This window comes from Eumetopias jubatus, unplaced genomic scaffold (genome assembly GCF_037043125.1).
Source record: "Eumetopias jubatus isolate StellerSeaLion01/CBP00866 unplaced genomic scaffold, mEumJub1_p1.0 scaffold_6, whole genome shotgun sequence".
In the NCBI taxonomy this organism is placed as follows: Eukaryota; Metazoa; Chordata; class Mammalia; order Carnivora; family Otariidae; genus Eumetopias; species Eumetopias jubatus.
Genome location: NW_028274812.1, coordinates 148,720,417 through 148,781,364, shown reverse-complemented (window position 1 = coordinate 148,781,364; position 60,948 = coordinate 148,720,417). Strand labels below are relative to the sequence as shown.

At 52.7% G+C, this 60,948-nt stretch overlaps 3 protein-coding genes across 3 annotated transcripts; 1 reads left to right on the top strand and 2 right to left on the bottom strand.

Moving 5' to 3' along the window:
• Positions 1 to 5,417: 5,417 nt before the first annotated feature.
• On the bottom strand, positions 5,418 to 27,228 carry LOC148164224 (voltage-dependent N-type calcium channel subunit alpha-1B-like). Its single transcript, XM_088024401.1, is given in 12 exon segments — positions 5,418 to 5,949; positions 6,356 to 6,596; positions 6,832 to 7,039; positions 8,426 to 8,542; positions 8,592 to 8,609; positions 8,729 to 8,846; positions 10,202 to 10,329; positions 11,340 to 11,452; positions 11,958 to 12,065; positions 17,944 to 18,052; positions 21,058 to 21,154; positions 27,101 to 27,228. Coding segments are annotated over 12 exon segments (1,917 nt in total).
• Positions 27,229 to 28,600: 1,372 nt separating this feature from the next.
• Positions 28,601 to 29,023, top strand: LOC148164223 (ribonuclease P protein subunit p20-like). Its single transcript, XM_088024400.1, has one exon. The coding sequence runs from the start codon at positions 28,601 to 28,603 to the stop codon at positions 29,021 to 29,023; it is 423 nt and encodes a 140-aa protein (XP_087880526.1).
• Positions 29,024 to 33,290: 4,267 nt separating this feature from the next.
• Positions 33,291 to 38,273, bottom strand: LOC148164222 (voltage-dependent N-type calcium channel subunit alpha-1B-like). Its single transcript, XM_088023784.1, has 6 exons — positions 38,184 to 38,273; positions 37,710 to 37,826; positions 37,241 to 37,309; positions 35,797 to 35,888; positions 33,437 to 33,581; positions 33,291 to 33,299 (listed from the first exon to the last, which is right to left on the bottom strand). Exons 1-6 carry the CDS (start codon positions 38,271 to 38,273, stop codon positions 33,291 to 33,293), a joined length of 522 nt encoding a protein of 173 aa, XP_087879910.1.
• Positions 38,274 to 60,948: the final 22,675 nt, after the last annotated feature.

The window sequence follows — 60,948 nt, the reverse complement described above, 5'->3', positions numbered from 1 at the left end:
ACTCCGCGGGAGCCTGCTTCTCCCTCTCCCTTGCTGCTCACCCTGCTTGTGCTCTCTCTCTCGCTCGCTCACAGTCAAATAAATAAATAAGATCTTTATAAAAAAAAAAGACATTAAAGGTCAAATAAGGGAAACCTATTGCATCGGACTGGAAGCCTAGAGGAAATGGGTGGTTTCCTAATAAAAATGCACAATAATAAAATGGACGCTAAAATAAGGAAAAAACAGGCAGACCAATTAGCCATCCAGGGCCTCATCTTACTGCTGGTTCTCCTCTCACTGTTCTGGGGTTTTCCTCTCCTAGGACAGAAAAGGAACAGGGACAGAACTGTTCTGGAGCTGCCCTTAGACCCGACCCCACTCACTGTCTTCCTCTCCCCCAGCCATACCCTGCTCAGCGAGGACACTGTGCATGGGGAGTCTCAGGGATTGTGGATCCTGATGTGTCACCCAGTTCTTTTTTGGATGGCAAGGGACTGGACACACTTACTAAAGTAAAAGAAGTTAATATTTTTTAATGGTAGAAATACCTTAATATTTGCAAGAGACAAGAGTGGGTTTGGACCTGGCAGGCCCAAAGGCTCACACTCTCACAGTGTGACCTAGACCCTCTCCAACCCTCCATCCTGCTAAGTGCTCTGGGGTGGCCCCATTCATAGGCACAGTCTCTCTCACTGCATCTGGGGCCTCCCACAACTCCAGGCTGACACCCACTCACCATCCATTCTACTGGGAAGGGTTTCTCTTTCCCTTGGGTTCCATGAAAAGTCATGGCTTTAACTGTCTTTGGCCCGGCTTGGGTCACACTCTCATCCTTGAAGCCATCAGAGCACCCAGAAAATAGAGCAAGGGGTTGGGTAGACTTGGATCATACACCCATCTCTGAAGTGGGTGGAAAGTGGGGTCTGCCCTCTGGAACTGTCTGGATGGTAGGCAGGTGACATGGGGTTCCCAAAGGCAAGCTGAGATGCTGGACTTGGACGTGAGAAGAGATGCCAGGCTGGGAAAGCAGCAGATTCCGCATCACTGGTGACTGACTGCACGGCTTTGGAATCTGAAGCCCAAGGAAGGAAGGGGTCACTTCGTTAGGGTCACGGGCTGCAGCCGCCCATCCAGTGCTCTTGCTATTTTCCCATGACGGCAAGGCGCTCTCCTACTTGCTGAAAAAGCAACTTTGCTGTTGGTAGGAAACTCAAGGCTCCTGCCTTGGATATTGGGTCCTCACATCTCAGAGACTGGAAGGCACACAGACCTCACTCTTCTCCCTGGGAGGAAGGAGCCCCGGAGTCACACCTGCCCCCCACATTAATCGCTCCTCCCCAAAGAACAAACTGGCTCATTCTCCAGTCTCTTCTCTCCCCTTTATGAAGAACAGAGAGCAAATGTGAGGATGATAAGGAAAGTATCGCTCAATGAAACAGTGGGAGGCTCAAGGATTATTCCACACCACAAATCCACACATGGCAGACTTTCTGGAGGCCACAGTCCCTGAATCATGCATGTGACTCTGAAACCAGGCAGCCTCACTGAGAAACTGCCTGCTGGGAGGCACAGTTACTCCCTAACCTTAATTCTTAACAAATACGTATGTCAAAGGTTTACATCACAATCGGGAGGCCAAAGGACTGCAGGGTCAGTCTGCCGAATGGCTGTATGGCTGCTGTGGACAGGGCCACATCCAACATTTGGAGGGTTAAGAGACTGTGAAGGAGGAAGCCCTTGTCTCAACCACACAGACGTTGGGAATGGAAACATCCTGTGGGGCTGTCTACACTGCCCATGGGCCTGTTACACTGCCAGGAGCACAGTCAGCTCAGTAATGGCTGTGGGGGTTGTCAGGACCCTTTCTGGCCTGAGCTGGAGGGCCACAGATGCCTCCCTGGATGGTCAGAGGCCAAGGGCTGTCCTGTCTACTGCCTGTTTCCTGCCGATCACTCAGATGGGATGAAGGATCTAGCCAGCGCCGGGGGGGGGGGCCCCAACAGCCCGAAGAAGGCTGTACATGGGGGCGGGCAGGCCATGGCAGTCAGTCCTATATGAATCCATTCGTGTCTACAGAGTGCCCTCGTGGGGTGGGGCCGTGCTGGAACTTGCGGCTGCCCAGGCAGAGTGGGGCCAGCAGCACCCTTCCCAGGTGGGAGGGCGGAAGAACCCTTTATAACCTCTGAGTCCCCCTATAACCCCTGACTGGGGATGAGTTGGATCTCAAACTGTCAGGAATCAGGTGGACATTTCACTTTTTTCTGTCTGAGCCCAGGAGTGAAGGGCTGAAAACCAATGCTCCAGCTCACCTCCGACTCGTGTGCGACCCTGGGTGAGTCCTGTCTACCCTGGAGGCCCAGGGAGATGGAGGAGGGGGAAGAAAGCCAATTATGCTTAAACCTAACCCCGATCCAGACCCTGGCCCTGACCCCAACCCATGACCCTCACCCCAACCCCACCCAGATTCTCAGGCTGATCCACACTTGCATCACGAACAGGCCCAAATCAGTTTTAGGGGGTTATTTTCTCCGGAGAGCTGCTCAGCTCTGCACTCCTGCCCACACGCCCATGGAGGTGGCCCTGCCTCCTGAGGACGCACAGGTTGCTGACTCCCACACCTCTTGCATACATCACCCAGCAGCATGGTGGGGTTTGTTTTGATTTTTTGCTAAGTTTTATTTTAATCCAAGGACTTTGATTCATACCAAATGTCATTGTAGAAACAATAGCAGAATCCAAAGTCTGGGTGATCAATATTACTCAGGCAGCAAACTCGTCAATCACAGGATTGTTTTAAAGCAGGTCCCAGTTGTGTTGCATGGTTGGGACTTCTTTTTGGGTTTTTTTTTTAACACTGTTCTTAAATATAAAGCTTTGCAACAAACCTTTGACTTATGTCAAAAATAATTAAAAATTAACAAATGAGTACATTGTATCAAAAAGTACGAAGATATACATTTCATGCACATACTTGTATATATGTATATATGTATATATTTTACATGCACACATAACTTATTCAAACTACAGCCACTGCTTGACTGGTCCAGATGCAGACAACTGGTTAATGCATTTCAAATTTGGCAACTCACTGTGAGATCTCAGTGGAAACATATGATAGCTGAGAAGAGACGATACAGAAACAAAACTCAAAGTCAGGAAAACAAGACACAGTATCTCTTCCCTCACTCCCTGTAGTTTTCACCAATTCCAGTGTCTAGAAGATTCCAGACAGACTGGTGAGGCCGAGTGGGGCTAGAACAGTGATTCTCCACCCAACATGGCCTGGGAAGCAGCTGCGGTTCTGCACAGAATGGATACATTCACAATAACGTGGGACAGAGATGAAACATCAGTATCAAAATACACATCCTTCTGCTTTGCAACAGGAACAGAGCTATCTCATGCAGAGTCTGAGATACCATTCCAGTTATTATTTCCTATTGCATGTAAAATACTCTGTAATCTTAAAGTTTCAGAGTATTGTGCCTTCCAGTAAGGAGATTCTCTAAAATGGTTTGGTCACAATCATGCTGAAACCCTAGAACAGGTGGTGGTCTTACGTGATTTATTTCTATTGAATGTGTGTCTTTTGTTGCATAGCCCTATGGGTTAACGACATCCACTCACTGGGACACACCTCCACACAGAGAAACGCACACACACGTCACAGGCCAGGTTTCTTTAAGGTGAGTCATGGGGCAACAGCCAATGGGAACACTCAAATGATCCAGCGAAGAGATCATCTGACATTTCCAAACACGGAGGATGCACCAAAATCTAATCATCTAAATATTCCTTTTGTTCACGAAACAAAGGGTCTCCCGGCATTTTATGCACAGCCTCCTACCTACGGTGTTTCCCTTTTGACAGTGGCCATGAGGTTGGATTTCCCTTTCGCTTCCTGCTTTCCCATGTCTTGTGCCACAGTGCTGGGCTTCAGATGGCTCCTACCTGAGCCTCAGTCGCCAAGCTTCTCCTTGCCCCATCGCTTCCTCCGAGTTTTGGCCTCATTTCAGTCGGGCCGTCCCAAGTGCCCGCACCTGCACAGACACAGGCCCTCCCTCCTGCCCGCCGGGTCCATCTCCACTCCCCCACCTCTCCCTCTTCCCACGACCTCTCCCTCTCTCTGGCCTTATCTGAAAAGAAACTTTCACAACAGATACCACGCCCTCTTTGGCAGGCATCCCGTCCCTGAGATTCAGACGTAGAACAGACTGAAAACACCCCATATAAGGACACGCTCTACACTGCTCTGTGGCTTCCCAGGAAACCCTTCCACTTGTGGGAGGAAAACAGGGAAATGGTCGCTTCATTTCCAATTACAACCGTCCCACTGGATGTTATATGAGTGTTCTCCATGGACACCAGCTTTCTACTTGGTTGATATTTGGAACTGGAAACAGTTCCAAGGATTCACCCACGCTTCACACAGGCTTCACGTCACCGCCCCCAGGAGCCTGGCACGAGAGGGCTCGGAAGTCAGGCACTTGGTCGAGAGCAGCAGAAGCCAGGGGAGCTGAGGGGCCACCCAGGCTGGACGCAAGAGCATCTCCTCGCATGAGAGAGAGAGAGAGAGAGAGAGAGAGAGAGACACCACTCCCCCCCCAAAGAGCTGAGAGCTTCCTACAGGTTGGATTTTTTTTAAGTTCTGTTACTATTTCCTTCCCCATTTTTCTGTTTTTCTCTTCTTTCTAGATCAAGTATATGGAATTGACAAAAGAGGGAAGGGTGTTTCAATTAAAAACCAAAACCAACAGCAAGAATGTTTTCCAGATTTGGTCCCTGTCAAGGTTGACAGCATCTGGGAGAGGACAGAGTGTGTGTGAGTGTATTTCTGGTGTCCACCTGCTGTTTCAGTACAAAGAACCACGCTGGATGTGTTTGTGTTTGTGGGCGCCGACAAGAATGCACGGAGCCACAGGCCGGGCTCCCGAGGCTACTGCTGTTGACCATCCACTCTGTCTTATCTGGCCAGGCGTGTAAACATGCCGGGCTCCGTACCACACACGTGGATAAAGGATGGTCTCTACCAGATCCAGACCTCCTAAAAGTGGCCCAGGCACACCCCCCAGACGCTGGGAGCCATCACACAGGATTCAGACTGACAGGGTCCCACTCAGCACATGCAGTGACTTCCCGTGTAGGGTCTGTGGCACGAGACCCAGGCAGGCAGCATACAAGGGGACAGAGAGAGCCACGTCCCTCTCCGAAAGGGCTTTAGGAATTGGTCCAGCGCGAAAGAGGAGGTGGGGGCGGGGGGGTGGGGGGGAGCCGCGGGGCCTCCCCCCAGCTGGCCCCAAAGGCGGGGCCCCTCCTCCCAGGGGCTGCTGCCCCTGCCTCGGTGCCCCTGCACATCCCTGGGAGTCCAGCGTGGATGATAAAACTCATCGGCTGGAACGCGCCCACTGAGCAGGCGCGCGGCAGAGGTGCGGCTAGCACCAGTGGTCTTGGTCGGGGTGGTGGTAGCTATGCCAAACCTGGCCACCCGAGCTGAGCCCCAGAGTGCAGTGGTAGCCGTTGGGCACGTGGCGGAGGGGGTGCGACTGGGAGGTCAGAGAGGACACATAGGAAGTCCGGGAGGAGCGGCCTGAGTTGGTGGCCACAGCCTCCTCGAAGGTAAGCGTGTCCTCGGGCTGGGTGCGGGCAGTGTCCTCACTGTCCAGACGCTGCCCCAAGTAAGGGTCAGAGCCGATCCTAGAGCCGGCGGCCAGGGGCTGGCTGAGGGGGTCTCTCTGGAGCAGAGCGTTGTGTTCGGAAAGGCCACGGCTAAGCCGGCCTGGGGAAAAGGTGGGGAGGCTGGTCTGTGCCCCAGCAAAGTGGACAGGTGAAGAGTTGGCCGTCTTGTAGGTGACACTGGGACGGGAGGTCAGCGGAGTCTGGGGGAGCTGCCTCCGCCCACCACGGCCAGGGGTGCTAGCACCGGATGTTGGCAACAAGGGGCTCCCATTCACTGAACCACCACCCAACAAGAAAATAGAACAGAGAAAAAAAAAATCAAAGTCCCAGACCAGAGGCCAATGCAGGTGAGAACCATGGAGGTGGGGGGTGAGGCATGGAGAGAGGCAGGCACCCTGGGAGGGGATCCGTAGGGTGTGTGGTGGAGGGGGGAAAGCCGCTGGTGCCGGTAGGCCTGGGGAGGTGGTTGGGGACCAGTGGGGAACAAAGGGACAGGCACAGCTCAGGGAGAAGGGAGACCAGAGGCCAGTCCAGGGCAGTTGGGAGGGGAGGATCGGGCTGGTGCGGGAGGAATGGAGCAAGGAGGGGGGGAGCGCAGACTCGGGCCTGGGAACCAGGACATGAAGGAGGATTCGGAGCATGGTGGGGGGGGGCTCGTGAGGAGGGGCAGTGAGGGGGGTCCTGTCTTACCGGTCTTGGGGGTCCTGGCTCCTGCCCAGCTGTTGGTGACGTGGGGTGGCTGCTGAGGGAGGGTTTGGGCTGCGAGGGCTCCTGGCCCCCAAAGTGGTCACAGGAGTAGAAACGCTGCTTCTCCAAGGAAGAGGAAGAGGGCTGCCTCCGCTCTTGGGACTGGCCCCGCTCCTGTCTGCGCTCCCTCCGGCAGCCTGGGGGCCCCTCTCGCGGGGGTGGGCCTGGCCCTGCAGCACTGCTGGGTGCTGGCCAGGAAGAGGGGAAGTCAGCACAGCGAGCCAGGTGGGGAGACAGACCCCCAGCCCAGACCCAGTCCCCAGGGCCAGCAGGGGGACCCAGGGGGAGAGCTGAGGTGCGTGGGTGATCCTGCCTGGTCCCCAGACCTGGGACTCACAGCCCCCTACTCAGAGCCATTTGGATGGTGGAGGCACAGAAAGGAATGCCTCAGGCCCTGGCCATAGGAGGGATCCCCGCACGCACCGCCATCTGTGTCTGCGGACAGGCTGGGCCCCTTCTCCAAGGACTTCTGCTTCCTGTCCCTGCGGCGATGGCAGCGGTGGTGGTGATGGAGCGGAGCCTGGCTGGCTGGGGCACGGTCCAGGGCAGCGCTGCAGAGATGAGCCACGTGGGGACGCTGGGGCGCCAGTGTGGAGACGGAGCACTTCTTGGGGCTGGTGTTGGGGGCCGGCTGCGGGTGGGATGTGGGTTGGCACACAGTCTGAGAGAGGGGCCTGGGGCAGGCTCCAGGGCGGCACTGCAGGCCTGGGGTTCAGGAACCACCAGGCCCCTCCCTCTCCCCAGAAAGCTCTTCCCCACCCAGGCCCACCCTTTCTCCCAGAGCACACTGCACAAGGTGCTGTCCGTCTCTGCCAGCGGGGCCCAGAGAGCTGTTGGCCTCAGTGTCCCTGGGGGACAGGGAGGATGCCAGGAAGAGGGAGGCTGCGGGCCTGGCTGGGAGAACCCTGAGGGGTGGCTGCGTGTGATGGCTCTGCTGGGCCAGGGCCATGGGGCTCCTGCCCTGGGCTGAAATCGGGACCTGCGGAAAGGGGCCCTCCAAGGGGAGCTGACCCACAGCCTCCACTCGGCGTCCTCAAGCTGGCCACCCAGCGGGCCAGGCTCAGGAAGGGGAAGAGGGCGGGAGCCACCACCAATGGGAGGCAGAGACAAGTTTAGAGAATGAAGTCATTTGGAATGTGCAGAACCAGGAACCACAAAAGGAGGCAGGGACAGGGCCAGCCGCAGGCAAACACTGAAGGTCCCCGGCTGGAGGACATGCCCCTCTAAAGCCCCTCACCATCCCAGGAAGTGAAAGCAGGGCCCCCTGACACAGCCTCAGGTCTGCAGGCCCCTCTCTGAGTCCTTGTGAATGGGCCCACAGCCCCCTTGCCCTGGAGCTTCCTGCTCGGTACTCAAAGCATCCCCGAAGGAGCAGGGGATGGAGGTGGTGCCGCCTCCAGAGTCCAGAGAAAGAACAGGGCAGGTCGGGCGCCTGGGTGGCTCAGTTCGTTAAGCGACTGCCTTCGGCTCAGGTCATGACCCTGGAGTTCCAGGATCGAGTCCCACATTGGGCTCAGCAGGGAGTCTGCTTCTCCCTCTGATCCCCCCCCCATCATGTGCTCTCTCTCTCTCAAATAAAATAAATAAAATCTTTAAAAGAAAAAAAGAACAGGGCAGGTCCTCCCCAGAGCATCCATGGGGGAAAGGGAGGACCAAGCTGTGAGGCACCGTGTGCATGGCGGGGGGGCCGGGGGGGCAATGCAGGCTGGCGTGGGAGAGGGGTGTCCTAGAGAGAGGGAGAGTCTGGGTCAGGGACACTGGGCTGGGAGATGGAAGGCCCAGGGCCACCGCAGGAGGCTGAGCACCGGTGGGTGGTGGGGATTCCTGGCAGGCCTCCGAGGACTCTGGCTGCACCTCTTGAGACCATCGTCCTGGGAGCTCCCAACGGGGCTGACAGTGTCCAGGCCGCAGTGCAGGTAGGGAGCCCTCACGCGGGACACAAGCCCTCCCCAAGCCAGGGCTCCTCATCCCCCACGCCCCCACCCTCCCATGACCCTGGCCCTCCCAGACCACCCACCTGAGTCTCTGCAGCCGGGCGAGGCATGGAGGCCGCGCGTCCCTGGCTCTCCAGTCCGGGTTGGGGCTCCCCATCAGGACCGCTCAGGGCCATGCTCTGCATCTGGACGTCCACAGCCTGGGCATACAGCAGCCCGCAGTCACACCGGCCCCCACCCCACTCTCACCTTCCCCCCCATCCTGGGCTCCCCGCCACACTCCTGCCATCTCCCACCATCCCTGTCTCACCCCAATCCTTATCTCATCCCCCATCCCCAGCCTGGCTCCCCAGCCCTGGGAGCCCTCCCCGGTTTCCTGGCTGCACCACTGGGATCTCTGTAGAGTGGCAACGCTCCAGGGGTGTCCTTGCCTCATAGGGTACCTCCTGGGTCCTCTGAGTACCCCAGGAAACAGACTCCTTGATGCCACTCTCCTGGGTTTGTCTGTAGAGAAGAGAGGATTGTGCTGTTGGCTCAGAGGTCTGTGGGCCTTGGAAGGCCCACCAAGGACCTGGCTCCAACCTGCCAGGAACCTATACTGGCCCCTTCTACTCTGGGTTAGAAGCAGCCCAGATGCATGAGGCCCTTCAAGTACAGGCTCTCAAGTGGCCACACAGCAAGGGATGTGGACCCAGTACCAGGGCTCAGAGCAGATGGGCAGAGAGGGCCCCCGGACATGAGTCCGAGGGAGGTCTGGACCCACCGCTTGCTGGTCTAGGGACACCCGGCAGGTTCCTCGGCTCTAGACAGGGCCTCCCAGGAGTAGTGGGAGGCCACATGTGCACAGCATGCATGACGCAGAGGGCGGACATCCTGTCTACGCTGGTGCACAGCAGGCCCTGACCACTACGTTAGGGGCAGTGTAGTACTCAGGAAAACCTACCTGATTAACAGTCCAAGACCCACAACTAGGCTGCAGAAAAAAACGTCCAAACATGTACAGATGAGGAGGAAATCAGGAGCCCTAAACACGCATGCTGTGCCCAGCCTGGTACCAGGCCCCACACCTTAGCCCTTGCTGGATGAGGCAGAGCACAGGCCCCCCTCTTTGGGCTCAGCCAATGTTTTTCTTTAGCCAATAAGGGTGTTAGCAGACCTGGGACTCTGCTGGCCCTGAGGGGGTGGCTGAGAGGAGCCTGCCTGCTACCACCCCCCAGCGACACACGGTGCAAGACAGGTAGGTGACTGTTAGTTCGCAACACTTGGTTTTGGGTGGTTCATTACCAAGAATTATTGTGGCAAGAGTTAGGGGTTAGGTAACAAGGACGTTACCAATTTGTCTACAAAATACAATTGCTTCAGAAATCACTACTGGAGTGGAGATCTGAGGAAAAATGTCTTAGAGGAGTTAGGAAGACTAGACACACACAGGCCGTCAACAGAATGGGGTCAAAACAAATCATTTTCAACGGGCAGTGAGGAAGCAGAGGCAGAGGCCCCTCACTAGAAAGGGAAATGGGCACGCACAATGGGAGGTGACAGTGGGAACCACCGACTGTCTAAATCCACTGACCTCAGTGCCATCAGAGGCACCCGTGTAACGTTTTGGGAATTAGCTTTGGAGTCCACCATGGACCGCTCCAGCAGCCCGCCTGGACTAGCTTTCAGGCAGCATCTGCGGGGAACCATTCGGGGGGAGGTGGGCACGGGGTGGAACAGAGAGGCCAGTCTCCCAAAGTGGTGATGGGACCTGAGGGCTCCATGTCCTGCAGCACAGCCTACAGGGAGCCCCTCTGGGAGGGGGAGAAACCAGGAGTCCTGCCTCCTCCGTGCACCTCGCACCCTGGCCAGGTACTCACACGGCCCCGCCGTTGCTGAGGGACGCAGAGCTCTTCTGCCGAAGGAAAACCCGGGCTCCTCAGAGCACAGCCGGCTGTGTCTGCTCCAGCGTGGCCTTCAGAGGGTGGAACAGGGACACAGGGCCCATCTGTAGAAGGGACGCAGGGAAGAGGAAGAGCTCTAAGGGCACAGACAGGTGTGCCAGAAAGCTGGCCTGACCCCACAGCATGGGTTGGTGCTCCTTCTGCCCTGCCCCAGCCCTACACAGGAGGTAGGCGGGGGCTTACTCCCAACCTGGCCTGTGAGTGACATCAGGAAAGTCATTTCACTTCTTGGAGCTTCAGTATCCCTACCTACAAAATCTGGGGACCTCATCCAATTAAAAATGGTAAAAGGTTTCATCTCATCATCAACTTGGATTGATGGGTAGAGGCTGCATGAGCCCTGGACTGAGCAGAATTCTAAGGACATTTCAGGGCTTGGGGGGCGGCGGGGGGGGCACTGATGGGTGTCTGCAACAGACAGGGGAACGGGGGATGTGGTGTGGGCATCAGATACTTCCCATCCCATGATGGGTGAATGTCCCTGTAAGCTCCGAACACCAGGCAACTTTCTAGACAGAGTCTACGTATGGTCACTGATGGTTTGGCTGCATGGGAAAGTTGTTATCTTTGAAGGATGATGTCAGGAAGATGGGGCCCCAAACCAGCCCAGTCAGAGTCATGAGTGGAAGAAATCATGACCCTAGACCCATCAGTTTGAATCTCTCCGGTCCCTGCCAATGTGCACGGTAATCAGGTTCTCCTCGAACCTCCCCAAACAACCTCCTCAAATATTCTTCAAACTTCTTTCTTCTAACACTTAAAACAGTGGGATCTCCAGGGAACATGTCCTCACCCCTTGTCTACTGCTCCTGAACACTAAATCTCCAAGTCAGGGGGGCCCCAAGTACCAGCAAGAGACCAGCCGTTGGAAAGCATGCAGGCTGTATGGGGTTTCTGACTTTGGGGCCGGAGAGTGAGGCTACAGTAGGAACCTCTCATCTTCCTTTTCCCGCCGTGCAATCCCCAGGAAGGATGTGGGTTTCCTCTGCCGTCAAAACAACTGACGGGTGCCAGAGTCTGAGGTTTACTTCTTGGAAATCCTGGAACTCGATACCTGGGACAGGCCTCCCGTGGCCTGGTGAATCTGGTCTCTGGGGGTCTTGCTCTGTTTGTAGAAGTCAAATATCATCAGAGCTGCGTACACCTTTCCTACGGTCATCTCATCGGCTGGAGGGAGAGAAAACAGAGGGTGGGGTGTGGAGGAGGAAGGGGAGGTGGGGGGGGCAAGGGAACAGCCTCCACCACAGGGACTCCTGGACATGCTCAGGGAAGGGCACAGGGCTTGGCCGAAGTTGCATCTGTGGACACTGAGCACGTGTCCTCTGGAGCTGTACTGACTCTCCACAGGGCCCTCCATCTCCTCCCAATGAAGTGGATGTGGGGTTTAATCTTTAAGCACCTCATCTCTAACTGTAGGAGTCTCCCTGCTGTTCTCTGGATTTTTTTAAGTATACACCCCCACCAGGAATGTGGGTGACTGTGGTCAACAGAATAAAGCCCAGGGAATCCCTTCCCACAGTCCCTATGCACCCACTGGTAAGACCGTTCTCCCTGCAGGTGGAAACTAAGTCTAGACTATTGACGAGGTCACCCTGGCCCAGGCCTCCTGGCTCTGCCTCTGGGTGGGACACAAAAGGGGGGTGAACAAGGAGAATTTCTTGCCCTCACTTACGTTTATGGGGTGGCACCAGTAAATCCAGGGTCTTCTGGGGCAGATTGGCCCACACAGAGGAAATCTCCTTCCTCAACTCTGCATCACACTGATGCTGCTTGGTGCCGGCTGGGGCAGGACAAGGGTGTGGAGGGGAAGAGAGATGTTAGGAGCTGTCTCACGGGCCCCCTGGGGGAGCCGGCAGGGAGAGGTGTGGTGTGAGGGGAAATGGGGCAAGGACCGTGCCAGGAGAAAGGGCAGAGCGGGGAGAAGCACGGCCACGGCGGCTGTCGGAGCGTCCCTGATGGGCACGTGCAGACACAGAGGCCTGTATGCGTGGGCCCTGGGAGTGGAGAAGGGATATGGTGGCGGTCCAGCTGTTCGTCCAGCCATTCAAAACTATCAAGAGAGCACCCTCCCGTGCCAGGGACTATTCTAGGTGATGGAACAAAAGCAAAGGAGCCGCCTTTGTGGCACCATGTGGCTTGACTCAACAATAAAGTGGCAGTAAGTTCAAAACCTAGTGTGTTGGGTGCAGAAAAAGCTTAAGTAGGGAGGGATGAGAAATATTAGGAGGGCTGAAATTTTGGACAGGGTAGTCAGGAAAGGTCTCATGAGAAGGTGGTGTGTGTGTAAGACCCCGAAGGCAGAAAAGGACCAGGGGGTGCAAAGGCCTCGGTGTGTCACACAACCAGCCAGGAAGGCAAGGCTCACTGAGCGGGGGGTGGGGGTGAGGGGCTGCAGGGAGCAGATGTTGAGATAGGAAGCAGCAGAGCATGATAAGCAGAGGGATAAAATACTCTGACCTTTTTTTAGCATCAGGTTTACTATGGTATAATGTACATACAATGAAATCCACCCTTTTCAGTTATCCCATTCTATGAACTTTGGTAAATCCATAAAGCCACACATCCACTCCCACAATCGAGTCATGGTATATGGCCCCACTGCCAAAGTCCCTCTGTGCTCCCTTTGTAGCTGACCCCTTGGCCTCCTCTCACCCCGTCCCATCCCTAGTGTGTTTTCTATCTCGGTCTGTTTTGCCTTCTCCAGAATGCCCCACAAACAACGTCATCGGGTGTATTGGCTTTTGAGTAGGACTTCTCCACTCAGCGTGGTGCCTTTGAGATTCAGTCCACGTTGTTGAGTGTATAAGTAGCCTGTTACTTTTGATTGCGGAGTACTACCTTGTGGTATGGATAGACCCCAATTTGTTTATCCATTCACCAGTTGTGAGCATTTGAGTTGCTTACATTTTGAGGAGATTATGAAATAAAGCTGTGAACATTTGCATATAGGTTTTTGTGCAGATGTATGTTTTCTTTTCTTCCCACTTGGGAGTGGGCTGGCTGGGCCGTACGGTAAGGAACTGCCAAACTAGGATCACAAGAATTCCATATTATGCATTCTCACCAGGACTTAATATTGTCATTTAGAAAAGTACTTTAGTCGTATTAATAACCATGTAGTGTTATCTTACTATGGCTTCATTTTGGATTTCTCCCATCCAAGTACGAACCAGGCCCGACCCTGCTTAGCTTCCGAGATCAGACGAGATCGGGCGCGTTCAGGGTGGTATGGCCGTAGACTTCATTTTGGATTTCTCTAATGATTAATGATATTGAGCATCTTTATAGGTGTTTATTTGCCTTCCATAGATATTTTTTGGTGACATGTCTATTCGAATCCTTTACCCATTTTTATTAGGTTGTTTATTTTCTTATTACTGAGTTGTGACAGACCTTTATCTATTCTGGAAACTGATCCTATATCAGATACATGGTTCAAAAATATCTTCACCAATGCTTTAGCTTTGTCTTTTCATTTTCTTAAATGTCTTTTTGAAGAGCAAAAGTTTTTAATGTTGATAAAGTTCAATTTCTCAATTTTTCTTTTATGGCTCATGCTTTTTGTGTCTTCAAAAATCTTTGCCAAACTCAAAATTGCCAAAATCTCTCTCCTGTGTTTCCTTCTAGAGGTTTTATAATTTTACATTTTACATTTATGTCTATGATCAATTTCAAGTTAATTTTTGTAGGAGGTAAAAGGTATGTGCTATGGACTGAATTGTGTGCTGCCCCCGTTCACATGCTGAAGCCGGAACCCTCATTGTGACTGTATAAGGCCGAGAAGGAGGCAATTAGGTGAAATGAGGTCAGAAGGGTGGGACCCTGACCCAGAGAGTTAGTGTCCTTATGAGAAGAGACACCAGAAAATTCATTCACTCTCTGTATGCACTCAGGGAAAGACCATGTGAGCACACAGTGAGAAGGTGACCACCCTACAAACCAAGAGAACAGGCCCAGGAATGAAACTTACCTTCCTGGCACCTTGATTTGGACTTTCAGCCTCCAGACTGTGAGAAATAAATTTCTGTGTTTAAGCCACTCAGTTGTGGTTCTTTGTTATTGGCAGCCCTAGCAGACTAAGACACTAAATGTCAAGATTTTTCCCTTTTCTGGATAGTTGTCTAAATTTTTCAAGTACCATTTGTTGAAAAAATTATCTTTTCTTCATTAATTGCCTTTACAACTTCATCAAAAATCCATTGGCAATGTAAGTATGAGTCTCGATTGTGTTCCACTGACCCATGTCTCTGTCCTGTCACCAACACGATACACCTCAATTGACGTGCTTTATAGAAAGTCTTTGATTCAGGTAGAGTAAGTTTTCTTTGTTCTCTTTTCAAAATTGTTTGTTATTCAAGTTCTTTTGCTTTTCTAGATACATTTTAGAATTTGTTTGTACATTTCTACCTAAAAACCTGTTGGGATTTTGATTGGGTGAACATTTATTCTGTTGATGAATGTGGGAAGAATTGACATCATGACAATATGGACTCTTCCAATGCATGAAGATGATGCAGTGCTTAATTTTTAGATCTTCTTTGCTTCTTTCAATGTTTTGAAATTTGCAACATAGAGATCTCACATATATACTTTTTAGAGTTATCCAACAACAAAGAAGTACTTCATGTTTTTGGTGTGATTTTAATGGAACATTTTCCCATTTCAATTGTTAATTGCTAATATATAGAAATACATTTGCTTCTTGCACACTGACCTTGTATCCTGTGACCTTGCTCTATACTTGGGGATGGTTTTAGTTACTTTTTTTAATGGCTTAAAACAACAGAAATTTATTATCTCAGTTCTGGAGGCCAGAAGCTCAAAATCAAGGTGTCCAGCATGACCGTGCCTCCTCCAAATGTTCTAGTGAAGAATTCTTCCTTGTCCGTTTCTAGATGTTGGTGGCTCCCAGCCATCCTTGGCATTCCTTGGCCCGTAGATGCCTCCATTTTATTCACTTTTTCTTAGAGTCTTTCAGATTTTCTCCATAGATAATCATGTCAGTTGTGAATACAGGCAGTTTTATTTCTTCCTTTCCAATTGGTATGCCTATTTCTTTTTCTTAACTCATTACAATGGCTAGGACCTAACGTATGGTGTTGAACAAGAATGGTGACAGCAGACATCCTTCCTTTGTTCTTGATCTTAGGGAAAAAGGGGTTAGTCTTTCTTTGTTAAGTGTGTCATTCGCTGAAGGTTTTTCATAGATATCCTTGATCAGATTGAGGGGGCTTCCTTCAGTTTCTACTCTATGCAGAATTTTTAAAATCATGGATACTGAATTCTTGTGAAATGCTTTTTCTGCATCTATTGAGATGATCATATAGTTCTACTTCTTTGATATATTAAATTATATTGATTGATTTTTTATACTTGAACTCAACTTGCATTCCTGGGATAAACCCTACTTTTGTCATCAAGCAAACAGATATATATACAGCCAGACTCAGTTTGAGAAAACTGGGTGGAATATTTTTGTGTCTACAGTCATGAGGGATACTGACCTGTCACTTTCTTTTCCTATAATGTCTTTGTCTCATCTTGGTGTAGGAGCAATGTCAGCACACTATGGTAAGTTGAGAAATGTCCTCTTTTTCTCTATTTTCTGGAAGAGTTTATATAGAGCTGGTATTATCTCCCCCTTAAATGTTTGGTGGACCTCACCTATGGAGCTAACTGGGCCGGGGATTTTCTTTGTTGGAAGGCTTTTAACTATAATTTAATTTCTTTAATAACTATAGTGCTACTCAGATTCTCTCTTCCTTTTTTTAACCCACTCAGGTTATCCATTCTTGAATGAGCTTGATATTTGGTGTCAAGGAATTTTTCCATTTCATTTAAGTTGTTGAAGTTATTGACAGAAAGTTGTTCATAAAATTTCCTTGTTATCCATTTAATGGCAGCAGGACCTGTAGTGGTGTTCTCTCTTTCATTCCTTATATTGGTTATTTCTATCTCTTTTTCTTGATTGGTCTAGCCAGAGGTTTATTAATTTTATTGCTTTGGTTTTTAACATGATCATTCTAGCTGTTCTGTTGCAGGCAGACAAGAACAGAGGCAGACCAGTCTGAATCGAGTCAAGACCCGAGAGAGGGGCTTGGACCAGGAGCTAGCAGTGGGAGAGGACATAGAAGTGATCATATTCTGGTATATTAGGAAGGTGGAGTCAAGAGATATGACAGGAGATCATATATGGATCAAAACTGGGAAAAGGATTTTAAAAAAAAGAAAGAAAGAAAGAGGAGGTAAGAATGACTCCAGAGGTTTTTGTCTTGAGTGACTAACTGGAAGAACAGAGTTTCCACTGATGGAGACGGGAAAGATCATGGGGAACACGTGGCGATCAAGTTTGGGCAAGTGAACTTTGGAATGCTTCCTGGGCCTCCCAGTGGAGACAGTAAAAATTCACATGAGAATGCAGAATGCAGGTCTGGAGTTCAGGAGGAGGCCTGCACTAAAAACACAAAGTTGGAATTCCCAGTATTTAGAGCCATGAAAATAGGTGGAATGACGAACGTGGCAAAGGGAACAGTCTGAGGGGCACCATGACATTCAGAGGATGGGAGACATGAGAAAACAGAACAGGAAACATCAAAGGGATTCAAGAAGAACTACACGACCACGGAGGAAGGGCCGAGCCGCGGGCGGGCGCGGCCACGGAGGAAGGGCCGAGCCGCGGGCGGACGCGGCCACGGAGGAAAGGCTGAGCTGTGGATTAGGTAAAATGAGGACCGAGCACACGGAGGTCGCCGAACAGCTCAGCAAGAGTGGCTCCAGCAGCATTGCAGTGGAAACCCACCTGCAGACCGAACAAGAGAGACCAGACAGACAATACAGACCAGTCTCTCGAGGAGTTGGTCGCGAGGAGGGGAAGAATAAACACAGGGAAGCCAATGGAGGGAGCAGAAAACCTTTTAAAGACGGGAGAGATCATAGCTTGTTTATATGTTGATACAAAGAATCCAATAGGGAGGAAAAACTGACAGGGCAAGAAGCAGGGTGCAGAATTTCTGGCATGACATCTGTGGGTAGATGATGAGAACGGGACCTAGAGGGCAAGGGGGGCAGGGTACGGGACTGGCCTTGACTCATCCGCTACAAACGAAATGGCTGAGCTCAAGGCTCGAGTGCGGCCAGGAGGGTGGTGTGGGGGCAGAGACAGTGCAGATCCCCTCTGGTGGCTCTAATTTTTCTAATTTTCACAGGAGGGTGAAGGTGGACAGGATACACTGGAGGTTTATTCTCTCCTAGATTTGGCACAGGCTATGCAGTCCTATCAGTCAGCTCAGGAGAGGACCGGACAGGGCCCGGGGTCACTACGGGGAGCGGACAGAAGGCACACAGACGCTGCACCCTGGAAGGGTGCTACCTCACGTGAACCTATGCTCTGCCGTCCCATGCTCTGGGTAACCTGGACAGGTCATTTAACCTGCACCTCAGCTCCCGCACATGAAAATGGGATCATTACAAGGCTCAAAGGCAGGGCGGTTATCAGGGGATGAGGTCAGTGCCCAACAGAGGCGCCATGAGCAGCTGTCCTTGGTCGTCTCCAGACAAGCCTCCTCACCCCCCTTCCCTGCACACCCACCTGGGGTGGCTCTGGACTGAGGACCGCCCGGTCCTGGCTTGGTGCCCTCCCCAGATGCTGCCTTGCTCACCTGGAGCCAGCTCGATCTCCAGTGCAGTCCGAATGAGGGCCATCAGCGTGGACGTGAAGTGGACGGTCATGTCCTCATTGGAGATGGGCATGTTCATGCGAACCAGGAGCTAGAGACAAGGGGAGCAGGTCAGGGCCAGGCCTACCAGGGTCCCTCCACCACAGGACTACAAGGTGCTGGAGGCCCCTAGAGGCTGGGCTTCACCTCCTGGGGGTGGCTTCTGCAGGCGCCCAGGCAAAGTTGGGTGGCTGGGAGTTTTGCCAGCATTCACACTCACCCTTGGACCACCCCCCCATTGGAGCAGTCCCTCCTTCTCCTAGCTGCGGAAAAATAGAAGTCCAGGTAAAGACTGTAGCATAGCACCAAGCCAGAAGCCTGGATCCCTCTGAAAGAACAGGCACATGCTTAGCCAGAAGGACCCCTGCCCAAGGCTGGAATAAGGGGCGTGGGGCCTGGGCTGAAGAGGGAGGGATCTGGGCTGCAGAACAGAGGCGAGGCACCCTGGGATGGCCCACAGACAGGAGGGAAGACCCCTGTCCTTACAGCTCTGCCCAACGTCATCTCCTCCACCGGCAGCCTGGAACACTGGACAAGGGGCGGGTTAGCCAAGAGCACAGCTCTGAGCTCCCACTCCCAGTGAGGCATCCCTTCACCCCAGGAAGGCTTCTGCCTCTCACCACCCAGCCAGGGGGCCTGGAAGAGGCAACCAGCACCTTCCAGTCAGAAAGACCCAGAACAGATGGTACTGCACAGGGCCAGCGTGGAGGCTGGTAGGGAGAGGCTCAGGGCCATTGCACAGGAGTAAAAGTACTTCGGACCAGACTGGGAGCAGTGCCCTGCTGCTTTGCTCCCTGTTTCCGCATCAGGTGAACAGCCCCTTTTCTCTCCTCATTTTTCAAGGACAGAAGAGCGGGAGACAGATGTGTGTCTGTACCGCAGACCTCCGGGTATAGCCAGCAGCTGCCCAGAGCCTGAGGCTCTGAGAACTTAGGTGGTGTCCAGGAAGAAAAGTACCCTTGGTGTGTCTGGCATGGTCTCAGCCTGGGAGGTCACTTAGCTGACGAGGTAGAGCCCTAGGGGCACCGTGACCCACCTGTCTTCTCTCACCACTCTCTTTTCGTCTACCATAAGACAGAGCTAGAGAAGGGGGCACAGGGCCACTCCCCGGGTTGTGCCTGTCCTCTGCCAAGCCCACATCCCATGACAGAGCAGCCTCTCTTCCCCTCTAGGGGGGGCCCCCAGCCCGGCCCCCAGCCCTGCCCCCAGTGTCTGGGCCCTAGATCCAATCCTCGGCCTAGTAGAGACCAGGTGGCTAGAGACACGAGCCCAGACTCTGCCCCCCTGAATGCTGGTGAAGCCCCACCTGGCACATCGAATCATGGTCCCAGGACCTCACACATCACCTTTGTGATGCACACCAGGAAAATCGGCTTTCCAGAGCACAGGGTCCCTGTAGACCAGCACCAATGGCAGGAGGAGAGGCAGAGGGATTCCTCTCTAGGGAAGTCAGGGAGTCCGGTCCCAGCCTGAAGGGGGAGCAAGCAGGTGATTTCCAAAAGAAGAGAGCTCTGTCCAGGGCACCTTCACCAGAGGCTCTCCTCTGCCTGTCCAGGCCCTAGAAGGGCAGGGATCTCTGGAAGTGGCAGAAGGACAAGGCCAGGGGAAACAGACAGGCATCTCTGCCCTGGGCCTAGGACCTCCTGGTCATAGCACCCTGAGCATCTCCTGGACCCTCCCCAGCTCCCCAAGCCCATCCATTCCTACCCACCCTGAGGCCTCCCCTGGTCTATTCATGACCAGAACCTTGGAACTGGCCAGCACAGCTGGGGAGGGGCCCTAAAGGCTAGCCCATCAGAGCCCTGCATGCCCAGCCTGGCCCCAGGTATCAGTGTGGACAGAACTCTCCTCCTTGGAAACAAAGCTACAGTCTTGCATGCAGGCCTCAGGTAGGTGCAACATGCATGCCAGGCAGGGGAGGGCTGAGGAGGACAGCAGAGGCATCTGCCGATGGCCTGAAGGAGCCACTTAGCTTCCAAAGGCTGTGCTGAGCCAGGTGACAGAGGGAGGCCCAGATTGAGAGCACAGAGACAGACAGCACGGACAGAACCAGAGAGAGGAAAGCTCTGCTGGGAAGCTCGCTCAGAGAGAGGGCGGTGGCAGAGAGGCTCCAGACACATGCTGGTGGAGCCGCACGACTCGGGCTGGCTCTGTTTTCTGGGAGCAATGGGAGCTGCAGCAGGGCTCTCGGTGTGGCGCAATGGGTGGGGGGTGGTGCTGGAGGGATGGGAGGTGCCTACACACCAAAGGGCACATGGGGCAGGTGGGAGCAGGCTTGGGGCTGGGCCATGTGACCTGCCCGCCCCCCAAGGAGGGAGGCCTGGAGATGTCCTTCAGTTTACCACCTCCTTGCTGCTCAGCCTCCTGGGCTCCTCAGCGATGGAGGGAGGGGGCGTGGGACTACCTGTCCTTACCCTGCAGCAGTCTCTGAAGCCCCAGGAATGACAGCAGAACGCCTCTCCCTGGCATCCTTTCCTTCTTAATGCCACAGCGCCTCCTTCCCGCTGTGGAACTTACAAAGCCCTGGGGATGCTGCCTCCCAAGGCTGACAGCAGCCCAGACCTGGGGAAGTTCTGCATGTGCGGAGCTGAGTGGGGGTTCCTCAGAAGTGCCAGAGGCCCTGCAGGCCCCTATTACCCCAGGCTCAGACCCAAAGGGCTGGATACCTCCACCCTCATCAGGTGCTTATGGGACAGAGAAGCTGAGTGCGGTCCTGAGCCCGGAACAAAAACAGCTTCTGTCTGAAAGGTGGTCTGTCCCCTCATTTCTGGGAAAGAGAAGGAAAGGAAAAAAGGCAGGTGGAGGGCTCTAGCTCCATCTTCCTGAGCCTCTCAGGGGCTCTCAAGGGGGCAGACCTGCGGGCACAAGGGGCGGGTGCAGACACCATCATGGTATCTGTGTCCCTCTGTCTGGAAAGGTAGAGGACATGGCTGGAGCAGAGAAAAGGAAGAAACAGTGAGACAGCAGAGCGGCAGACAGACAGATGGACAAGCCCCGAGAGGAGATGGGAGACCAGCCCCAGCACAGCCAGCCTCGGGGTGCAGGGTCGGGGTCTACCTTGTATGCAACTCGGGCACGGCATTTCTCCCCCAGCCCCAGGGGTGGGGACATGTGTTTCAGCATCTCAAACATGTCATTGTAACTGATGCGCCCACTGGACACCCGGCCCAGGGAGGCAGAGGCAGGGTGGGGTCCACAGGAAGGGGTGCGGCGGGAGGGGGTGGGGGGAGGAAGCAGACAAGAAAACAGATCCAGTTAACCAGCGTCCGATTACACGCCAAAAGTCAAAATACGTAAAATGAGGGACTTCTCTGCTTGACCCGATCCCCTCCTTGCCCCTCCCAGCCTCACCTCCACACTCCAGCCCCACGCAGGGCAGCGGGCAGGGGTGACATCTGAGCTAATGAACATGGAGGGATGAGGAAGGGCTGCATCGGGGCGGCTTTGGGTTGTCAACTTCTGATTTTACACTTTTAGAAACCACAGATAATGCCAAATCAGAAGAGCTGTTTCACCATGCCGGGAGAGCCGGCAGACAGAATTACGTGACTGATGAGGCCGGCCCGAGAACCACGGCAGAAACATAGCTTTCCGTCACGCTCAATTTGCTTCCAAGTTAGCCTAGAGGCTAAAGAAGTGGAGAAAACTCTACAACAAGCCAGAAAACTAGAGCTCGGGAGGCCCGAGGCTCTAGAGACAAACTTGACCGGTGAGTCCTGCTCCAAGCCCAGAGACGCCCTAGGCCGCCCAGGGCGGGGCTGCTGCTGGGAGTCAGGGCTAGGCAGGAAATGGGAGATGGGGGGGGGGGGTGGAGGGGGCAGGGGCGTGGTGGGCAGCTGGGGTGGGGTGTGGCTTGGAGCCACTCTTGCACCCTCCTGTCCACACCAGGGACAGGGCTGGCCCCAACACACGGGACAAGGCTGCGGATCCAGGGAGGTGTCTGGGGGCCGATGACTGTGTCTTCCGAGGTAGACAGGCCACCAGGCCTGCAGCCTCATCTCCACCCCTGGGGACACCTGCCTATGGGACCTGCTTGGGGTCCCAGAGACGAGGTCGGGTTCAGGCCACCCAGGAGAGAAAGGCAACAGCTTTTTCCTGGCAGGCACAGCTGCCCCAGGGCCTGGCCCTCCTCTCAGGGTTCCCAGCCTTGGCTGAGTGGATCAATCCAGAGGTGAAGCAGGAGGGCCCGTCTTTGGGCCTCCACTGCCTCTGTCCTCGCCTCCCTCAGGGACCAGAAGCCCCTCGGTTGTCAGGCTCTTCAGACTGGGAGGGGCCGCTCCTCCTGGCCTGCTTGTGCCCATGTGCTCCTCCTCTGGGGCCCTTGGCCTCCAGCCTGTCTGACCATTAGCCCACCCTGCAGAGCCTGGAGGCAAAGCCGGGAAAGACAGCTGCTTCCTCGGGCACAGGCAGGGCCTGGCCCCCAGCTCCCACCCAGCAGCCGACCCCTGCCCTCCAGGCCCAGCCAGCAAGCTTCGTGTGCACCGCCTCAGAAGGCGGCCTCTCCCCAGCCAGCGGGAGGGGTCGGGAGATCAGATGGGGCACCAGAGCGTCCAGGAGGTTGCAGTGCGGGGCAGGGCAGGGCAGGAGGAAAGAGAGGTGAGGTGTCCTCATTCCCAAACCAGGCAGGGAGTGTGCGCTGTGTTTGCATTTCGGGCAGGGAAGGGTATGTCCCATGGAGGCTCTGAGTTGCAAACCTTGTAGGCCAACCTACGAGGGCAGTTCTTCCCTAAGCCGATGGGTGGCGCAATACAACGCAACAAACTGTACGTATCCTTACAATGAATCCGGCAAGTGGAAAGGAAATGTCACAGGTTATGGCAACCAAGACACGATGAGCCCGTCCCGCCCGCCCACCCAGCCTGCGACAGGAAGAGGAGCCGGGCGGCTGGATGGGCAGCTCCCTGCAGGGAATCCTGGGGCTCAGAAAGCCCCGGGAGGCAGGGCAATCCCAAGACCATTTCCAGAGCCTGACGCGGGCAGGAGGCACACCATACAGAACCAGTGCTGGCCCCTGTCGCAAGCCCCCACTGTGCACGCACTGCAACCACTGGCCAGCCTCCCCCCGGGTCTTGTTCGCCCACCCTCTCTGGCAGCCCCTGCTCTCGCTCCCTGAGTTCTGGAGACCCCACGCCTGGCTCTCCTGACCGTCTCTACCTCCTGCATCTCCTGGAGTCTGCTGGCCCGGCTAAGGACCCCCTAGTCCCAGGGCGGCCACCCTGGCCAACACCGACGTTTCTCTTTCCTGTCCAGTCAGCTCCAAGTCATTTCTGCAAAAGAGGGAAGAAAGAGGAAGCCCCACTTTGGCCTCACCCAAGGTGCTTGCTACCTCACTGGACCTAAAGGATCATGACGAAGGGTCTGGAAGCATGGTGAAGCCCCCAGTCCCAATAATCACCCAACCCAATTCACAGCCTATTCTCTGGCTCATCTTCTCTCTTCCACCATCGAATCCCTCACACGGCACCAGATGGAAAGTGGGGGCACCATACTGTCACTGCAATGCAAAAAACTGTCCTCGCTGTCTGTAAAGCAAAGTCAAAGCTCCTTGTTTATCCCAAATTTCAAGACCTTCTCAACCTGTCCCAGCCGCCCTTCCAGCCCCTTTGCAATGCGTTCTCTTCTCCATCAGACACAATCACACCCCCTTCTCTTCAGCCCCGGCCCCAACCTCTTCTCTAGAGCTCAATCCATCCTGCCCTCTTCCATTTGGCTCAAATGCCACCTCCTCTGACTCACGGGCCAGATGGGGTTTCTCCCTCCTCGAACACCCCGGGCTCACACTATGGCTCCTCTGTTCTCCCACAGTCCCGTTGGACTCAGCATCCCGAGAGCACGTGCTTGCTTCACCTACACACCCCTGGTCCCCAGCACACGGCGGATGCTCAGGAATGTTGACTGGGCAGATGGATGAACACAAAGATGAGTAGACAGATCACTTACAGGTGTGATTGTGATTCTCCTCTTGACTCTCTACCCTTCACCAAGTGAGGCAACGGGGAAGATGGGAGAAGGCGGCACCATAAAGCAACAACCCCATGCCTTCTTCATCTCCCCACAGCAGGCATGTGTGCACGCACATGTGCACATACATACCCATGCACACCTGCGCTCACACACATGTGCACACACAAGCATGCACGCCCGTGTATACCCATGCACACGTGCATTCACACACACGTGCACACATGCACTGCACACACCTGCACACAATCACGTGTGCACGCGCGTACGCATATATACAAACCATGTGCGTGTGCGCACATGTACACATGTATGTCTGCTGCATATTCACACACATGCACACAAGCACACACACGTGCACATATGCACTGCACTCACATTTGCACACACGCGTGCACGCTCATACGCGTACACACAAACCATGTGCATGTACACCCATGCACACACGCGTGCACACATGCACCGCACTCGCACATTTGCACAATCACTTGTGCACACTCGTACGTGTACGCACAAACCATGTGCGTGTGCGCACATGCACACATGTATGTCTGCTGCACACATGCATGTATGCATGCCACATGTGCACACAAACACACCCGTGCACATATGCAACACGCACCCACAGAGCCATACACACATATGAAAGCTTGGGAAATTTCACAAAGTTTTGTTGTTCTTTAAGTCTCTCCAAGAACGAGGAGACAGCAGAGTGGCCACCTGGGATATAAAGCGGACCACATCCCTACATCTGCCACGGAGGCTAGGAAGGGCTCAAAGCACCCTCGGTCCTGTGCCCAGGACTCAGTCTCCTCAGCTGCCTCTGCTGGGCCTTCCCCTATCCCCTGCCATCTGGAGGCAGGCTATGTTTTCAGCCCAGGCCACTTGGGAGCAGCAAGTCTGAGTGTTACTTGCGGGTCACATTTATGCTACTTTTGGACCATGGTCTTGGGTGCTATTTCACAGATGCCACCTCTGGGGTGACGCTTATATTTGCTGTCTACTCTTCCACAGCACTTTCTTTACCCCACTCCCAATGGCCCCTGCCTTCCAGAGGCCCCATTTTCAGAACTCTGGATTTGGGAAACAGTCTGAGCCCCCTGTGCACCATCACAAAACCACAGTCTGGCCCAAGTCCATTCCCTGTATGTCCAAATTCTGCTCCACCTGTGGCTGGACTAGGGGAAGCCCTGGGTCTACAGTTCATAAAGATTGGGGGGAAGTCCTCCCCTCTCACAGGCCTGCACTGACTTGCCTTTGTCGTGCACCTATGAACATACTGCCCATACAGCATCTCTGCTTCCCTGTAACACACCCTTTAGAAACAACGTGCCCGGTCCTCCCTTTGGCAGCACATATACTGGAAACAATGTGCCCAGAAACAGCAGCATCTCTTGAGACCACAGTGCAGATGACCCTCCTAGAATGAGCCTCAAGCCTGCCTCACTTGGAGTCTCTCCTGCTCTCTGACCTGACTGGGCCCTCCTGACCAGAGAACCCACACCTACCCCTGACCCAGAATGACACTGGGCACTGCAGGGCCGATGTGCTGACGCATCAGCAAAATGACAGGAGTCTCCGAGGCCACAAAAACGGTCACCTACACCATGAAACATAAATAAATCCATGCTTGTTCTGCACTGCGTGAAAATTATTCAGTTTTCACTACAATGGAAAACACCCAGAGACACTACAGGAATGGAAATGCCCTAGGGTTGCTGGTGCTACCAGTGGTTTCAGGACTTGCCCAGCCTGGGAAGGGTCTCATACAGCCTCTTCTGGATCCTCACATGATGGGGTAGGGGCTCCGGGAAGGCTGGATGAGAGGAGGGTGGGGGAGCCCAGCCAAGCTCCCAGGGGCTTGAGGGTCAGAGAGCTCTGGAGCAATCCCCTTGCTGAGCTCCAATTTAGGGAAAAACTGTGGGCAGTAGGGTCCTCACCACGACGACACTGACCATCTCCTCCAGGCCTCTACCACGCAAGGGGTGACCAAACACAGAGCTGTGCGAGGGGGACACGGGCAGGCTGGGAGCCTCGGAGAGAGGAGGTGGGAAGTGGCTACACCCCATCTTCACAGTCTTCTCATTCCCTTCGAGCGTGAGAAGGGACGGATGCCCATCCGTTTACTGATGCACTTGGTTCATTCACATTCATGTCTGCTGAGCGCTCACCATGAGCGAGGCGATGAGCCGGCCTGTGCCTTCCCCAGCAGCCAGGTGTCTTGGCCCTTCCATGTCCTGTGTTGGCCTTGCAGAGAGCATGCCCTGAATAACTACTCAAGTATCCGCTTGAGAGAATGAATGAATGAATAAGCAAATGAAGAAGCGAGTGATGAAGGAACAGACAAATGGGCAGATGGTGAGTCCATGCTGCTTTGCTAGCCCCGAGGATAAGAGTATGTGTCCTGGGTGTGCAGGACTCTCCCATGGATCACGGAACACCCTTCTAATGCAAGCCAGTCCCCTCATGACATACTTGCTCTGTCTGGAAACAAACTACCCCTCACTTAATGCAACACAGTAACCCTTTCCCACCATGACCAAAGGGTCTTCAACATACTAGACCCTTCCTGGTAGCTCCTTTAATTTCAGTGAAAGTTCACCAAGCGCCCGCTATTTGCAGCCTGGGCTGGGGACACAGGTGCATGTTGGCTCCTGTTCCCAAGAGATGGCAGAGAGGGAGAGGCCTGAGCCCATCGGCGGGAAGAATGTCATTTCTGCCATGAAGGCCTCCAAGCTTCATGAGGATGGTGAGGCCCCAAGGGAAGGCCCTCCTGCTGTGTCCACACCCTCTCCCTTGAGCCCTCCACGCCCCTCATGTGACAGACCTGTGAGGAGACAGTACACTCCCATTTGGCAAGAGACTTGAGCCTCACAGACCCCTTGGAACCTCCTAAGCCTGGACTAAGGGTCTCACAGAGCATTTCTCAGCCCAGGGAGCTGTGTAAGAGCACTGTGGGCATGAGAAGGAGCGTGCCACCTAGAAGGGGACCTGGCACCACCCTCTGCGGACCCCGCCAAAACCTGAAGGGGTTTGACAAAACCTGTGCCACATGACACAGGTCTGAAGCCACCCAGCCCTGTCCCGAGATCCGTGGCACGGACCACCCTGAGGACCACGGAACACGGGGGCCACTCACCACGCGGCCGGGTCGTACTCAGCCCAGACCCGGATGAACTCGTCCAGGTGGTGAGGCCCTAGGATGGAAGAGTCCCGTGTAAGGTACTCAAAATTGTCCATGATCACGGCCACAAAGGGGTTCAACATCTGCAGGACAGGAAGGAGAAGGGGTGACGTAGAGAGACCTCAGCCCGCCCTCTACGCTAGCCCTTACCCTCCAGCCAAAGTGTGTGCGAAACCATCATGGCAGTGGAGGCCACTCTGACTCAGCCAGAGCCCGTCCAGCCCTGCTCCCCCCAGCCTCTGGGCCTCCCCTGCACCACCACCACCACCACCAGCCCCCGCAGCAGCCAGCCTCCTACCCCGGGGTTCTGGGTCCCGCAAACTAACCCAGGCCCCTCCCACTCCCTGCTTCTGCTGCCCTACCCTAATTCATGTTGGCACCCCTCCTGCCCCACCTCCCATCACCACCCTCTTCCCCACCTAGCCAGTCTTCAAGGAAAACAGTGACTTTGGAGTTAGTACTTTGGACTCCAGAGGCCAAAAGCTCAGCTTCTTTTTTGTTTAATTGAGTTGAAATTCACATAACATACATTTAATCATTTTGAAGAGTACAACTCGGGGGCTTTAGTGTATTCACAATATTATGCAACCACCTCTCTAGTTTCAAAAATTCTTTTTTTTTTTAAAGATTTTATTTATTTATTTGACAGAGAGACACAGCGAGAGAGGGAACACAAGCAGGGGGAGTGGGAGAGGGAGAAGCAGGCTTCCCGTGGAGCAGGAAGCCCGATGCGGGACTCGATCCCAGGACCCTGGGATCGTGACCTGAGCCGAAGGCAGACGCTTGATGACTGAGCCACTCAGGTGCCCCTCAAAAAATCTTTATCACCCCAGAAAATGCCTCCTACAGTAAGCAGTCACTCACTTATTTCCCCTTTCTCCCGTTCCCTAGCAATCTCTGTTCTGCATCTATTGGCTTGTCTATTTGGGGTACTTCACATAAAAGGAATCCTACAATACAGAACCATATAGGGCCTTTTGTGCCTGACTTCTTTCACTTAGCGTGATTTTTTGAGGCTCAGCCATTCATTTGGGTCAGAACTTCATTGCTTTTTAAGGCTGAATAATATTCCATGGTAGGTATATACAAGTTTGTTTATCTATTCATCCATTGATGGATATTTGGGTTGTTTACACCTTTGGGCTGAACTGTTTTCCACAAAAGTTGCTACATTTTACATTCCTATCACAATGTGCAAGAGTTACTATTTCTCCATGTCCTTGCCAATGCTGGTTATTTTCCATTAAAAAATTATTATCTTTCAGGATCCCCGAGCCGTAAGGGCGGCCACAGACTCGCGATCCTCCGGCGCGCGGCTTTTCTTCTCTTCCTTGGTCCTGCGTGTCCGGCGCCGCGCGCTCAGTCCGAGCGGGTGGGCGCAGCGCTTGAGTGGCTTGGCCCGGAGCGGGCCGCGTGCTCGGGAAGGGGACTGTGGACTGGAGAGTGGCACACAGCATGGCAGAAAACCGAGAGCCCCGCGGGGCCGTCGAGGCTGAGCTGGACCCGGTGGAGTATACCCTTCGGAAGCGGCTCCCCCACCACCTGCCCTGGAGGCCCAATGACATTTATGTCAACATGAACACTGACTTTAAGGCCCAGTTGGCCCGCTGCCAAAAGCTTCTGGACGGAGGGGCTCGGGGTCAGAATTCATGCAGTGAGATCTGCATTCATGGCTTGGGCCTGGCCATCAACCGTGCCATCAGCATTGCCCTACAGCTTCAGGCAGGCAGCTTCGGGTCCTTGCAGGTGGCTGCCAATACCTCCACCGTGGAGCTTCTCAATGAGCTGGAACCAGAGACTGATACACGAGAGCCGCTGACCCGCATCCGCAACAACTCGGCCATCCACATCCGGGTCTTCAGGGTTGCACCCGAGTAATGGAAATGAGGATGGCCACCTTATCCACCCACCCCCACATAAGTAGGCTCAGCTGTGGCTCTTCTTGTACTGAGTACAGTCATGGACCTTCTACCAGAGCCACGTAAGAAAAAGCCTGTCCCCTTACAGCCCAGAGGACTCTGAACTGCGAGGGAGAGTATTGTCTCTTGTTGGGCCCAAGCATTGGGTCTTCCCGAGTCTTTGTGGTCTGTGACCATTGTCCTAGACAATAAAAACTACCAAGTTGTGTTAGTATGCAGCCACCCCCGAAAAAAAAATTATCATTATAGCCATCCTAGTGAGTGTGAAGGAAGTGTGTGGTTTTGAGTTTCCTTAATGCCCAAAGATGATGTCTTCATGTGCTTGTTGGCCACTTTGTATATCTCTTGGCTAAAATGTCTATTCTGATTTTTTGCCCATTTTTTATATGGTTGTCTTTTGTAGTACCGTTCTAAGAGTTCTTTATGTATTTTGGATATTATCCCCTCATAAAATATGTGGATTAGTATTTTCTCCCATTCCTTAAATTGTATTTTCACATCTTTTATACTCCCCTTTGACACACAAAAGTGTTTAATTTTGAGTAGTCTAATTTATTTTTTTCTTTCGTTGCTTGTGATTTTGGTGTTGAATCTAAGAATCCTCTGACAAATCCGAGATCATGAAGTTCTGCCCCCTATGCTTTCTTCTAAGAGTTTTGTAGTGTTAGCTCTTTCATCAATTCTGGGTTCCTTTTTGTATATGGGCTGAGGTAGGGGTCCATCTTTATTTTTTTGCATGTGGACATCCAGTTGTCTCTTCACCATGTCTTAGAGAAACTATTCTTTCCATACTGAACAACTTTGGCATCCTTGTCAAAAATCAACTGTCCATAGATATTTGGATTTATTTCCGGAATCTCCATCCCACTCCACTGGTCTATCCTTATGCCAATACCATACTGCCCCGGTATCATCCTTATTAAGATATATATAACTGACATAATTATAAGAGACTTAAAGTGCATATTGTGGTATATACACATACATAAACATTGTGAAATCATTCCTACCATCTAATTAACACATCCATCACCTATTTTTTTTGGTAGAACACTTACGTTCTACTCTCAGAAAAATTCAATTATACAATACAGTATTATCAACTATAGTCACCATGTTTTACTTTACATCCTCAGACATTATTCATATTATAGCTGAAAGTGTGTGCCCTTTTACCAACTTCTCCCTATTTCCCCAACTCTCTAGTCCCTGGCAACGACTCTTTTACTCTCTGTTCCTACGGTTTGACCTCTAAAAAATATTCCACATATAAGTTATACATGTAGTACGCGTCTTCCCCTGTCTGGCCTTTTTCACCTAGCATAATGCCCTCAAGATCCATCCGTGTTGTCACAAATGACAGAAGGATTTCCTCCTTTCCCATTGCTGAAAAATGTGGGCGTGTGTGTGTGTGTACACACACGCCAAATCTTCCTTATCTAATTCACCTGTTGATGAACACTTAGGTTGTTTCCATATCTTGGCTCTCAGGATTTTGATTTGCATTTCCCTGATGATCAGTGATGCTGAGCACCCTTACATGTACCTGTTGGTTACCTGTATGTCTTCTTTGGAAAAGTATCTCTTCAGCCACATTGTTTTTACTCATGGTACCTTTATAGTAAGTTTTGAAATAGGGAAATGTTAGTTCTCTCACTTGGTCTTTAATTCTCAAGATTTTTTGTTATTTGGGGCTCCTTGCCATTCCATATGAATTTGAGGATCAGCTTTTTCATTCCTGTAAAAAGGCCACTGGAGCTCTGACAGGGATCACACTGAATCTAGAGCTCACTTTGTGGGGACATTACCACCTTACCAATATTAAGTCTTCTGATCCATGGACATGCATGTCTTTCCATTTAATTAGGTCTTCTTTAACTCATTTTAGTGATATTTTGCAGTTTTCACTGTACAAGTTTTCATCTCCATGGGTATTTATTTATTCCTAGGTATTTTATCCTTTTGGGTGCTACCAGAACTAGAATTATTGCCTTAATTTCCTTTTCTGGTTGTTTACTATGTGTTGATTTTATACCTTGACACTTTGATTAACTCATTTATTATTAGTAGTAGCGTGTGTGTGTGTGTGTGTGTGTGTGTGTGTGTGTGTGTGTTCTTCAGCATGTTCTACATATAGAATAGTATCATCTGCAAATAGAGATAACTTTACTTCTTCCTTTCCAATTTGGATGCTTTTTATATCTTTTTCTTGCCTAACTGCTCTAGCTAGGACATCCAGCACGATGTTGAGAAGTGATAAAAAGTGGGCATCCTTGGTGATGGGTATTAAAGAGGGCACGTTCTGCGTGGAGCACTGGGTGTTATATGCAAACAGTGAATCATGGAACACTACATCAAAAACGAATGATGTAATGTATGGTGATTAACATAATTAAAAAAAAAGTGGGCATCCTTGTCTAATTCCTGCTGTTTGGGGGAAAAGTTTGTAGTCTTTCACCACTGAGTATAATGTTAACTGTAGGTTTTTCATAAATGTCCTTCATCATGTTATGGATGTTCCCTTCTACTCCGAGTTTGCTAAGTGTTTTTGTCATGAAAGGGTGTTAAATTTTGTCCAATGCTTTTCCGCACCAATGAGATAATCATGTGGGTTTTTTCCTCATCACATTGGTTAATCTTTGTATGTTGAAAATGCATCCGTGCATTCCTGGGATAAATCCCATTTGATCATGGTGTATAATCCTTTTAATGTGTTGTTGGAACTAGTCTGTTAGTATCTTGTTCAGGATTCTTACTATATATTTATCAGGGACATTGGTTGTAGTTTTCTTTTTTTGTGGCATCTTTGCCTGCCTTTGGTATTAGGAAAATGGCAGCATCCCAGGATGTGTCAGGAGGTGTTTGCTCTTCTACTTTTTGAAAGAATCTGAATAGGGGGCACTTGGTTGGCTCAGTCAGTTAAGCGTTCGAGTCTTGATTTCAGCTCAGGTCATGATCTCAGGGTCGTGAGATGGAGTCCCACGTCGGGCTCCGCAATCAGCATGGAGTCTGTGTGAGATTCTCTCTCTCCCTCTTTCCCTCCCCCCTCTAAAAAAATAAAAAGAGTTTGGATAGGATTGATGTTAATTCTTTTCTAATACCATTTTCTAAATTGTGGTAAAACATACATAGCAAAAAGCTGACCAATTTAACCACTTTTAGGTGCACGGTGCAGCAGCATCAAGCACACGGACACTGTTGTGCAATCATCCCCACAGTCCATCTCCAGAATTCTTCCATCCTCCCCAACTGAAACCCTGACCCCATTAAACCCTAACTCCCACCCCTCCCCCAGTCCCTGGCACCCGCCATCCTACATCCTACTCTGTCTCTGTGAACTTCATTCGAGGGCCTCAAATAGGTGAAACCATACAGTTATTTTTCCTTTTGTCACTGGTTTATTTCACTTGGCATAATGACTTCACGATTCATTCATATTGAAGCATGGGCCAGAACTGCCTCTCTTGTTAAGGCCGAATGATAGTCCCTTGTATGTTCATGTCACATTTTGTGTACCAATCACTTGTTGGTGGGCACTTTGGTTGCTTTTACCTCCTGGCCATTGTGAATAATGCTGCTATGAACATATGTGTACAAATATTTATTCAAGTCCCTGTCTTCAATTCTGGCATACGCCCAGAAGTGGAGTTGCTGGATTACACTGCCATTCTATTTTCAGTTTACTGAGGAGCTACCAGACTGTCTTCGACAGCTGCTGCACCTCGTCACATTCTCACTGGCGTGAACCAGCGCCTGTTTCTCCAGCACCCCAGCGAATGGCAGGTGCGGCTTTCTCTTTTTCCCTCATGCCTGTGCTTACTCATCAGTCATGTTGGCTCTGTCTTTAAAGTGCAGCTCAACCCCCTTCATCCCCACCCTTCTCTAGGCACTGTCACCTCCAGCCACCTCCTGACCACTCTTCAGCCTCTCCTGACCAGAGGCCAGAGCAAGGTTTTAAAGTATCAACCAGATTGTGTCATGCCCCTGCTCAAAGTTTCCCAGAGGTGTCTGCTCACTTGGACCTAGTCCACTTACCGCCCCAACAACCAGTTTCCTGAGGCTCATCTGCCCCAGGCACACCAGCTGGAGTGCTGCTTCTTTGTAACTCATCACCATGGCAGAGGCTAAAGACTAAAGGACAGTTGTCCCGTGGAAACTTAAAACCCTTTCTGAGAAGGAAAGGCAAGGCCCACAGGAGCTCATGACAGAGTGGGTCCTTTTAGAGGTCATCGTCTCTGGGGAAACAGGACCATCAACACAGAATCCGCTTGTAATGTGACATGAATCAGTATCAGGGATCAGTGAGAGATGGAAGAGGGGCCTGGGATGGATTGAGACAGGTGGACACATGGGCACAATGACCAGGACTTACCAGAAAGGAGCAAAGGAAGATGAAGGAGACGAAGTAGAAGTAGGCAAAGTCGCTCCCACACTCACTGGCATTGGTGTGCTCATCACAGGCCTGGTTGTTGAGACAAGACAGCATGATCTCATGCCAGGCCTCCCCAGTGGCACCCCTGAGAAGAAGGGCAGAGCCATGAGACCCACAAAGGAAGGCCCAGGCCAGCCTGAGAAGAAATCTCAGAAGAGCTGGCTCAAGTGCATACCCTCCCTGGGCTCCCTCCCACAGAGAACCCACTCATATGTAAGGTCTAGGTAAGAGATGCCTGCTTCTTAAAAAGAATCCTCTGGCATTAGGTTTTCAAACTGATCATTAACTCGGAAAGAACTAGTTACTGACAACAAGGAACTGCACCAAAAGTCAGCACTATGGTGAGCGCCCCTTCATGGACCTCTGGCACCTCGAAGCCAACACAGCCCTTCCTGGCCTCCCTCACCCAGCATGTGCCATCCCAGCCTTCCCTGATTCAAGAAATGGGGGCTCCATCCCGTTTCTTAGGCCAAATATACTGCAGGCATCCCTGCCTCCATTCCTTCTCACCAGCTTCATCAGCTCATCTACCTTCAAAAACCAGCTAGACTCTTACCACTTCTCAGCACCCTGGGCTAAGCAACAACCACCTCCCCTGAGCTGCTGCAATAGCTTCCTCACGGATCTTCCTGCTCTGCCCCACCCAACGGCCAAGTGGGTCCACTACACACAGGTGAGATCAGGTCACTTTTCCTCTCAATGACCCGTCACTTACTGCAAAAGCCAACATTCACACAACTGCCCACAGCTCTGTGAAACTCGCAGCCTGCTCTTTCCCCGTGGTCTCTGCTCAGTCCACTCCAGCCACACCAGCGTCTGCTGTTTCCTGAACACAGCAAGAACAGCCCCACCAGCCTGTGTGGCCACCCTGGAGGACCTTTCTTCATGGACTTTTGTCCCTGGGTGTGTGGCCAGCACGAGGGTCAGATGTGCACTAGACTAGCAGGCAGACCAGAGGCCTGGGGCCCCCCCCGACACTGGGTGTGCCTGCATGGCCAGCTCTCGGCACAAGTGGAGCCCACTTCCCATTAACAATGGCTAGGAGTAGGGGGCTTTTCCTGCAGGGCAGCTGTCCAATGCCAGGCCTGACTGATACTGGTGCTCACACGTGACACAGAGACCAGGGAGGAAAAGAGATCTTTGAGAACAAAGACTTAAAACTGAGGCTGGTTTCATAGGCCTGCCTCAACTCTTGTAGCACGAGGCAGGACGTTAATTAATGACGAGATGAAATGAACGTAATAGCTAAAGTCCAGAGAAATGATGTCATTTGGAGAAAGTGTAGGCCTAAGGATACTTGTCCATCTGATAAAAAAACAAGAGTCAGACAACTCTCTCCAGGCAGCTTAGCTAAGCAGATCGGTCTGATCTCCCTCCATAAAAAGAAGAACCTCCACGGGCCCTGGATGCATCTGCCTGGGATTCACCGCACTGGGCATCTCCCAGCACAGGCCTTACAACATCCTGGTGCATCTGCATGAACAAACACGCGTGTGGGCACCTCAGGAAGGGTTTTATGTCAGCACCCCTCCTCCACAAGTCCCTGCGAAGCGCTCCTTTCTTCCCTCCTAGGGTCATGTGCTGGGCTTGCCTTAACGAAGGGGACACGGAGGCAGTGAGACACATTCACCCCCTCCCCACAGCCCCCAAGCCAGGATGGGCCACAGAGAGTGTGTCACGTCTCGGAACAGAAGCTGACATGCAGCCCTGTCGAGCACACAGGGAGGTGCTTGAGCCAGAAACAAGCTGCTCTGCCTGCCTTGGAGCCTGGAGCCTAGGGAATTGCAGTCCTGTGAGCCATGGGGCAGGTAGAGGCACTCACTCTGGCCAGTTGAGCTCCTTGGGTCCCTGAGGAGCACACTCTGTGTCCCCCTGCCCTGCCCCCACCCCCGCCCCCGATCCCACAGACCCTGCAGTCAACAAGGTGAGCAGATGCAAAGCCTATGGCCAGCACACCGAAAAAGGCCCTGCTGGACACCTTCTGTCCTCCCAGACCCTTGGCTGCAGCTTCACCAGAGGCCTTCTGGCCACCCCCAGGGATCTGAGCTGAGGTGGTCAAGGCCAGCCTCACCTGGGGCTCTCAGGTTGACCTCCCTCATGGACTTCCCTTCCATCTGTCCCAAGACCCAGGAACCCTTAGGGAAGGAAGGAGGAAGAGGGGAGAAGAAGCTGGGAAGGCCCACTGAGGGGAAGCCAGCACTGGCTGGGGTCGGAGGGGGTGGCCCTCTGGGTCAGCACACGCCCTGTCCCTCCTGAACGGAGGAGCCTCTGAGCCTGCGCTGACTCCCCAAACAACACACCTGAACAGCAGCATCAAGGCTTGCAAAAACATCCTGAAGGTATTGTGCCGGTTGATGCTGGTGTCATCATCCAGGGCAATATTTCCAAAAACCTGAAATGAGAAAGAACGCTGCAGGCTGGTCCTGTTGGGTCCTCAGGAGCTGTGGCCAGACAGAAGATGATGTCTGCACGTGAGGACCCACAAGGCACAGGACGCTGCCCTTAGCCACCACCACTGCGGCAGGGGCTGGAGGGGTCAGCACTTCCAGCCAAACATGTCACTGCCCACCCCCCCGCCCAGTTCCACATGTCTACACCTGCAAATCCGCATGCCGAGTAAAAATGCCACCCAGAGCTAAGTTTACATGGGCTGCACTATATATAAGACAGGAAGCATTTGAAATTTCACCTTGTCATCAATGACTCCGAAGCAATAATTTTATTGGTAATAGCTATGAGGTCAACTTGAAAGTTTCTTTCTAAATTTCTGTGCAAATATCACAATGGGCTTTTTATCCATTTTAATTGATTTATTTTTAGGGTTAGGAATGCAAACAAGTCAGTAACTATACTTGGCTTAAAATCTGGAATCTGGCTGAAAAATCTATGAACTATCACATATTCACCAAAAACAAAGATCAGTGACCCTTCTGGTCTTATAAATTCCCAAACCAAAGCAGGCACAAATACATATATTTTTTAAATAGGATCAGATCTCAGCAAATTTTAAAGGAAGAGAACCTTTTCAATCCCTGAAGTAGAGTTTAAAAATCACTTCTCAGCTAACCTTTAAGACAGTGGCTTCTCCCACCATAATTTAACATTTGGATCTATCTCCCATCCTACTGTTGAAAAGTGGCCAGATGCCAAAGATTTAAAACTGGAACACTGCTTTCTTTTAAATGTTTTTCTAAGTAGCTGACAAAGGGTTCTTTGGCAAAATAAAGGCAATCTAACTTATCCAAGCTGAACTTGACAGTACAGTGATCTGCTGTGATCCTGTTGACTTTTTTCTTCTGTAATATACAACTTCCTGTAAAGGATCAGGTCAACACTCTGGACTAACAGAATGACCAGCTGGTGCTTTGCAGGCCACTCAGAACTAGGCAGATGTGCTCAAAAGCTCCACCACCATGGGGGCCCGGCACCCAATCAAACATGCCCATCAACACCCTAACAGCCCAATGGGGTTCCACTCAGGAGCACAGCAGAGCATTTTCCCACAGACGGTGGAGCTACGCCTCACTAGTGGACTCTGGGTGACAGGCCCAAACCCGTGGTGCCCAGCCTCCATGTCCTTATCGGTAGAACAGCCTTTCTGAGAATTAAGTTCATAAAGTGCTTCAAACACAGAAATGTTCCCCAAGTGCCAATCTGTCATTGATGCTATTTGATGACCATGATCAGTGCCCTTCTGCCCCAGGGCACAGGGGCCCCTTCTGCTCCCTGTCCCATCAGGCGCACCCACCTGCATGCCATGATGGCGCAGATGAAGAACAGCATGGCGATGAGCAGACACACGTAGGGCAGGGCCTGTGGAGACATACAGAGGACAGGGCACCTCCAGGGAGGGCTGCCCAGCTACCTTGCTCGGGCCTCATCTGCAGACTGGACGGTGGCCGGGTCTCTGGGGCCACCCAGACCCCAGCGACCACAAATCCACCCCCACTGACCATGAAGCCCCTCCACCAAGAGACCGCCTCAGTTCCTTCGTCTATAATCAGTCATAGAACCCACCTCAGAGTCAGTGAGCATTACCAAGATGCTCTCTGGATCACTTAAAATGTCTTTGTAAACTACAATAGGATAACGGGTGCCAACAAGGAGCCTCCACGAGGAGGGGCTGCTCTGGTGGCGAGGAGGAGGTGGTGGCCACAGCACTGTGCATCACACAGGGGAGGGTCAGGGCACGAGGGCCGTGCCTGGGCTTCACCTTGAAGGACTGGACGAAGGTCCACAGCAGGATGCAGATGGTGCAGCCTCGGCGCAGCAGCTTGATGAGCCGGGCAGCATGGAAGAGGCGGAGAAAGCTGAGGTTGAAGAAATTGTTCTGTAGGGAAGAGAGGCTGTTCTCTAACCTGCGGAGACCAGCCTCCTGCAACTGCAGGTGCTGCTCCCCACCCACCTCTCCCTGGCGTGCTGTGGTCCTGAAGAAAAGTGCATACAAAGAGAGATTGAACAAAACGTCACTGCTCTATGGTATAAGCAGCAATCGGCCACCAGAAAACCTTCCAAAAGTAAAGCCTGTCATTGCAAATCACTTCTCATGCAGCAAATCAAAGAAACCCCTCCGCTTTAGGCTCCCCTGCACCCAACAGGGAGGGAGAGAGAGAAAAATTCTCAGAAGCAGCTCCTTGCTGCCAGGTGGAGCCAGGAGACCAACTGTGGATGGGCCTCTAACACTGACCGCCTCTGGCAAGACACAGCCAAGCCGTCCAAGTGCCGGGCAAGGGTGCTTCTTCACCGAGAGCCTCTGAAGGGCCCTTCGCTTCTCCATATGGCTAGCAAAGCCCCTGCTGCCTGGGACCTGGCAGAGGGGCAAACATCTCTTCTGGGGCTGCTCCTGGTGCCTGCAGATAAGTCACCATAGGAAGGGTAAGTGTTGGCGACCCTGAGGCCCACACCACGGAAGCCACTTATGAAATTCGCAAATGGTCTCAACTCCAGAGATCCCAGGGTATCTAGCACTGCTCCCTCATCCAGGAGGTTCAAAATCAAGCACAAAAAGAAGCAATAAACTCTGGACTCCACAGATTACCTGGGAGTGAGGCTTACCCTGGCCCAGGGGCGCCTTGAGTTATTGGCACATCCCTTTCAGGGAGCACGGCTCTGGACGGTGTCCACGACGTGGGGGTGCTTGTGGCCCTGGGCAGTCTCCCACCCTCTGTCTGCTTGGAGACCAGGTGCCCGCACACAGCCTGACAGCAGCTTCCTGCCACTTTGGTGTTTTAACATATGCAAGCAGCTCAGGCCTAGACACATCGTATCGCCAGATTCAGTGGTCAGATGAAGAGAAAAGAACACGACGTGTTGAATGAGAGCAGCAGTAGGAGAGCACGTGCAGGAGGCATGGGGAGCCTGGGGAGAGCTGGCCGCCCTCCCTCCAGGGCTGCCCATCTGCTCTAGGCTGGGCTGAGGCCTTTGGTGGAGAGGCAGGTCTCACTCTTACTTCTAAGGACAGTGGCCCCAACCCAGCCCTTGTCTGCCTCTTCAGTTCCCACCGGGGTGGCTGGAGACTAGACTGTCTCTGCTGGAGGGCTAGATGTCGGAGCCATGGGGTGGGAGGTCTGGCAGTCACAAGGAGGTGCTGACTGTGGTCCAGATCAGCAAGAAGGCAGGAGTGGACCTTGAGGTGTGACCCTGGAGGGCACACAGTTTGCCTAGAGCTCCCTCACCTGCTTGTGCTGGGGAAAGAGAATCTCAGTGGTACAGGATGGCCAAGAGACATCCACCCCTGCCCCGTGGGCCCCAGGTTCTCAAATGAGCCAGTCACCTTGGGAGGATGGGCACAGAGATGGAAGGGAGACTTTGTCTACAGTGCTGGGAAATCCTTTGTACAAGACAATAAAGCAGAGGAACGGGAGGGAGCTTCCAAGGGCCCGGCCTCTAAAGCACCTGCTCACTTGGGTCTGGAGGGGCCAAGACTGTGATAACACAGTTATCATTTGCCCAGCCCAAAGCGCTCTGCTCAGGCCACTGGCACAGACGAGAAGATTTCCTGGAGATATTGGGGAAAATCGAGGCTCTGGGTGAGAAAGAAGGGACGGAAGACAAGGCAGGGGAAGGCACTGTCCATCCACATGGTGCATGAACGCAAAGCTCAGCAAGTCACCTGCTACGTTTTGTTGAGACTCGAGTTCTCACCCCTCCTCCCAGATGTCTTTTCTCGGGGCTCCAGTGGGCATTCGGGAGAGGGGTGGGGGTGGCAACAGACAGACAGCCCTAGAGAGCCATGAGGACAGATGGCGACAGCAGCCACAGATACTCCGAGCACAGTGTGGCAGCCAGAGCACTCCGTGGCTGTGCCCAGGGCGGGAGCTGCCAGGCAACGCCATGCGAGCGCATGCAGGAGAGCAGGGGGCAGCAAGCACACGGCAGCCTCCCATGGCTATGCATAGTCGCCTCTGGCCTCGGCCAACCCCTTGGAGATGGACATAGCTTGCCCCATCCTCCCAGAGTCCGTGGTTTCTGTCACACCAGAGAGCACCTACTACTTCCCCCACTAATTCAAAGCCACACCCTTCCTTATTGCCATCTGCCTCTGCATCAGGACAGGTCTAGAGCACCCCAAAGATGCATCATCGCACCTCTCAATGTGGTAGCTGATTCACCTTGAGGGTACACTGGTCCCTGGCTCCTTTGAGCCCCTTGCTTCCTCATCCACAAGATGGAGACATTAGGACATTGTGCCCAGACGGTGAGGAGTCCGAGATTTAAGGGATTTAAAGGTACGCCGGGCATTGTGAAACATGGCCCCCACAAAGGGGATCAACAGGCCTCAGACCCGTATCGGGTCTGAGATACTGTATGTACCCTAACCCGTACCCTAACCTGTACCCTAACCCTACCCCTAACCCCTAACCCGTACCCTAACCCTAACCCCTAACCCATACCCTAACCCTAACCCATACCCTAACCCTAACCCTGGCCCTACCCTGGGCCCTAACCCTAACCTTAACCCTAGGCCCTACACCCTAACCCCTACGCCCTAGCCGCTACGCTCTAACCCCTACGCTCTAACCACTAGGCCCTAACCCCAACCCTAGGTTGGCTCCAGAGTGCTTTGTTCCCTAGGGCTCGCTCCAGAGCAATACCAGAGGACTCACCTTCCACCCAGAAAGAAAGCCCGCCGTTTGGAACTCCGGAAAGGATTCACAGCAGGAGAACGCGGCATGCCCATTCCAGCGAACTCACACTTTCAGAGGTCCCCTGGCCGAAAAGAAGAGCAAGACACTCACGCTGACCCACACCCTTGACCCCCACCGCCAGGAACCTCGACGCAGCGCTGGCACATCAGGCCTCCCGTGTCCCTATGTCCTAACACTCAGCCTAGGTTGGCTTCTGAGGGGTCAGTCCCCAGAACCTGACTACAAAGCCCCAAGATTCAGGACACCGGAGCAATATCAAGGGACTCAGGCTGCCACCCACAAAGTAAACGCACCATTTGCTCTCCTGAAAGCAATCAGAGCAGGAGGACTCTGAATGCCCATCCCAAGGAATGCACAAATTTTGCGCCCTCTAGCGGCAAACCCTGAGCCTGACATTCAACCTCACCCAGGCCCTCAAGACAAACGTCCAGGGAAGCAGGCCACAGTGCTGGTACATCGGGCCTGCCGTGCCCCTAGGCCCTAACCCTATCCCTCGCTGGCTTCTGAGGGCTCTGGCCCCAGAGGCCTGGCTCTAAAGCCACAGGGATTGGGGGCACCTGAGCAATACCAGAAGATTCAGCCTGTCTCCCAGAAGCAAACCGCACCATTGGGAACCTGCGGCAAAGGTTTCCAAGTAGAACTCTGCGTGCCCATCCCAGCAAAATGCCACTTTCAATGGCCCCCTGCCCGCAAACCCTGAGCTTCACTCTCACCCTGACCCACGCCCCCCACTCAGATCCCCCACCCCCCAAAGCTTGCCCCAGCGTGGGCAGATGAGGGCTGAAATGACCCTAGGCCGTAAGCCTATCCCTAGGTTGGCTTCTTAGCTTCTGTCCCCAGAAGCCTGGCTCCAAAGCCCCAGGGATGGCAATAACTGAGCAACACCAGAGGACTCAGCTTCCCAAAAAGAATTCAAAAACACTACTTGCAACTCCAGAGAGCTTTCAGAATACAACAACTCTGAATGCCCATCCCAGCCAATTCACAAATTTGGCGCCCTCTGGCAGCCGACCCTGAGCCTGACACTCAACCTAACCCACGGCCTCAACTCAGACCCCGGGAAGGTCATCACAGCGCCAGCACATCAGGCCTGTCATGCCCCTAAGCCAAAGCTGGCTTCTGAGCGCTCTGTCCCCAGAGCCTGGCTCCAAAGCCCCAGGGATGGCAATAACTGAGCAACACCAGAAGACTCAGCTTCCCAAAAAGAATTCAAACACACTACTTGCAACTCTGGAGAGCGTTCAGATTACAACTCTGAATGCCCATCCCAGCCAATTCACAAATTTGGCGCCCTCTGGCGGCCAACCCTGAGCCTGACACTCAACCTAACCCACGGCCTCAACTCAGACCCCGGGAAGGTCATCACAGCGTCAGCACATCAAGCCTGTCGTGCCCCTAAGCCCTAAGCCTAACCCAAAGCTGGCTTCTGAGTGCTCTGTCCCGAGAGCCTGGCTCCAAAGCCCCAGGGATTTGGGACACCTGACCAGTACCAGAGGACTCTGCCTGCCACTAAAAAGGAAAATGTGCCATTGGGAACTCCGGTAAGCATTCAGAGCAGGAGAATTGTGCCGGTCCATCCCAACGAACCCCAAGTTCAACGTGCCCAGGGGGCAATCCCTGAGCCTGACACTCCCCCCTGACCCACGGCCTCAACTCAGGCCGTGGGAAGCTCATCACAGCACCAGCACATCAGGCCTGTCATGCCCATAAGCCCTAAGCCTAACCCTAAGTTGGTTTCGAGCAGTCTGTCTCCAGGGCCTGGCTCCAAAACCCCAAGGATTCGGGACACCAGAGCAGTATCAAGGGACTCAGGCTGCCACCCGGAAGGAAACCGCACCACTGGCAACTCTGGAAAGCATTCAGAGGAGAACTTGAATGCCCATCCCAAAGAATCTACACTTTCTGCGCCCCCTGGCGGCAAACCATGAGCCTGACACTCAACCTGACCCCAGCCCTCAAGAAAAAACGCCCATCCCAAGCTCGCCACATACCCACAGACCAGGAGTGCCGTGCACCTGGGCCCTAACCCTAACCCTCGCTTGGCTTCGGAGAGCTCTTTCCCTAGGACCCTGGCTCCATGCCCCAGGGATTTGGGCCGCCTGAGCAATACCAGAGGACTCAGCCTGACACCACAAAGCAAAATGCGCCATTTGGCACTTCTGAAAGCACTGGGAGCAGGAGAACTCTACCTGCCGTACCCCTAGGCCCTAACCCCAACCCTAGGTTGGCTGCTGAGTGCTTTGTTCCCTAGGGCTCGCTCCAGAGCAAGACCAGAGGACTCGGCTTGCCACCCAGAGAGAAACCCCACCGTTTGGAACTCCGGAAAGGATTCACAGCAGGAGAACGCAGCATGCCCATCCCAGCGCACCCACCCTTTCGGTGGTCCCGCGGCTGAAAGGAAGAGCAAGACACTCACGCTGACCCACACCTTCAACCCTCACCCCCGGGAACCTCGACGCAGTGCTGGCAGGTCAGGTCTCCCGTGCCCCTATGTCCTAACCCTCACCCTCGGTTGGCTTGTGAGGGGTCAGTCCCCAGAGCCTGGCTCCAAAGCCCCCCAGATTCGGGACACCGGAGCAATATCGAGCAACTCAGGCTGCCACCCAGAAGGAAAATGCGCCATTTGGTACTCGGGAAAGCATTCAGAGCAGAAGAACTCTGAATGCCCATCCCAAGGAACACACAAATTTTGCGCCCTCTAGCGGCAAACCCTGAGCCTGACACTCAACCTAACCCACGCCCTCAAAACAAACCCCGGGGAAGCAGGCCACAGTGCTGGCACGTTGGGCCTTCCCAGCCCCTAAGCCCTAACCCTATACCTCGCTGGCTTCTGAGGCCTCGGGCCCCAGAGGCCTGGCTCTAAAGCCACAGGGATCAGGGGCACCTGAGCAATACCGGAGGATTCAGCCTGTCTCCCAGGAGGAAACCGCACCATGGGGAACACGGGGCAAAGCTTTCCGAGTAGGAGAACTCTGGGTGCACATCCCGGCGAAATGCCACATTCAACGGCCCCCTGCCCGCCAACCCTGAGCCTGACACTCACCCTGACCCACACCCCCCACTCAGACCCCCCGCCCCCCAAAGCTTGCCCCAGCGTGGGCAGATCAGGGCTGAAACGACCCTAGGCCATAAGCCTATCCCTAGGTTGGCTTCTCAGCTTCTGTCCCCAGAAGCCTGGCTCCAAAGCCCCAGGGATGGCAATAACTGAGCAACACCAGAGGACTCGGCTTGCCAAAAAGAATTCAAACACACTACTTGCAACTGCAGAGAGGGTTCAGAACACAACTCTGAATGCCCATCCCAGCCAACGCACAAATTTGGCGCCCTCTGGCGGCCCACCCTGAGCCTGACACAACCTGACCCACGCCCTCAAGACACACCCCCCAGAGCAGGTTCCAGTGCCTACACGTCAGCCCTGCTGTGCCCCTAGGCCCTAACCGTCACCCTAGAGGCCTCTGAGGGTCTGTCCCCAGGGGCTTGACTCCAAAGCCCTAGGGATTTGGGACACCTGACCATTACCAGAGGACTCAGCCTGCCACTAAAACGGAAAACATGCCATTGGGAACTCCAGTAAGCATTCAGAACAGGAGATCTGGGCTGGTCCATCCCAACGAAACCCAAGTTCAATGTGCCCACGCCGCAATCCCTGAGCCTGACACTCCCCCCGACCGACAGCCTCAACCCAGATCCCGGGAAGCTCATCGCAGCGCCGGCACATCAGGCCTGTCATGCCCCTCAGCCCTAAGCCTAACCCTAGGTTGGCTTCTGAGCGGTCTGTCTCCAGGGCCTGGCTCCAAAGCACAAAGGATTCGGGACACCTGAGCAGTGTCAAGGGACTCAGGCTGCCACCCGGAAGGAAACCGCACCACTAGCAACTCCGGAAAGTATTCAGAGCAGGAGAACTCTGAATGCCCATCCCAGCAAAACTACACTTTCTGTGCCCCCTCGCGGCAAACCCTGAGCCTGACACTCAACCTGACCCCCACCTCCAAGACTAACCGCCCATCCCAAGCCCACCAGAGTTCCCACAGACCAGGAGTGCCGTGCACCTGGGCCTTAACCCTAACCCTCGCTTGGCTTCAGAGAGGTCTCTCCCTAGGTCCCTGGCTCCATGCCCCACAGATTTGGGCCACCTGAGCAATACCAGAGGACTCAGCCTGACAGCACAAATCAAAATGCGCCATTTGGCACTTCTGAAAGCACTGAGAGCAGAAGAACTCTGCCTGCCGTGCCCTAGGCCCTAACCCCAACCTTAGGTTGGCTCCTGAGTGCTTTGTTCCCTAGGGCTCGCTCCAGAGCAAGACCAGAGGACTCAGCTTGCCACCCAGAGAGAAACCCCGCCGTTTGTAACTCAGGAAAGGATTCACAGCAGGAGAACGCTGCATGCCCATCCCAGCGCACCCACCCTTTCAGCGGTCTCCCAGCTGAAAAGAAGAGCAAGACACTCACACTGACGCAAGACACTCATGCTGACCCACGCCCTTGACCCCCCACCCCCAGGAACCTTGACGCAGCGCTGGCAATCAGGCCTCTGGTGTCCCCATGTCCTATCCCTCACCCAAGTTGGCTTCTGAGGGGTCAGTCCCCAGAACCTGGCTCCAAAGCCCCACAGATTCGGGACACCCGGGCAATATCCAGGGACTCTGGCTGCCACCAAGAAGGAAAACGCGCCATTTGGAACTCAGGAAAGCATTCAGAGCAGGAGGGCTCTGAATGCCCATCCCAGGGAACGCACAAATTTTGCGCCCTCTAGCGGCCAACACTGAGCCTGACACTCAGCCTGACCCACGGCCTCAACTCAGACCCAGGGAAGCGCCTGTCATGCTCCTAAGCCGTAAGCCTAACCCTAGGTTGGCTTCTGAGCGCTCTGTCCCCAGAGCCTGGCTCCAAAGCCCCAGGGATCTGGGACACCTGACCAGTACCAGAGGATTCTGCCGGCCACTAAAAAGGAAAACATGCCATTGGGAACTCCGGGAGGAATTCAGAGCAGGAGAACTGTGCCAGTCCATCCCAATGAACCCCAAGTTCAATGTGCCCAGTCCACAATCCCTGAGCCTGATGCTCCCCCAACCCACGGCCTCAACTCAGACCTCAGGAAGTTCATCACAGCGCCGGCACATCAGGCGTGTCTTGGCCCTAAGCCCAAAGACTAACCTTAGGTTGGCTTCTGAGTGGTCTGTCCCCAGAGCCTGGCTCCAAAGCCCCAAGGATTCAGGACACCCGAGCAGTATCGAGGGACTCAGGCTGCCACCTAGAAGGAAACCCCGCCACTGGGACTCTGGAAAGCACTCAGAGCAGAACTCTGAATGCCCATCCCAGTGAAACTACACTTTCTGCTCCCCCTTGCGGCAAACCCTGAGCCTGACACTCAACCTGACCCCCACCCTCAAGACATACAGCCCATCCCAAGCTCGCCACAGTTCCCGCAGACCAGGAGTGCCGTGCACCTGGGCCCTAAACCTAACCCTCACTTGGCTTTGGAGAGCTCTCTCCCTAGGTCCCTGGCTCCATGCCCCAGGGATTTGGGCCACCTGAGCAATACCAGAGGATTCAGCCTGACTCCACAAAGCAAAATGCGCCATTTGGCACTTCTGAAAGCACTGGGAGCAGGAGAACTCTGCATGCCGTGCCCCTGGGCCCTAACCCCAAGCCTAGATTGGCTCCTGAGCACTTTGTTCCCTAGGGCTCGCTCCAGAGCCCCAAAGGCAAGGGACACCTGAGCAATACCAGAGGACTGAGCTTGCCACCCAGTGAGTAACCCCACCGTTTGGAACTCCGGAAAGGATTCACAGCAGGAGAATGCTGCATGCCCACCCAGTGCACCCACCCTTTCAGTGGTCCCCCGGCCGAAAAGAAGAGCAAGACACTCACGCTGACCCACGCCTTCAACCCTCACCCCGGGAACCTCGACGCAGTGCTGGGAGGTCAGGTCTCCCATGCCCCTATGTCCTAACCCTCACCCTCGGTTGGCTTCTGAGGGGTCAGTCCCCAGAGCCTGGCTCCAAAGCCCCACAGATTCGGGATACCAGTGCAATATCGAGCAACTCAGGCTGCCACCCAAAAGGAAAATGCAGCATTTGGAACTCCGGAAAGCATTCAGAGCAGGAGAACTCTGAATGCCCATCCTAAGGAATGCACAAATTTTGCATCCTATGGCGGCAAACCCCGAGCCTGACACTCAACCTGACCCACGCCCTCAAGACAAACCCCTGATGCTGCCACGTCGGGCCTGCCGGGCCCCTAGGCCCTAACCCTATCCCTCCCGGGCTTCTGAGGGCTCTGGCCCCAGAGGCCTGGCTCTAAAGCCACAGGGATCAGGGGCACCTGAGCAATACCAGAGGATTCAGCCTGTCTCCCAGAAGCAAACCGCACCATTGGGAACTCGGGGCAAAGCTTTCCAAGTAGGAGAACTCTGCGTGCCCATCCCAGCGAAATGCCACTTTCAACGGCCCCTGCCCACAAACCCTGAGCTTCACACTCACCCTAATCCCACGCCCCCGACTCAGATCGCCCGCCCCCCCGAAGCTTGCCCCAGCGTGGGCAGATCAGGGATGAAATGACCCTAGGCCGTAAGTCTATCCCTAGGTAGGCTTCTGAGTTTCTGTCCCCAGAAGCCTGGCTCCAAAGCCCCCGGAATGGCAATACCTGAGCGACACCAGAGGACTCAGCTTGCCGAAAAGAATTCAAACACACTACTTGCAACTCTGGAGAGCGTTCAGAACACCAGAACTCGGAATGCCCATCCCAGCCAACGCACAAATTTGGCGCCCTCTGGCGGCCGACCATGATCCTGACACTCACCCTGACCCACGCCCTCTAGACAAACCCCACCGAGCAGGCTACAGAGCTTGCACGTCAGGCCCGCGGTGACCCCAGGTCCTAACCTTCACCCTACGGAGGCATCTGAGGGATCTGTCCGCGAAGGCTGGCTCCAGCAAGACCAGAAGACTCAGCCTGTCACCCAGAAGGAAAACACGCCATGTGGAACTCAGGCCAGCGTTCAGAGAAGGAGTACACTGCATGCCCATCCCAGGGATGCCCCAGGTTCATCGGCCCCTTGGCCGCAATCCATGAGCCTGACGCTCATCCTGAGGAACGCCCTAAAGTCAAAACACCCGTACCTTGCCACAGCGTTGGCACTTCGAGCCTGTCAGGCCCCCATGTCCTAACCGTGATCCTATGGAGACTTCTGAGGGGTCTGTCCCCAGAGGCCTGGCTCAGTTCCCAGGGATTCAGGACACCTGACCCGTACAAGTGGACTCAGCCTGCCACTACAACGGAAAACGTGCCATTGGGAACTCCAGAAACCATTCAGCGCAGAACTGTGCTGGTCCATCCCAACAAACCCCAAGTGCAATGTGCCCAGGCCACAATCCCTGAGCCTGACGCTTCCCTGACCCATGGCCTCAACTCAGTCCCCGGGAAGCTCATCACAGCCCTGGCAGATCAGGCCTGTCCTGGCCCTAAGCCCTAAGCCTAACCCTAGGTTGGCTTCTGAGTGGTCTGTCCCCAGAACCTGGGTCCAAAGCCCCAAGGATTCAGGACACCTGAGCCATTTCAATGGAGTCAGGCTGCCACCCAGAAGAAAAATGCGCCATTTGGAACTATGGAAAGGATTCAGAGCAGGAGACCTCAGCATGCTCATCCCAGTCATAACCCACATCTATTGGCCCCCTGGCGGCAGACCCTGACCCTGCCACTCACCCTGAACAATGCCATCAACACAGACCTCTGGGAAGCTCTCCCCAGTGTGGACATGTACGGTTCGCCCTGACCCTAGGCCCTATAAGCACAGGTTGGTTTCTTAGGGTGGTGTCCCCAGAGGCCTGGCTCCTAAGCACTATAGATGGGGACATCTGAGCAATACAAGAGGACACAGCCGGCCACCCTGAAGGAAACCACGCCAATTGGAACCCCAGAAAGCATTCGCAGCAGGGAGATGTTTGCATGCCAATTCCAGCGAACCTCAACATTCAGAGGACACCTGGCCACCAACCCTGAGCTTGACACTCACCCTGATTCATGCCTTCAACTCAGACCCCAGCTCGCCACAGTGCTGGCACATCGACTGCCATGCCCCTACGGCCAACCCTAATCCTAGGTAGGCTTCTGCGGTTTCTTTCCCCAGAGACCTGGCTCCAAAGCCTCAGGGATTCGGGACAGCAGTGCAATACGAGAGGATTCAACCTGCCACCGAGATGGAAAACACACTATTTGGAACTCAAGAAAGCATTCAGAGTAGGAAAACTCTGCATGCCCATCCCAGCGTACCCCTACTTTCAGTGGCTGCAAACCCTCACCTTAATCTCACTGTGACCCATGTGGTCAACTCATGCCCCTGGGAAGCATTCCATGGCGCAAGCTGATTGGGCCTGCCACACCCGTAGGCCCTAACCCTTACTCAGGGTTTGCTTCTGTGGGCTCTGTCTCCAGAGGCCTGGCAATAAAGCCCCAGGGATTGATGACACATGGGAAATACCAAAGAACTCAGCCTGCCACCCAGAAGGAAACTGTGCCATTTGGAAACCTGGAAAGCATTCAGAGCAGGAGAACCCTACTTGCCCACCCCAGCCAAACCCCACATTCAGGGGTCCCCTGGCGGCATACCCTGAGCCTGACACTCTGACGCATCCCCCAACTCAGAGCCCTGGGAAGCATGACACAGTGTTGGCAGATGTGGCTGAAATAACCCTAGGCCATTATCCTAACCCTAGGTTGGCTTCTGAGGGATCTGTCCCTAGAGGCCAGGCTCCAAAGTCCCAGGAAATGGGACACCTGAGCAATACCGGAGGACTCAGGCTGTCGCCCAGAAGGAAACCGCACCATTTGGAACTGTGGGAAGCGTTCAGAGCAGGAGTACACTGCATGCACATTAAAGCACACCTGCACTTTCATTGGCCCCCTTGCCGCAAACCATGAGCTTCACACTCACCCCGACACACGGCCTCAACTCAGACCCCCGGGAAGCTAGCCATAGTGCCGTAGATTCAGCCTGCCAAGCCCCTAAGGCCCTACCATAACCTAGGTTTGCTTCTCAGGAGTCGGTCCTCAGAGGCCTGTTTCCAAAGCCCCAGGAATTGGGACCACCTGAGAAGTACCAGAAGACTCAGCCTACACCCAGAAAGAAACCTCACCGTTTGGACTCCAGAAAGCATTCAGGGCAAGAGAAACCTGCATGTCCACCCCATCCATCTCCCACATTCAGTGGTCGGGCCTAAAATCCTGGGCCTGGCACTCACCCTGACCCATGCCCACAACTCAGCTCCCTGGGAAGCTCACCACTGTGTTGGTAGATCAGGCCTGCCACGCACATAAGCCCTAACCTTAAACCTATTTTGGCTTGTGATGGGTCTGTCCCCAGAGGCCTTCCTCTAAACTCCAGGGATTGGGGACAACTGAGCAATACCAGAGGACTCAGACTGACACACAGAAGGAAACCTCGCCATTGGGAACTCCGGATGCCCATCCTAGCGAACCCCCACTTTCAGCGGCCCCCTGGCCAAAATCCCTGGCATGACATTCATCCTGATCCACGCCCTCAACTCAGTCCCCTGGAAAGCCTGCCACAGTGCTAGCAGATCGGGCCTGTCATGCCCGTAGTCCCGAACCCTAACCCTGGCTTGGGTTCTGATGGGTTTTTCCCCAGATTCCTGGCTACAAAGCTCCGGGCACTGGGGACACCTCAATAATAGGAGAGAACTCAGGCTGCCACCGAGAAGGATCCTGCGTCATTTGGAACTACGGAAAGGTCTCTGACCTGGAGAAATCTGCACGCCTATCCCGGCGAACCCCCACATTCTGCTGTACCTCAACAAGAACACTTCACAGTTCGATATGCATTTATGATAAAAACTCTAAACCATCTGGGTATAGAGGGAACACACCTCAAAATAACAAAGTCCATAGATGAAAAGCTCACAGCTGACATCATACCCAAGGGGGAAAAGCTGAAAACATTTCCACTAAGATCAAAAACAAGACAAAGAGGGCGCCCGTGTGGCTCAGATGGTTAACCGTCTGCCTTCAGCTCGGGTCACAATCCCAGGGTCCTGGGATCGAGTCCTGCATCGGGCTTCCTGCTAGGCGGGGAGCCTGCTTCTCTCTCTGCCTCTGCCTCTCTCTCTCTGACTCTCATGAATAAATATAAAACATACTATATAAAAGACAAAAAAACAAGACAAAGATGCCCACTCTCATCACTTTCATTCAACACAGTATTGAAAGACCTAGCCAAAGCATTCAGACAAAAAGAAAAGAAAGAAAGAAAGAAAAGACGAAATCCAAATAGGAAAACTGTCACTGTTTGCAAAGGACATACTATATATAGAATTCCATAGAGATTCCAACAAAACTGTTAGAATCAACAAATTCAGTAAAGCTGCAGGATACAAAGGCAATATACAGAGACCTGTTGCATTTCTTTTTTTAAAGACTTTATTTGACAGAGAGAGACAGGACAAGCAGGGTGAGCAGCAGAGGGAGAGGGAGATGCAGACTCCCCACTGAGCAGGAAGTCCGCTGCGGGTCTCAATGACAGCACCCCGGGATGGTGACCTGAGCCACAGACAGATGCTTAACCGACTGAGCCACACAGGTGTCCCAACTTGTTGCATTTCTGTGTACTGATGACAAACCTTCCCAAAGAGAAAAGAAGAAAGCAATGCCATTTACAATTGCATCAAGAAAAAAAAACCTAGGAGAAAAGTAACCAAGAATGAGAAAGACCTGGTACGCTGAACACATGTTGGAAAAGGAAGGAAAAACACATGCATGTTGAGGGGGCATGTATGCGTCAAAGAAACAGAGGACGACACAAATAAACGGAAGCGTACGTCCTGCTCATTAACCGGAAGAGTTAATCATGTTCACATGTCCACAGCAACCAAAGCAATCTACAGATGTGATGAAATCCCTACCTGAATTCCAGTGCCATTATTCAAAGAAATAGAAGACAGTCCTAAAATTCATATGGAATCACAGAAGACACCAAATACCCAGAGCAACCTGGAGAAAGAAGAGAGCAGGAGTCACCACACGCCCGGATTTCAAGCTAGATTACAAAGCTGTGCTCATCAAAACTGTATGGTGCTGACATAGAAACAGACACACAGGTCAATGGAACTGAATAGAAAGCTCAGGAAATGATAATCATAGCACTTTGGGCAAAGTGTACTCATTAGAGTCAGTACATTAAAGGTATATTTAGACTTAGCTCTGATATAATTATTATTAACTCTGAACGGGAATTAATATTTATCTCCTGTTTCAACAGCTGATTCCAATAAATGCATTTCTTTAAACTTGTTTTATATAAACACATATTATTAAATAAGAGTGATTTAGAATCCACGTTTTTAAGAAATATTAAAATCACTTTAATAAACCTATCATGGAAAAGAAACAGATATCAATTATCACAACTGACAGCATCACAAAAGACAATCAGACACAATCTCTTATCGGATGGAAGAATATAACATTTTGAGTAGTTCTGCCCAAATGTTAAACCTGTTGAAAGCTATAAATCCGGCAAGTCATTTACAAAAACACACGAGAGAAATGTCCTAACAAATAGTATGAACATGTAATCAATAAAGTCCACACTGCATATATTCCAACAGGAAAAAATACTTTCCCAAAAAATAAACTGTAAAACAAAAAAATGAAGGAGGAGGAGAAGGAAGAGGAAGAGGAGGAGAAGAAGAAGAAGAAGAAACCTGAGAAACTAACCCACACATGTATGGCCTTAACTTACGACACAGGAGCAGAAAATATACAACGGGGAAAGGACCGCCTCTTCAGTGAACGGTCCTGGAAAACCGCACACTACATGCAGAAGAATGGAACTGGATCGCTTTCTTACAGCACACACAAAAATTTTAAATGGATGAATGACTTGAATATAAGACCGGAATCCATAAACCTCCGAGAACAAAACACAGGTAGTGAGTTTCTCGACATTGGTTTTGGCAAAGAGTCTTTTAGATCGGACACCAAAGGCAAAGGCAACAAATGCAAAAATAAACAAGGGGAACGACATCAAACTGAAATTTCTACATGGCAAAAGAAACCATCAAAACTTAAAAGGCAACCTACCCAATGAGAAAAAAAAATCTGCAAATCATATGTGTGAGAAGAGGCTAATATCCAAAATATACAAAACACTCATACAAATCAAAACAGACAAAAAAAACCTGTATAAAAAATGGGGAGAATATGTGAATACTTTCCAAAGATGGCACCCAGGTGGTCAAAAGACACAGAAAAAGTTGTTCAACATCACTAATCATCGTCAGGGAAACCTAAGTCAAACCCATAATCCACTATCTCCTCACAACTGTCGGGATGGCATTTGTCACAGAGACACACACCAGGTGTGGTCAAGGCTGTGTAGACAAGGGGACCCTGTGCACTGTTGGTGGGAATGTACATTGGTGCAGCACCTGTGACAAAGAGTATGGAGGTTCCTGGAAAAATGAATCCAACTACCACATGACCCAGTGATTGCTCTGGGTGGATTTATTTGGAGAACACAAAAACACTACCTCAAAAAGATAGATGCACTCCCATGTTCACTGCAGCATTCTTCACAGTAGCCAGACATAGAAACAGAGACCTTGGGAGCATTATGCTAAGTAACTCAACACAGAAAGACAAATACCAGATGTTCATGGACGTTCCACATGGAAAAAAAAATACTGAATGCACAGATACTGAGAACAGATTGCTGGTTGCCAGATCCAGGGATGGGGGAGGAATGGGGGAAGGTGGTCAAAGGCACAATGTTTGGGCGCCTGGGTGGCTCAGTTGGTTAAGTGACTGCCTTCGGCTCAGGTCATGATCCTGGAGTCCAGGGATCGAGTCCCACATCGGGCTCCCTGCTCAGCGGGGAGTCTGCTTCTCCCTCTGACCCTCTTCCCTCCCGTGCTATCTCTCATTCTCTCTCTCTCTCAAATAAATAAATAAAATCTTAAAAAAAAAAGGCAAAATGTTTGAGTGATAAAATGCATAAGTCATGGAACGTTCTGTGCAGCATGGAGACTAAAGCTAACCCTGCAGGATGGCGTACAGGTTCCCCCGCTATTTGAAAGTAGTTTCCTTCCTTCCTAGGAAGGAAACCTCTCACAGCAAGAATGGTGTAGACCAAAGGAGGAATTACCATTCATTTCTACAGAAAAAAATCGCGTGCTCAGACTCCAAAAACGACTTATCTTTGGCTTTTCCTAGGCCTCGGGACACGACTTCCTAACAGATGCCCAAAATAAATGGAGATGAAGCACAGCAGATGCTCACAGACACAATTCAAAGTGCTGGGGGCTGGACGCGGAGAGCGGTTCCCAGGAAAGACCTGGTTGAGGTTCACGCCGCCTCTGCAGTGGCTCCCCGCAAAACAGATGATGAACGCAATGCTCACTTTTCGACTTTTTTCATCAGAGTGAAATCCTCTTCAGGATTCCTCCTGTTATTGAAGCCAGGTAATGACATAGATCTTAAAAAAAAAAAAAAAAAAAAAGCCATGTGTACCGTGAACTTTTAAAAAGTGGGGGATACTTGTACTTGAAAGTTGCTGAGGGAGTAGATGTTAACTGTTCTCCTGGACACGCACATCAGCAGATCCACCGTGAAAGGCACCTTCCTGAGCATGCAGAACACAGACGACCTCCTACCCCCAGAAACCTCCTCCTTCCCCTCGCTCAGGACAACCAGCCACAGCTGGGAGTTACCCCAATTCCTCCTTTCTCCCATTCCCAGTATCTAACACATCAGGAAATCCGGTGAGCTCCTTCTTAAACGTACTCAGAATAGGACTGACCACTGCTTCCAAGGCCACCTGTCTGGTCCACACTAAAGGCCATCTCTTGCCTGAGTTCCTGGAAAAGCTTCATCATGGACCTCCCCTGCCCATCCTCAACACTCTGTCATCTGTTCTCAACACTGTAGCCAGGATGGCCCAGTGAAACAGGGTCCCATGGGGTCACAGCACTGCAATGGCTTTCTGTCTCCCTCTGTCACCTCCCTGAGGTCATGTCCTAGGCTGTCTCCCGTGGCCACAGGGCCTTCTTGCTACTTCTGGACATACCTGGTATGCTCCTGCCTCAGGACTTTTGCACATGCTTTCCTTCCGTTTAGAATGCTCTTGATGTGATATCACTCACCTTCTTTAGATCTTGACTCAAGGATCACCTTCCTAGTGAAGTCCCACCTGGCTCTATGGGAATAGCAAGCACCACCCTTACCTCCCCTGCAGCACCCCAGCCCTGTCTCCTGCTCTGTATTTCCGTAGCAGTTATCACAGTCACCAGTCCATCTCGGCAGGGCAGAAACGAAGGCCTACACTGACGCTTTCACCACTGACTCCCTCCGATTTCCTGGTCCAAAGCCCCAGGGGAAAAGGTGCCCCAGGAGTCTGGCACAGCCAGGATGCCAAGGACCAGGGGTCCATCGACTGCACCCTGAACACGATCAGGAAAATGAGCCACACGAGGAATCCACCTGCCCATGAGACCTGAAGCCAGACACCTTCCCCAATTACAGGTGAGCACTCACACTTCCTCTCCTTGCCTGAGGTGCTCATCTGAGAAAGCTGAGCAGAGACCCATCCCAGGATCCAACTCTCCCTCTGGCCAAGGTCCTGGGAAACAGACATCTCTCCTCCCTGCACCAACCACCTGGGATTGACGTCCGGAATACTCCTGCGGTCAGGCGGAGTGGTGCACCTGTCCCTCTTTCCTGCGATATCATCACAAACCAGGCTTTGCTGCACATTTTCCAGGAAGGAGCCTGCAGCGGCATCAACAGGCCGACCAGGCTCGGCCTCAGTCTCGCACATCAGGGCCCATGGAGAAGTAGAACTGCACGGATACTGGTGTCCTGTGTGGCCTCGGAACCTAATGGTAGGAGCTGAGATTTCAGTTGCAGATGAAAAGCGACCTCTTGCACACAGCACAGGAATGTGGAGAGGATTTCTCAGGGGTGGGGCTCTGGAAGAACTGCTTCTGCTGGCTGAATTCACACACACCAGGCAGAGGACATCTGCTGTGCCTCCTCTGAGGAAGCAGGGGCACAATGGGCAAGAATCGATAATGCTGCCTGTGGGCTGCTTCCCACCAACCACCCTGCTGAGCCGAGGGCTCAAGCACCAAACAGGAAGCAACTCTCTCATCACATCTGCAGCAGGAGGGCTGGCCAGGGAGTACAGCCCAGTCCCTGTCCCTGTAGCAAGCTGGCCTGCCCATCATGAGCAATGGTCCACCACCACGGCATCACAACCTCCCAGCTATCTGATCCGACTACCCCGCCAGGCTCAGACCTGCTCACACAGTGAGTCATAAGACCCAGCGACTTCTTTCCACTCCAGCTCAATGCTTCTCACAGAGAAGCAAACTCCAGCCTCACAAATGTGCTCACCATTAGCTCTGGAATTCCCTGGGTGGCGTCTACACTGGCCCACACAGGTGTCCCATCCAGACCACTCCACAAGTACCCTAGGGTTTCAAGCCACTTTCAAACTGCCCTTAGAAAGGCAGGAACTAGCCCGATTAGGCACACCAGCCAAGTGACTCGATGTGCTAGAAACTCGAACATCCTCGCTGAACACCAAGGCTTCCAAGTCCGAGCTTCAAAACTTCGCTCGCTGGGCATTGAGCACCATGTCGGCATCAACACTGGTCTTGCCATTCACTTGTCTCCCATTCCTTAAAATCAGAAACCAAGCTCCAGTCACCACTCCATTTTCCCTCCAGAAAAATAAGGCAAATGACAGAATAAAACACTACGTGTGCACAGCACACTTCTAATCGAAATATAATTCCTTGGTCTTTCTCATACGGGCAGCCCTACATTACCCATACTAATGAGAGAGGCCACGAGCTCAATCATTATATATATATATTTGACCTTGTGTTTTTCCTTACGATATTTGTATCTCAATGTCTATATTGTTTTCTTAAAATAATAATAATAATAATAATAATAATGACATGGTCACATAAGGGTCTGGATCTCCATAGCCACACAACATGGCTCTGGTCCAGATAAGGATGAAGACACTACCTCAGCCCACGAAGCGAAGCCCTTTCCCTCAGGGATCCCCACACGCCTCACGGGATGATGAGTTCCTTTGCTACATGGAGTTGTCCGAGTACAAAGGATGCAGGCACGCTCCAGGATTCCTTCCATTTTCTTCATAAATTCCCCAGCTCAAGTCACAAGTGACTCACCGGGTCAAGCTTCCAGAGCCCAGGATGGGCCACCAGATAAGCAGCCCCCTCAGGGAAGGCTAACAGGGGGCTCGATTTCCGTTGGGAGCACGATGCACCACTCCCTGAGCTCCTAAAGAACCTACACTCCTCCATGTGCCCCTCTCACAAAGGACAGGGCACCCTGTTACAGCTCTGAGGCTGTGTTTTACTTTAAAACATTATTTCTAGTATCGGAATGTGGTTCATGGAAGAGGAAAACATGAACACCCACCAAGGATTCTCATCATATTTCGGAAGATTATTTTCCCACTGTTTAATTAAATCGGGATATAAACACACACAGATAGCCCCTTCCACTAGCAGGTATGATTCACTTTGGTGATGGAAAGAAGAGCAGGAAATAAAAGAGTAACAGATGTTCAGATGACCCATCATTTCCATAATCAAAATTTTGAAACTTCACACACACTCAAAGAAAGAAGCTCAAACAAACGTCTTGGCCTGGCAACTCTGAGACGTCTGAACTGGAGTGACAGGGACAGATGATGACGTCGTGTGTGTTGGGTGAGGCTGGTGGCACAGAAGAAGGTGCTCGGCCAGCTCTCCACCTGGGCCTCACCTGTCCTCGGCCAGGAACCTCCTCACGGCCCTCACCTGTCACCACTCTCACCCGGGAGACCCAAAGCCACCCCTGGAGCCCGCCCTGCCCACACCCTCCTGCTCGATGCACTCAGCTCTCCTCTGAGACCCCTGTCAGCTTTACCCAGATCTGGAACTCCCCCATCCGCTGCAGAGCTCCAGGACTCCCCCTCTTCTTCCAAAATGACACTGGCCCAAGGCTTTCATGAGAAAGGTGGAAGGCTACCTAATGAATGGTTCACTACTTTCCCCTTCTGTTGTATTTCTCTCCAATTACCTTCCTACCTGGGCAAACTGTAAGGAACGTATCAATGGAACATGGACATGCTATGAGACCTGCTTCTTTCATTGCAGCCTTCTGAGGACTCCTTGTACAATAAAACACCGTATCCTATGACGGGGGGGTTTAAAACTATTATTCACAGAATAACGCAGCCCAAATCACCTCATTTTTAACTGCTCTTCATTAGGCAGAACAGTTTCTGTGGAAAAAGCCTTTCCATAGATATTAGATGCCAGCAATTTCATAAGGAGTCAATGGAAGCTCTGTAGGATAACCTGACTCACCTAGGGTCAGGCAAGCAGTTCCAGAACTCAATCTGTGCTCCTGACGCCAAGCCCCTTGATGCCACCAGCATCCAGAATTCTCAAAGACTCTCCTTCTGACTCCACCACCAAAAAAGCTACAGAGAAAATCGGCATGTCAAAATATCTAGATGACACATTTAGAAAAACTAGAAAGTCAAGCTCAACTTTTATTTTTTTTTAAAGATTTTATTTATTTATTTGACAGAGAGAGACACAGCGAGAGAGGGAACACAAGCAGGGAGTGGGAGAGGGAGAAGCAGGTCCCCCGCGGAGCAGGGAGCCCGATGTGGGGCTCGATCCCAGGACCCCGGGATCATGACCTGAGCCGAAGGCAGACGCTTAATGACTGAGCCACCCAGGCGCCCCTCAAGCTCAACTTTTAAACAGTAAAAGGCTGCTTTGAATAATTTTGATTTTTCCCTCGACCCTAATTGTAACTCTTCTGATGAAAAGACTAATCAATTATGAAACATCACCTTTGACAAATGACAAGACATCATCCAAGTCTGTATCTGACGACAAAAAGCCAACTAACTCTAGATGCTGGCCACTCAACCATATCCTAGGCCCAAATGAATAAACGCTGTTAGATGAAGGAACAAATGATATGTTAAAAACACACAAAGAGTATAAATTTCACCTTCCCTTTCTAATAAAGGTTACTTCTAGGAAACAGATGATCAGAATCTATTTTGTAAGCAGTAAGTGAATAGAGAAAATGGGATCCCCTGCACCTGCAATCTTCTACCTGCAGGGAAATTAACTAACTCCTGCACCAAATGGAGAATGCTGACAGCTACTGAAGTTTTACTTCGTGGCTCAACTAGAGAAAAGAGGAAAGCCCAGGAGGTTTGGGGTTCACGAGAGGTTTTACCTCCTGTCCTGACATGATGATGACACTGTGCCAAATGGACCTGCTGCTTTCTCTGAACGCTGACGTCCTGTGAAAAGCTGCATCACTGACTCACATGCTGATGTTCAGAACTTCGGGTCTCCTGGAGCCAGAGCAGAGAAGTGCTGTCAGGTGGGGATGAGAAGGCACCTCCGACCTATGGCCTGCAAACCTGCTCCGGCTTCTGGGAGAAGGGGAAGCACACACTTGTTTTTTAAGTAGTCATTATCTTCATTCTAAAGTAGACCAATGACTTTGACATTTTTGGAAAAGCGAAATTACTCTTCCAAATGAACACCTCAACTCATCTGTTCCTCATGCAACTTGAGTGGAGTCTGGTTTACTCCAGCCTCCAGGCCGCCACCTGGAGGATCCTCCTGCACCATCCTGTCAGCCCATTACCACCATCCCCGGGGGACAAGGGGCACAATGCTGAAGTTGGGGGATGACTCTAGGGCTTGTTGCCACCGCACCTGTGCCTGGGGGAGCAGGAACATGGAGGGCCCTCCCAGACGATCATAAGGGACCATTACCACCATCCCCCTGAGGACACGGGGCACAATGCTGAAGTTGGGGGACGGCTCTGGGGCTTGTTACCACCACACCTGTGCCTGGGGGAACAGGGGACACCCTGCTGAACTCGGGGTGCTGCTCAAGGTCCATTACCTGCACTGTGCCAGGGGACAGGGGGCACCCCACTGAAGTTGGGGACTGTGTGCGGTCCTTACGTGCACTCTTCCAGGGGAACGAGGCAAACCCTGAAATGTCCGCAACCCATCCCCCAAAAACTCGGGTGAGCGGGGCCCTGGAGTTCACGGGGCTGGGGGATATGGCCAGTTGAAGGGCTTTCAAGGGAAAAAGAAAACTCATCTGAGTTCGCGGGATTAGCTCGCTCCCCGCCGCCTTCGAGAACCCCCAACTCCCACCCAGGGCGCACCCTGCCCCCGGGACCCCCACCCCAGCCCACAGCGCGCTCTCACCCAGCCGCGAACGCCACAGGTGAACTCCCTGGGAGCGGGCCGAGCTGCCCGACCTCTGCAACCCCGGGGCAGCTCCGGGTCCTCCCGCAGAGGTAGCTCCACCCCCACGCGGTGACTGGTCGGGGAGGGTGGTGCCCCGAGCCCATTGGATGCCGCGCCTGCCTCTACCGGCCAACCCGCCCTCACGCCCGCGGCTCCCCGCGACCGCAGGTGGTCCAGGAGGCCCCTCCTCAAGCCAGCACCTGGCTCGGCGGCGCAGGCATGGGCGGGGGTTATGGGCGGGGTCCGCCCCAGGCACACACCCGGCCCATTCCGCGGACGCCTCGGGCTTCAGACCACCCCCAGAGCCCTGCCCCTTCCCTTCCTGCACCAACCCTGCCTGCAGAGCTGTTCCTGGCCCCCCGCAAGGTCAGCCACACTCGGACCTTCCGAGGCTTTGGGCTTTAGGAAATGCAATGGCTTCACGCATTTCCAAGGCAGTTTTAAACCCAAAAAGTAATTCTCTAGGCGGGAAGAGCTTCACTGTCTGGTCTCACCCATGGAGTGGATAGTGCTTCTTGGACCTTCAAAGCATCCTTGTAGGATGAGCCCGTTTATGCTGGAATATATATACATATGCTTGGTTCTGCAGGGAAGCTCCAGGATGAAGAACAGCCGCCCTTCTGTGCTGTTGGAGTCGTGAACCAGGAACATTTATTTTTCACTTAAAATGAAAACGTATTGTTATTGTCGACACTAAATGAGCAAACCCTTTTAAACAGCTGAGAGAGAAAGGAAGAGAGTTTTATTCAAACCCACCGCAGGACAGCTGCCTGGGAGACACAATCTTCAGAAAGAAGGGAGTGCTCCGGGGAAGGAGCATCTGGGGCAGGTTTATATATTTGTTCTGTGTTGTTTTACATACAGAGTTACACATCGTCATGAGGGAGAACGTTCCAGAAACTTATAGACTTCTTCCTATGCTTTCCGTTTGTGCAAGTCGGTATGACTTTAATCTTATGGG

Excerpts from the sequence above, each read along its gene's own strand:
- LOC148164222 (XM_088023784.1), bottom strand. The coding sequence starts at position 38,273 with ATGGAGAAGCGAAGGGCCCTTCAGAGGCTCTCGGTGAAGAAGCACCCT. Across the intron at positions 37,827-38,183 it reads GCTGTGTCTTGCCAGAGGCG|AACAATTTCTTCAACCTCAG; the intron begins GTCAGTGTTAGA and ends TCTTCCCTACAG. Across the intron at positions 33,582-35,796 it reads GCCTTGATGCTGCTGTTCAG|GGGTGCCACTGGGGAGGCCT; the intron begins GTGTGTTGTTTG and ends CCTTCTTCTCAG.
- LOC148164223 (XM_088024400.1), top strand. The coding sequence starts at position 28,601 with ATGGCAGAAAACCGAGAGCCCCGCGGGGCCGTCGAGGCTGAGCTGGAC.